The following is a 72,089-nucleotide window of genomic DNA, read 5'->3' on the forward strand; positions in this document are numbered from 1 at the left end:
ACCTGTTTAAGCCTCATTTTGAACTCAAGAATGGCATGATTAGGATGTAAACCAGGATTAAAATATCACGGAATAAATTATGAGAATTCAATCTATTTTACTCATCTAAATAAATCAAAACAAATTTAAAGCAAAATAGAAAACAACTATCAGAATACAATATGTCTAACATATTGGTATTTCATTAGTAGGTTCAAATTTATTTGCTTCTATAATTTTATGTTGCATCTTAGGATCTATGTTATTATCCAACTTATATATTATTTTCCAAAATATCCTTAATGGACAGGTGATCTCACGCATATTGATTCCTACAGTTTTTATTTTTAATGTTAAGAATCTATTTATGAATCCATCTCTTAAGCTAATATAATATCCTGATCTACAATTAAAACCTAACGATCCCCCACATAGATTACATTTTATTCCACTAATTATGGACCTTTCAAAATTTCGTTGTATAATATCACACAAAAATGTATACATATATATATATATATATATATATATATATATATATATATTGTCTTTTATCAAATAACGGTGTAATTTGTATTTGTACACTAATTATATGCATATATTTGTACTTATTATCTTTATTATTTTTTAATATATTTTCATAATTTATTAAATTTATTTCTCCTAGATCATATTCACAATTTTTAATTTCAATATCTCCTTTCATTGTTTCACATGTATATTTATTTTTAATTTGAATTTGATTTTTGATATATCTCGTCTTTTCGTAATATTGATAATTTCCAGTCTTTTTCTATTTCTTTTTCTTTAGAATTTTCTATGACAAATTGTTCTCCTCTTAAATTTTTTATACTTATTTCTTTGTCGTAATAAAATTTAGCTCTTCATCTGTATTGCTATAATCTTCGTCTTCTATTTCTATTTCTTCTTCAATTAATTATATTATTCCTTTATTATTTTTTAGAGTCAATTTTAGTGCTTCTTCTTCTTCTAACTCTACATAATCTAAGCTTCCTAAGGCTTCTATTATTTTTCTTATTTCTACATTGATTAGCAAAATGACTTATTTCTCCACATGCCCAACATTTACAAGTCCTTTTTCCCTTCTGGACAATAATTATTTTTTCTAAAAAAATTTCTTGCTTTATTGGAATTATAGAATTTTTTATAATATTTTCTTCTATATTTTGCTCCTTTTGGTTTATTAGAACTTTTTCTTCAATAAAATGTTTTCTTTTTCTTATTCTATGTTTTTCTTCTTGAAGGCTGACATCCCCATGAATTAAATGTTTGCCAGTAATGTAAATATTGGTTTTTTTTTTCTTTATTTTATTTTCATGCATTCTTGCTCTACCCATTCTCTTAAATATCTAATTCTATGACCCAAGGTATCACTTGTGACATTTCCTAATTCTTTTAACAATTTTTTGTATTTTTCTTCTATATTAACATTTATAGGATATGGTAATTCATGAAAAAAATAGTTAAATGAATTTTATTTCTCCCTATTTTATAGTAGTAATAGAACTATTTGCATATATAATTTTTCATATATTCCATATTACATATTTTTGTATTACTTAATTTTCTGGCCCATTCTCTTTTTCTTTTATCTTCATCCTACTCTTTTTCTACGAATTCATCTTCAATATATTTTGCAAATAGGTTAAATATACAACTAGGGTAGTTTCTATTGTTATTTTTTTTTTTTTTTTTTTTTGTCACTTTCTCTAAGATTGTCATACCAGATTGCTACTATACTCGTAAAGTTATTATCAATATAATTTAGAAAATTTTGCATGCTTTAGCTGCTGCTATGAAAATTTAAGACATGGTACATGCCTCTCTTCTATTGTTTTATTACCTCACTTATATTTGCAACACAATCAATGTCTAACAAATATCTTGTATTACTTATTAATTTTAGTGCTACCTTCCTTAAAAATACTTTATTTCTAAGGGTATAGTTTGTGTAGCGCCTCCAAATAACAACAAATGATAATCCCATAAAGTGTGCTAATTATGCGAAAACTAATAAGATTTCATTCTTTCATTAATTCATTTGATAATCATTACAAAAGGTACCACATGCATCATACATTCATAAACCCTAAATTCTGAATCTATAGCATGTAACACAAGGCAATGTACAGGAAATGAAAGAAAATTCAGAAAAGTTCATTTAACACCCCAAAATAATTCAACATGAACTACTCGCATTAAGTAACATTCCCCAAACAATAGCAATGATCCTTCCATTTCCACATAATTAATAAATAAGTTTAATTACAAAGTTCCATATGCAATATACATTCAACGAAATAAAAAAACATATGAATCTATACCGTGTGAAGCCTCAAGTCTCAAAACAATAAAATGCCCTTAAGGGCTTACATTTTCCAAGGCAATAGCCCGGTTACACAAAATGGTCTCTCGGACCCAAACATATTAGCCCTTGGCTTTACAAAAATTTACACAAAAGCAGAGCTATTTACTCTTCACAGAATATTCACGCCCTCAGTTCGGCGGGATCACCACATCTTTACCTGCACCAAATCCCATAGGGGTGAACATAAAGCCCAGTAGAGAATTCTAACAAAGTATATACTGTTATGCAATTCTCAAAAAAAAATGCAGATGTTCATGCCATGCCTTGCTTTCTTAAAGAAAAATTTTTATTTCAATAACAGTTAGTAATCTTATCTCATTTCAACCAAAGAACTTCCAATTTTAATCAATAGGGGCGGTAAATACAACACTGGTAGTCCCTAGGATGGTGTCTACAAGTAGACTCCACGAGTACAACCAAACTGTCATTTTTACCGGTATTAACCAGAAGGCTCGACACCTATCCGCGCGATTTTCTGGTCATTCACCATGGACACTCAGGCCAACTTAACATAACTCATCTACACCCCCTAACTGGACCTACCACTGTATTTACCCCTTACACACTTCCATTGTTCTTATTACAATACCAATTTCTCTCATGAATGTAAATCTCTTCAATTTAGAACCACAATGCACAATAATGAAAGAAATAATATACAATGCAATAATTCCCATAATTCATAACATTTCTTCATGTTCAAGGCCTTTACAATAATGCCAAATTCACAATTTTCCCATTTCTTTCTTCATTGTTTCCTTCACAAGTCAACCACATATCATCCATTCATACCACAATTTCCTCATTTCACAAGTTATAGCAACATAGTCTCACCAAGAGCTACACGTAAAGCTTTTAAAACAATTTTCTACTTCTCAATACATTAAAAGTTTACCATTTTGCAAACACATTATGAAATTTATACCCATTCATCTTCAATTCAAAGATAGAAAAGAATTTCAAGAACCTTTCCATGTTCCTTCCAAAAATCCCCAATTTTTCCTAGGGTTTTCATCAAAAACCAAACATTTCCCACCCTCTTAAAGAAACCCCATCAAACCATCCCTTTTGAGTTTCAAAATAACTAAACAAACCCACCAGGAATTAACAAAAATGATTTGAGATTAAACCCCCTTCGAAAACTCTACATTTTTAATCACAAAAATCAAAATCAACACTAATCCTTCAAGGAAACTTTTAAATCAACAACAACAATACATAACTAGTATATATAACTCAAGAAATCCCTACCTCAAAGTAGAAGCTCAAAAAGGAAAGATGAGAGAAACCCCAAGATGCTCCAAACTCATATTTTCTTGGATCAAAAGAAAGCCCACACAAAGCTCTAGCTTTTTAAAAAAGAGAAATGGATAGAAAAGCCCTAGAAATGGAGTATTTGTAGAGAGAAGGAGTGATAGAGAGAGAGAGAGAGAGTAGGATCTAGGGTGTTGGGGAAAGAAGGAAATGAAAAAGTGATAAACTTCTCGCTGCTGAGATCTGATGTACGCAAGGCTCGCTCGAGCGAAGGAGTTGTCGCTCAAGCGACCAGACACAACGAAAGAACCTCGCTCGAGCGCAAGAAGTTTCCCTCGAGCGGACAAAGTGAGACTTCAGGTCTACAACCCACCAATGCAGACGCACGCTCGAGGGCAAGAATGCTCGCTCGAGCGAAGGAACACAGAGCTCACTCGAGCGAAGAATGCCACTCTTCAGGTCTAAAAAAGACGCAGACGCATGCTCGAGCGCAAGGTTTCTCGCTCGAGCGAAGAGACACACCAGTCGAGCACAAGAAAGCTTGACCTAAGGCTCGCTCAAGCACAAAAAAGCCTCGCTCGAGCGAAGAGACAAAAACCCGGGCAGCAACCACTTACACCAACTCACAACCAACCTGTTCCAAACTCACTCAACACAACCCAAACTCAAATATAAGGAAAAAAAATGGTGGAAACACAAGGCATAAACCACAGCACACAAACCACGGATCGCTATAACCCTCCCTCCTTAAATAATTCCATCCCCGAAATTCAGAAAAACGAACAAACAAATGTGCTTTTACAACTGTAATCATTTTAACAATACCTAAGGCTCGCTCAAGCGAAGAGATAAATACCTAAGGCTCGCTCGAGCGCAAAAAGTCTCGCTTGAGCGAAGAGACAAAAACCTGGGCAGCAACCACTTGCACCAACTCACAACCAACCTGTTCCAAACTCACTCAACACAACCCAAACTCAAATATAAGGAAACAAAGGGTAGAAACACAAGGCATAAACCACAGTACACAAATCACGGATTGCTATAGTTCATGCCTTAGTCGCTACATATTTTCAAGACAATACTTTGTTACAACAAAAGTGGGTCAAGCTCAAAACAAGTAAAAAACCCGAGACTTGCATCAAAAAAAAATTACAATAAAAGAAAAGAAAAACAAAATGAACCTTCAGCTCCACGATCCTCCCAAGCTAAGTCTTTGGCAGAGGCATACCATTAGCACCTGAAAGTTGATTTCTGCCCAGTAGAGAATACTTGAACACACTATATGATGCTTAACAAAGTCATGTAGTGAATGCATATGCATTCCATTTACCAAAACATTATACTTTCTCTTTCACAACAATGTAATGTCATGATTATAAATTAATTCACAAAACAATACTTTTAAAATCAAAAAATAGGGCAGTGAATACACAACGTTGGAAATCTCTAGATACATGTCTGTCAATAGGTTACAGAAGCACTACCAAAGCCATTTTAGCTAACTAACCAAAAGGATCGGCACCTAACTGCGCGAGTTTTTGGACTTTCACCAAAGACACACAGACTAATATAAATAATACCATAACTACACCCCCTAACTAGATTCACTAAGGTATTCACCCTTTTTTTTTTCTCAAAATAATACATTTTCAACGTATAAATATGAAACATTGTTCAATAGAAGATGTATGAGCAATTGGTTCCAATTACCTAATCCTCATGCAATTTTTATAGCAATCAAAACTATCATCCATCGATAACCCAAAATAGATATCTCTATACAAAAGATAAATTTTCAACAATAATTATAATTTCATAATCTGAATTTCATAATCTCAACATAGGAGTGATAATGCATATCCAACTTCACTCTCATCATCTACAGATACATTCATTTTATCTTTTCAAAAACTCAATATCTTTCTCTTTATTCTTATTTCAAAACTAATGATTTCCAACAAAACATCTATTCCTTTCAAAAACACATTTAAATGAGAAATTTCCAATGTTTCAACACAACTTAACAATATACTCATTTCCACAACATTTCTATGAACCCATTTGAAAACCCTTCTTTCATACCCCCAAAACCAAACCCAAATTAAACCCACAACTCCCAAAGCACTATAATTTTCAAGGAACACATAACGAGAATAAGAATCATACAAGGAGGTCAAAGAGATCCCTACCACAAGAGTAGAAGGTGAAAAGAAAAAGACCCAGCACCGAAAATGAAAACTTTTCTGATTAGAATGTTCACCTCTACGAGCTCTACACTTTTTTCCAAAGCATTAAAGCGACGAGACTAGCGGATTTGAGTGTATAGGGGTGTTTAGGCAAGAGAGAGAGAGAGAGAGAGAGAGAGAGAGAAATTTGGTAAAGTTACATTTTTAGAGAGAGAGATCAAAAAGTAAAAGAAAAGATCTATTTCCTATACTGATATACGCACAAACCGCTCGAGCGACCAAAATACTGCTCGAGCTTCAGACACAAGGAATCGCTTGAGCGACTAACTCAAGGCTCAAGCGCATAATGAACCCCTCCCACTAGTTCTGGACCTGCAAAGAGACCACTCAAAAGAAAAAAGGACCACTCAAGAATCAGACATAGAATACCGGGTGAGCAACTAACCCATGGCTCGAGCAAAGAACACATCACTCCCAGAAGTTCATACTGCAAACACAGATATTGGAAGGAACCAAAGACCAGTTGAGTGAAAGAAAGACCACTCCAGCAAACTTGAAGAGAAATAGGTAGAAACTCTTTTGAAAAACTAGCTCCTAATCTATTCAAAACACAACCAACAACCAATCCCACATTACAACAAGACAACATGGAGTATAAATAACAACCATGAGTACCGGATCCCAGACCAAAGAATACAAAAGGGTTGGGTTTTAACCTAAGCCACTATAACCTGTATAATTGGATATTCCCCTAGCAAAGATCCTCTATTTAGACAACTGTAGTGTGCCGTTCTTCTTCTATAATCATAATCTCTAGTATTATTCTCCAGTTGTTGTCTGCTAAAATTTCTAAAATCTGAGTGATTTGGTTTCAGTGGGTTGGATAAACTACTCCTTTCTTGTTTACCATTATCATTTCAGTATCATTAACGGTATTTATTTCTTCAAAATCTTCTAAGATACTATTTTTCCTTTCTTTTTTGGCGTCGCTATTTCCCATTATTTGTTCTAAATCTTCTAAGGGAATGTGTTTCACTTCTCCCAAACTATTTATCCTAATTGTTTATATCTATCTTCTTCTAATTCTATTCCATCATTATTTATTTCTTTTATTATTTCTTCATTTACCATATCTAATTATTCAGTTATTTCTAATATTATTATTATTTTCTTTTTTAGTCATTTCTTCTAACTGTTTTAGGTTATAGTTACTTAACTTCATTATCTTTTTGGTTTTCAGGTGAAACTAATTCAAATGGTTCTTCTGGATTATTTCTTTTATATGGGTATGGATATAGATCTAATTCATTTTGTTTATTTTCAAAAATAGCTACTTGTTTTTTTTCTGGATCTGGTATAAAATGTCTAATTTCGTTTATTATTTCTAACTGATTAGTTCTAAGTTTTTCATTCATTTCCTTTAATAGCCTAATTAAGGTATTATTTTATTCTATATTATTTATAAAGAAGTATTATTATTTAAGTTATCATATTCTACTTCTTCACTATATTTAATACTCATGCAAATGTTATTGGCAAGGCCAAAAAAATCGAGCTCTGATACCATTTCCAATTACAGTTTTGCAGATCTAATTTAATATTAACTCTTGTAAAAGCTTTCGTTAGTATTCTACACTTGTCTTTTCTAAGGATATTTTATTTTTAACAATAACAATTCTATAGTTATAATTTATTATAGATTGCTCGGAGAAATAGTCAATAAAGAATTTAATCTACTTAACTCACTTTCTAATTCAAAAATATAGTTTAAACTATTTTTTTATTTCAACTCTTAGTACTATAATTAAACGCATATAATTATTACTTGTTGGATTATAATTTTTCCTAATATTTATATGTTTTTTAAAAAATTTCAAACTTTTGGGGTCAACTTATAATATATATGATTTGAAGATGATTGGGCTTGATGAGGTAGAATGAGGCGTGTGATGTGTACGTTTCAATTAGGATTCGGGGAATTCGATCCTTGCCAAATTCAAGCTACCAAGAATTATTAATAATTAAATAAGTTTGGACTATAAAACGTGCTAGTCGTTATCACTTAGACTTTTATTTCTCATTCACTTACTATAACAGCCCATGCGTGGGGCCATCTGTTTTGAAAATTGTTTTATTAATCCTGTATTTTATCAGTATTTTAATTTTGGGCTAATTACATTTATACTTTACCCCCTAATGTTTTAAGCCCAACAATTATCTCCCTCAAACTATTTGAATTTGAACATTAAGTCTTTCTGCTAGTCATCTGTTACATATTTGAATGGAAAATTGTCAAGTGTTGTGCACATAATGATTATATTAAATTTTATGACCAAATTACCCTATTTTATCTTTTGTAAAAATTTAATATAATTATCATGTGCACAACACTTGATAATTTTTCATCCAAATATCTAATAGATGACTAACAGAAAGACTTAATCTTTAAATTCAAATAATTTGAGGAGAGTAATTGTTGGGTTTAAAATATTAAGTAGGTAAAGTGTAAATGATCAATAGTTTGAGGAGGTTTAATATAATTTGCCCTTTAATTTTTAACGATGTACATTTTCCTTTAAAAAAAATAATAAAAAACGAAAAAAAATGTACATGGAATAACCCTAGTAAGTTTTTGACCCTATATTTCATGAATATTCCTACAACATATATAAGATAAGATGCTCCTCAATTATTTTACATTCGGTATTAGTTTTAGGGAAAATTAGTCTAAGGTCCCTCTCCCATATTTAGTAATGGAAGAGATCCACAATTTTATTTTATAATGTCTAAGGTCCCTCAACTCCCACACCCATATATCACAGAGAAATTTCCACCGCTCCTTCTCTCCCCTCGATCTCATCACTTCACCTCCACCGCAGTTGCCGCCTCCTCCACTATTACACGAACTGTACCTTTTAGCCAGCTCGGAGACCGATCCGAATGCGATTGAAGCCGGTTTCTCATCCCTGATAGCAGTATCAACAACATCGAGACAGGTCAAAAAGGAACTCGTCCTGTTCGGAATCGTAACAACTGTAGGGAGAATTTCACTCTCCACAACACCACTCCCTTCGGACTCACCGTCTCCCGCCTCTCCTCCGGCGACATCCTCTTCGACACCTCGCCGGATGCCTCCGATTCTGGCACATTTCTCATTTCTAAGGATCAGTACCTGCAACTCTCATCTTGTCTCCCTTCCCACCGCTCCTCCCTCTATGGCCTCGGAAAGCACACCAAGAAGTCCTTCAAGCTCCTTCGCAACCATACTCTGACCCTGTAGAATGCCGACATATCCAGTGCCAATCTCGACCTCAATCTGTATGGTCCAGAGAAATTTGATTCCCCACCCAAAAAGTCTTCCAGCTTCGGAACCGTGTTTTGTTGGATTTGTGAATCCACGAAGCTCCTGAATATGGACGAATCTACAATGCTTTGTCCTTGTTTTACTTGATTCTTCCCATCATCATACAAGCATTCAACCTTTGTATTTTCCCACCCTACCATAAAACATCAATATCAGTTCCAGAGAAATTTGAATTTCTCTGGAGATAAATTCAGAATTTCTCTGGAGATAAGTTTACTTATGATTGTTTATTTTCCTTTCCTTTCTCAAATCAGAGAAATTTAAAAGTAGCTGTGAGAATTTCCCAAGCTACAAGTTTCTCAGTGAAATTTCACACAATTGTAAGAGATGCTCTCAAAACTTCTTTCACAAAACCAGAACCAACAAAAATGCTACATATATAAATTAGAGAATTAATTACAAATTTCTCTTGAGATGTAATTTTGTGAAAAGGCAGAGAAATTTCTCTGGGAGAGTGGGAAGTATATGGAAGGCAAAGAAATTTGGAGACGGAGAGGGTAGAGAAATTTGCAGTGGGAAGTTTAGGGAAGGTTGGAGAAATTTGGACCAATTTTCCCTGTGACGTGAATTTTCTCTGGACCAATTTTCTCTGGACTAATTTTCTCTGGATCAACTTGAGGGACCTTAGACATTATGAAAATATTAGATGTCCTTTATGTTATAAAATCTTAATACGAGGGACCTTTAAAAAAAAAAAAAAAAAAAAAAAAAAAAAAAAAAAAAAAAAAAAAACCCTTAGTTTTATTGATTTGATTATAGGCAAATGTCGTTTATTGTCCTCTTCTATTATAAAATTTGTAAAGGTGGAATTTTTTTATGACATTTACCTGGGGCCTCTAATCTACCAAATTTAGAAATTTTACATTGTTTTTAATTTTGTGGATTTAAATAAAAATTTAGAAATAAAAATAAAGAATATAGATGAAATGTGAATGAAATATAACTATATTTTTATTTCTTTTTATATACGATTTTCTTTTTCTTTTCCAAATCTCTATCCAAATTCATTTACTAAATAGAACCTCATGCCTCGAACCCGCAATCACATTCTCAATTTCAGGTAATGAATCTAAACAATCAATATAGTTTTAGAGTTGTGAGAGTTTATTTTAGTGTTGGCCTTTGAATGCCTTGTTTCGATGACTTACTGGATCATATCTTTTCTTTTATCCTCTATAGGGGTATATCGAGTCTCATTATAATATCTATTTTTTTTGGTATATCTAACTTGATTATCTACTAAAAAAAAAATCAAGACCCCATTCTTGGAACATATTTTTATGGGAAAAAAAATTTAAAAAAATAAAATAAAATAAAACCCCTACTTTCATTACATACAAAATGAGTCAGAGCTATTTCTATTTGAACTCTACCTTTTGTGTGATTCTTGAAATATGGCACAACAGCGTCGAAAACAGGGGCCGAGAGGGCTTACTTCCCTAAAGTTTGATTTATCCTCATCATTTTGAAAGTATGGCACAACACTGTAAAAAAACATGAGCTGAGAGTGCATCGAAGCATAAATTGACCTGGCGACATGAACTTTGGGCGAGATGCACTGGAGAATGAAATTATTTCCCCCTATAATGCACAAGGAACCTAGGGTGATAAAATTCTCATGAAAAACTAATGTCAACAAACAAATTTGTAGATCCAATAGAAGTTTTTTCTTTTACTACTATTTTGGTAAAATGGGAAAGTCAAACTCGTGATTTCTTAATGAGGTATATGAGTTCAGGCACTGAGCTAACCCAATGGCAATGGGAAGATAATGAGAAATATGAAGGCAACGAGAGTGTTGGCAAAAGAGAAAGGGTAGAGTTTATAATTTCTTTTCATAGTTTCTTCGCTTCTTCTTTTTCCCTTTCTTTTTTAAGTGGATGAATATGTATTGTTTCATAGCATCCGTAAACTAAGATTGGAACATCTAAACAAACATCAAGGACAAACAATGACTATCAATGGAGATCAGGTTTTACTGTAGCACTTGTGTCCTTTAAACTATTGGAGAGTGTATTTAATTCTTTTACTTTAATTTTGCGAGTCTTTGGAGTTGTTGTATCTTGGTTTTGGAGGAATACAATTCGATTTTGATGTGTTGGGATTGTTCGTTTGCACTTGTTTTCGTTAAAAAGTTCTCTGGGAACTTGGAAAATTTGTTTTGGTGTCGATACTAGTTTTCCTGGATGTCGACACCACCTTGTTGCCTTACTCTTAGTGTCTTTACTGGTTGTTGGGGTCGACACCCTGAGTTTCTATGGTCGACTCTTATCTGCTGCACACTTCAATGTCTCAACATTTTCTTCCAAACAGTTGACACCACTATCTTGAGGATCGACCTCTGTGAGTTATTTTCAAAAATTGTGATTTTGTTTTGGGCCCAATTTTTGGGAGTTTTGACTTATACTTTACTTTGACTTTAGGGCTATTATTCTACCACTATAAATAGATCCCAAACATACTTTTCTCATCCACTTTTTCTTTTTCTCTATCTATATTCCTTCTTTAAACCGTGAATCTCTCTTTCTCTCTTAGAAACTCAACTTTTCTTACATAGATCTCTAGATCTACTTGGTTAGAGACATCTTTTCACCTTGGTCCTTTGAGAAAAGTTGTAGATCTCATCAAGGGCTTTCTTTTGATCCAAAAGTTCCGTGGTTTCATCGTCTTTGAGTTTTTCAGAATTCTCCTCTTCGCTTCAAGAGGTAGGGTCTATTTCCTAAACTTAATATGACTTTGGTAATATATTTGTGTCGTATTTTGTTATTTATATTTGGTAGTCATTTGGTATGATTTTTACTCTAGTTATTTGTTATTACAAAAGATCTATGGATTTGGGTGTTTCAAATTAAACTTAGGGTTTTGGTTTGAAATGTAAAAGAGATTTTTTTATTAAATGAGTTCTTGAACAAGGTTGTGATTTTGTATTGATGGTTGAGATATGTTGACATGGCGGCTTTCCTTCACTCAAAAGTGATTTTGGAAGAAAACAAGATTTTGTTCTAAAAACATGGGTTTTGGCTTGTGTTGGAAAACAATGGAAAAATAATATTGGTTTTGTAAGAGATGGGAAGAAAATGGTTGTAGGATTTTGAAAATGGTTGTTGTTACTCTTTTGAAAAATATATCTATATTGATATCTTTTGACTATTACATTAGAGATAATTGTTTTGGCTATCGGTGGAGGATAGCATTGCCGTGTATTAAAAATTGCATATGGATTAGGCAATTTGAAATCATTTATATCATGGAGCATGAAAGGCTTTTTTTTTTTTTTTAAATTTAAAACCGTATGTTTGGAAAAAAGTTTTGGAAATTCTCGTATTTTGTTTTGGAACATTTGCATTGTTTTGGAAAACAACATTTTGAATCACACATGTTATGCTATTGGAAAAAGGTAAATAAAGTGGTAAAGCTTCGAGGGGGTATTAAAGCACAATTAAGTTGGCATATGTGTCCATGTTGAAAGACCTAAACCCGCATAGTAGGTGTCAAGCCTTCCGGATAGCACCGGTAAAAATGACCTTGTGACTTGTATAGTTACTCGTATGAGCACTAACCCTGAGATTTGCCCATTTTATTTACTATCATGTTGGTTTTGAACAAGATGTTTGGAAAATGGTTTTAACAATATATTTACTATTGTCTAACGATGTATTCACATTTGATTTAGCAATGTATTTGCTGGTTGGTATTAAGATACCAAGATCAGTTTTTAGAAAGGGATTTTATATCAAACAGATGATTTGAATTTGGGAAAAATGTTTTGATTAAATGTAAGGTTTTGGTAATTGAAAAGAAAAGATTTTGTTGAGAAATCAAATGGATTTGAAAATAAATTTAGGCATATTGTATATATGTATTACATCATGATCATTTATGCTAGTGAAGCTTGTTTAGTTTTTGAAATATTCTCTACTGAGCTTTATGCTCACCTTACGTGGATAAAAATATTTTTCAGGTGTACATGTGTGGATGTGAACTGAGACGTGAAGTTGTGTTCGAAACCGTGTAGGATGGTTCTGTTATTTGTAGGCCAAGGGTCATTTATGTTATTTATTGGTCGTGTGCCATTTTTGTAAAGGTTACACCCTTGTGTATAATGTAAGTCTCAGAGCGTTTAATTTGATTTATAACATCTGTGCATATTTTAGTTATAGAACATCCATTCGACTAAGATGTTGTATCTAGTAATGTATAAAATTGGATAAATACATGGATTGTGTGACTATATTATATTCATTTGCATGAGAGTTGTTATATATTGTTCATCGTTGGGTGGTTTATTCACGTGAACCAGACTGTGTAAACCCAGGGCGTGACAACTTGATATCAGAGCTAACCGGGTTTGAAAACCTTAGGCTCGTGGGAAATGGTTAGTCATAATGGGTTTATCATGCTCGGTGAGGACAATTGTATGTTGTGTGCTAAGTGATTACATGCTTTTGTGTTGCATTTTATGTGGGTATGGTATTGAGACTCATAGATATTATTCGGTGTCTAGTCGACTAAGTTAGAGGTCTTGTTGGAAACGTACTTGATCAACGTTGTTTCTAATGGGAAATCTAAACGAGCGCTGGAACGGATAACTATTTTTGTAGACTTAGCACAATTATGTGTTACGTGTTATGGGGTAGGCGATTTGTGATTTGAGTGGAGTCTCAATATGGTTGTTTGAATAATTGTTATGTGATTGTGTTAGTATTTTGGAAAAGGGTACCAGTGTTATGTATCCTAGGTTGCGGGTATTTTCTCTTTTATAGAGATGTCTGGAAAGAAGTAGTGAACTTGGAGTGGGTACTTCGGTGTGTGCTATACCGGTTATGTATTAGCGTTGGTTGTGAGTTAACGTTGGTTGCCTTGGTGGCGGTTGGTATGTCTTTGAAAGACGATAGTGTTTTCGAGTCTTTTGTGACGACGTGTGAGGGTTGAGTTCTAATGCTCACTTGGGTGGTATCATGTATGTTTGGTGTTGGTTGTTAGTCTGTGGACTAGTATGTGTTAGAGTTAGTTATGACCTTGAGTGGTCAAAGGTGTGAGGTGTAGCATGGGGTGTGTCCCCCAATTGAGTGTGTTGTTCTAAGTTTTTTTAACACGTGGAAGGGATGTTGGTGGTGTGAGTTTCTAAAACATGAAGAGTTAGGTTTGAACTTGTATGTGTTGGTAGTGGTGGTATATGGTTCCAACTTTAGTGTTGGTAACCTAGAAATCCGTGTTGTGGGGTGTGGTTTGTTAGGATGTAGTGCTGTGGTTTGACTTCCCTCGGGGTTGGTGAAGTTAGTTGGGCCATTTAAGCCAGGAGTTGCTTATTGTAGATGATATATGATTGGATTGTTTCTTGTAACTGGGTGAGGCAATTGGTTAAATACCAGGTAGAGTTATCGTTGTTGTGAGCAATTCGGTAAGGCACGAAGTGTGTTAGGAGATTGTGGATGGTGTAATTGGTTTTGAGTTAGTGTTTGGGCAACGGGTTGTCGCAGTGGGCTGGTGTAGGATTGACCTAGTAAACTGGCACGATGTAAGGTAGGGATGTATGTAAAGTTGGAGTATTCCTTTATTCTGAATATAGAGAGACTTAGAGTTACTACCATTTTAAGAATAGCATATGGTTTCGTTGGGTATGGACTTGTACCTTAATGGTAGGTAATGTTAGCGGATCTTGGTGTTGTCTAGTTGGTTGTTTCTTGTGAAGGGATGTTAATCCCTTATTGTAGTATTGGTTGTTAGTATTTAGTGGGTGGTGTGTTCTGAACACATTGTGTTTTATTTCGGGCAGTGATACTGAGGACGTTCCCTAAGGTCTAGAATTTATTTATTGTAATTGGGTGCAAGAAATGTGTACCTCAATTTTGGTTTAGTTAAGAGATGTTTTTAGAAGGGTTGGTTGGGTATGTAACCCATGGTTGGTGCGTGACCAATGTGTAGGGTCACAGTGGTTTAGTGTTTATTGGTTGAGGTTTGGAATGACGGTGAGGAGATGATTGTCTTTGGAGATAGGCCATGTTGTAGCTCACATAGGGTTCCAGGTTAGTTGAGAGAGTAGTTAGGAATGTATTGTTCTATGACTCAGGTGGAGGAGGTTGAGAACTTCTTTTGTTCTTCTGTGGAGTTAGGATAGTACGACTTTGAAAGCCTTGTAAGTGTTGTGTGTATGTGTCGGGGTTTAGCTCAAGGTAATTGTTCGGTAAGTATTAGTAACTGGTAGATTGACCAAGGAACTTAGTAATGTGGTTGTACTCGTGTAATGGGTGATGGGATGGAATGTGTATTAAAGAGTTGACTCTATTGATCACTGATGGATGGAAGTGTTGTGTTTACTTGTTGTTTAGTTTGGGTTGTTATGTGGGGTTGGTGGCGTTACACCGTGGTAGGCTTTTGCAGGTTAGCTTGGTACGAGAGAATAAATAGGTGAATTTCATTGTTGTGAACTCGGTCAAGGTTGTGGTTACACTAGCAGAATGAGGGATTTGGTACTGAAATAACTCATTTGGGGTTAATGGTGAGATGTTGTGTAGTAAGTAATGGGATTTTACCTTGTGTGGCGTGTAACGGTACATGGTTTGTGTAATTGTTGTTAGATAATATGTAGGAGGGGATTGGTCATGAGATAATCTCAGGAGGGTGCCTCGGTGGGGCAATAATTTGGTTAATCTATGAATTGAGTAGTTGGAGTTCGATAGTTCTGGGTCACATGGGTGTGAGTTTTGTTGTTTGGTTTGGGAAGTGGAGCTCTGGAAGAGGTGGTAAGATTGTGTGGAGTGATTGGTGCGCTATGTCAGAATTATTTTGACCTTATTGATCCTTATATGCGTGGTGTGAAGTATTGAAGTGTGCGTTGACTTGAGGAGGTGTGTTGTGTTTTAACTTGAGAAGTCCATTTCAGACTCAAATGTGAAGCGAGGTTGTGCTTACCACTTAGGCATATGTGTGATGGGTGAATTGAGAACCAAAGTACTGTAGGTTAACTTTAAGGAATCTAGAATGGTTCAACGAACATGTGAGGCCGAGTATGGAACTCCATTTCAGAGTTAGTGAGGTTGGGCATGGTGTTGGTGTTTATGTTGATGTTGATGTTGGGTTATATGAAGTTAAGTGGTATGTCGGTGTTTGGAGGCTGGAGTGGGATAAAGGTGTAGTATTTGGGCTGGTTAACATATAGTCACCTCGGAAATAGATTGGAATTCAGAATTGCGTAATTGAACGGTGTCATTGTGTGGCATGTAAGCCCTGTATGGACAGTTAGCATGTTGTTTTGAGTTTGTGGTAACTTGTTTGGGGTTACAGTTGTAAACTTTGGTCATGTGAGCATTTTTGCGCCATTGTGTGATTGGTGGGTGTGAAATTTCTTTACTTGTGTTACAATGTTGTTGGCACTTTGGAAATTTTCCAAAGATTTTTATTGTGGAAATTAGTGTTGATTTTATGTCGTCGCCACGAGTGTAATGGATTTTATTGGGTGACTATGTTGTGAGTCACCGAACGAACGAAAAGAAATGATTTTGAGGAAAACAAAAATCTTCTTTTGAAATTGTGGCCTTAAGTAGTTTTCTTAAACTAAAACGATTTTGGTTTGAAATGTGAGTTTTTTGTTTAATAAAAAGCTGAATCCAATAATAATAATAATAATAATAATAATAATAATAATTTGAAAATGAAATTGATTTTGGTGTTATGAGTAATACCTGTGGTTTCGGAAAAACAGTTTGGAAATTCCTGAGTTTTGTTATGGATGATTGAAAATGTATTTAGGTTGTGACGGTGTGAGTTTGATCACCTTTTGGGAAAGCAAAGTGTTTGAAACAAATTGGGAAAATAAGGAATTTTCTTTACCCTGAATGGGGTATCTTATATCTTGTATTGGGGAGTTGTGTTTTGACCTAGCCTGAGTTGCTAGTTACATGTTGTATGTTTATTTTGTAAGAACTTAGAATTGTCGGGCATTGATGTGCCATAACATTGTTAGGATTAATCGTGTTTTGTTTTATGCTCTTGTGCTACGAGAGAGTTGATTGGGAGCTTTGTGTGTGAGTAGCTTTCTTATTCTCCGTGTCCGAGCGTTGAGCACTCGATAGCGATTTGGGTATTGTCGGTGGTTGAGGCGTAGATCACGTCTTTGAGTTCGAGGAGTTCTTGTGGTAGTTGTTGTTTATTGTAACGTCCTCAAAAAAAATAACATTTAAATCAACATTTTAGACATGCATTGATACAAAAGAATTCAACCATTTCTATTCCTCAGAGTAATTCTTACAACTATATTACATGTTAACAACAAAAGCAAATGCCCTATGGGCTTACAGCTTTCCAAGTTAAGAAGAGTACTAACTCAATACATATTAAGCCCTTGGCTTGAATTTACATGTAATACGTCAAAATAAACAAAAGAAAGAGTCTTCAACTCTCATCATCATCCAAGCTATGTCCTTGGGGGTGGCATACTACCTGTACCTGAAAATAATATCCCATAAAGGGTGAGCCAACGCCCAGTAGAGATATGCTAAACACAGTATGAGCAATGACTAAGACATTAGCAATTGATAAATGTTCAACTTTCATAAACCAATTCATAATCCATTTCCATTTCATGACCACTATGTTCATGTTTCATTTCAGTCTCCATTTCTTATCAATTTCACAATTTACATCAATGGCTCAGAACCTGGCCAACCACTTATATGAGACGATGACTCATATTGAACACTTTCCATTTTTCAATAGATAAACATATTAGTTGTATCAACATCTCAACAGATAAGCATACAAGCTATATCCACATTTCAACAGATAAGCATATGAGTTGTATCAATACTTCCAAAGATAAGCATATGAGCTATATCCACACATTATCTGACAAGCATATGAGCTGTATCAGTGGAGTTCATCCCCTATCTTCTCCCAAACAACATCCAGTTTAGAGGTCCATCCCCCATCTTCCCCTAAACCGTGGAGTACATCCCCTATCTCCTCCCACACACACAACATATATACACAAAGGTCATATACGCAATCAATCAATACATAACGTTAATGTATTCTATCAACCGTCATACTCTATGACATATCCAATTGATTAGTTTTAGTTTGCCTAATCATCATGCATTGTCTACAACAATCAAAACTACCCTCCACCGGTAACCCAAGCAATTATTTCTAAACAGATAATAAAAGCTCCAACAGATAAAATATCGATGTTTTCAAAAGTGAGCGATTAATAAATCTAACTCCACTATTCAACCACATAATGAACCGATTTCATTATTTCCAACTCAATTCCATAAGTTTACAATTTTCCCAAATTAATTATGCCAATTAATTTATACAACAAATTAGGGTTTTCTGCCCCATTTCCCAATATTGACCCAATGGCCTATATATCCATAACCAACAACAATATCATTATTTTGAAACCCAAAATACATATTATGAGCCCAAAATCACAAAACCCTTTTACACATTTTGAAACCCTAAGTCCCAAAATTTCCCAAGTTCAACACTCTATCAAAACAACTAAAAATCTAGGTCAAAGACCATAAGAGTGAGTAGGAACCCCTACCTCAAAAGATAACACCCAACGAAGAAGATGGTGAAAACGAACTTGCTCCAAACCACGAGTTTCTCGAATCAAAAGATAGCCCTCGACGATCAATAACTCTTTTGTAAAGGCCAAAGGTGAGGAAAACACCCTAGCTAGATCAATACTTAGAGAGAAGTTAAGGTTTTAGAGAGAGGAGCTCTCAAATGGCTTTTTCAGAAAAGTAAGAGAGAGAAAGAATGAGAAAAAGTGATTTAAAACTGCCCCACAGCCAACTGATATACGACATTCCCGCTCGAGTGGAAAACACAACGCTCGAGCGTCAAGAACAAAAACTAGGTACGCTCGAGCGCAAAATGGCCCGCTCGAGCGCCAAGACACAAGAATAAAGTAAATCCGCTCGAGCGCCAAAGTACCCGCTCGAGCGCCACCGCTCAAGCGTAAAGAAACCCGCTCGAGCGTAAAAATCACACCTGCAGAAGTTTTGCAGGGACACGAAAAATTGGGAGTGTGCAATATCCGCTCGAGCGCAACAAGACCCGCTCGAGCGGAACGACCAAAAACCTGGCAACAAGATTTCAGACCAAGGTTCAACCCACCTGTTCGAAACAAGCCCAACACATCCTATAACTCACACAAACGGAATTTAAGGATGACAATAAGATAGATACAACTACCAACTTCACGGAACCGAGTCCGGAATACAACAGAACAGTAAAGGGACAACCGGGATCGCTAAGTTATGTGGATCGAAGAGTCATCAGTGAGGTTTTCATACCATTCTTGGTGTTCGGGTTTCTTCGGGACCCCGAGGTGTTGGACCGAGATGTATCCCCAGATAAATCTAAGCTTGGGTTAGCATTGTGTTTCTTTTATAGATTAGGTGGCCTTTTTAGTTTTGGCTTTTTTCAAATTTCAGGGACGAAATTTCCTAAGGTGGGGAGGTTGTAGCACTTGTGTCCTTTAAACTATTGGAGAGTGTATTTAATTCTTTTACTTTCATTTTGGGAGTCTTTGGAGTTGTTGTATTTTGGTTTTGGAGGAGTATAATTCAATTTAGACTTGTTGGAATTATTCTTTCGCACTTGTTTTCGTTGAAAAGTTCTTTGGGAACATGAAAAATTTGTTCTGGTGTCGACACTAGTCTTCTTGGCGGTCGACACCACCTTGTTGCTTTACTCTTAGAGCCTCTACTGGTTTTTGGGATCGACACCCTAAGTTCCTAGGGTCGACCCTTGTCTGCTGCACACTTTAGTGTCTTGATGGTCAACCCCTACAAGTTATTTTCAAAAATTGTGGTTCTGTTTGGGCACAATTTTGGGGGGTTTTAACTTATTCTTTTCTTTGATTTTACGACTATTATTCTACCACTACAGACCCCAAACACACTTTCCTCATTCACTTTTTCTTTTTCTCTCTCTCTTTCTTCCCTCTTTAAACCGTGAATCTCTCTCTCTCTCTCTCTCTCTCTCTCTCTCTCTTAGAAACTCAACTTTTCTTACATAGATCTCTAGATCTACTTGGTTAGAGACATCTTTTCACCTTGGTCCTTTGAGAAAAGTTGTAGATCTCATCAATGGCTTTCTTTTGATCCAAGAGTTTTGTGGTTTCATTGACTTTGAGTTTTTCAGAGTTCTCGTATTCGCTTCAAGAGGTAAGATCTATTTTCTAAACTCAATATGATTTTGGTAGCATATTTGTGGCGTATTTTGTTATTTATATTTGGTAGTCATTTGGTATGATTTTTACTCTAGTTATTTGTTATTACAAAAGATCTATGGATTTGGGTGTTTTAGATTAAACTTAGGGTTTGGGTTTGAAATGTAAAAGAGAGTTTTTTATTAAATGAGTTCTTGAACAAGGTTATGATTTTGTATTGATGGTTGAGATATGTTGACATCGTGGCTTTCCTTCACTCAAAAGTGATTTTGGAAGAAAACGAGGTTTTGTTCTAAAAACATGGGTTTTGGTTTGTGTTGGAAAAAAATGGAAAAATGATGTTGTAGGATTTTGAAAATGGTTGTTGTTACTCTTTTGGAAAATATATCTATATTGATATCTTTTTATTATTACATTAGAGACAACTATTTTGGCTATCGGTGGAGGATAGCATTGCCGTGTATTAGAAATTGCATATGGATTAGGCAATTTGAAATTATTTATATCATGGAGCATGTAAAGGTTTTTTTTTTTTCTTTTTTTTTTTAAATTTAAAACCATATGTTTGGAAACAAATTTTGGAAATTCTCGTATTTTGTTTTGGAACATTTGCATTGTTTTGGAAAACAACATTTTGGATCACACGTGTTGTGCTATTGGAAAAAGGTAAATAAAGTGGTAAAGCTTCGAGAGGATGTTAAAGCATAATTAAGTCGGCATGTGTGTCCATGGTGAAAGACCTAAACCCGCGTAGTAGGTGTCAAGCCTTCCGGTTAGCACCGGTAAAAATGACCTTGTGACTTGTATAGTTACTCATATGAGCACTAACCCTGATTTGCTCATTTTATTTACTATCATGTTGGTTTGGAACAGGATGTTTGGAAAATGGTTTTAACAACATATTTATTATTGTCTAGCGATGTATTCATTTGATTTAGCAATGTATTTGCTGGTTGGTATTAAGATACCTGAATCGGTTTTTATAAAGGGATTTTATATCAAACAGATGATTTGAACTTGGAAAAAATGTTTTGATTAAACGTAAGGTTTTGGTAATTGAAAAGAAAGGATTTTGTTGAGAAATCAAATAGATTTGAAAATACATTTGAGCATATTGTATATATGTATTGCATCATAATCATTTATGTTGGTGAAGCATGTTTAGTTTTTGAAATATTCTCTACTGGGCTTTATGCTCACCCTACGTGGCTAAAAATATTTTTCAGGTGTACATGTGTGGATATGGACTGAAACGTGAAGCTGTGTTCGGAACCGTGTAGGATGGTTCTGTTGTTTGTAGGCTAAGGGCCATTTATGTTATTTATTGGTCATGTGACATTCTTGTAAAGGTTACACCCTTGCGTATAATGTAAGTCTCAGAGCGTTTAATTTGATTTATAACATCTGTGCATATTTTAGTTATAGAACATCCATTCGGCTTAGATGTTGTATCTAGTAATATATAAAAAATCAGATAAACACATGTATTGTGTGACTAAATTATATTCATTTGCATAAGAGTTGTTATCTACTGTTCATCGTTGGGTGATTTATTCACGTGAGGCGGACCATGTAAATACGAGGTGTGACATTTACAATTACAGAAGAGTGGTGAGAACTCTGGTGATTTGATTTAGCTTTAATTAATCAGTCTCAGAATAATCTTCCGATAACATATATTATGATTTAACTTAATTAATCAATCTTGGAATCGTAGTATGAACGCATATACTGTCATTTGAAGGATTGTCAATGTTGTGTTCTTTACATTTTAATCTATGACATTCAGGGTATTAAAACAGTATGTAGATGTTCTTTGAATAAAGTTGGAATAGCTTTCTAATTATTCTCTCATCCTGTGCTTTCATTTCATGGTTATTTTGGAGCCCTTTATTCTCTCCTCTGCCACCACTGCCACCAGAAAAGAATCCAGTTCCAAAGCAATGTGGAAAAATAGAAAATTGACACCCCTCTTTTATGATCATTTTTGTAACTTTTGGTAATCTTTTGAGGTGGCAAAATGCTCTTTGCATTCACACTAATATGCTTCTTCATCTTTTGCATATAGCTTCCTGTCCTAGAGTGATCCAGGGGCTGCACACTTGCATATTTTAGTTATAGAACATCCAGAAACAGCAGATACATACAATCATAGTTGGTGCTGTTTCTGCTACAAAATGTCCAAGCCAAAGGAACAAGAGAACCAACCCCCTCAAGGTCCCTCTCTCTCTCTCTCTCTCTCTCTCTCTCTCTCTCTCTCTCTCTCTCTCACACACACACACACATAATGCATAGACACACAAGCACATGGTTATATTCTTTACATCAAAGAGATGAACTGACCTTAAAAAAATTTTATTCAAGGATACCCAACTGAAAATCCTCCAACGGAGAAGAAGAAGTGCCGTCCGTATAGGAAGAAGAAAGGAGACAGGAGCTTCATCGAGGGTTGGTAAGCCTTCTTGTATCAATCTTCACAATCAAAAGTTTTGCATAGAATCTAAAAATCAATACAAAAACAGTTCAACTAGACTAGTAAACTTGGATGGAACTTTACTTTCGAGAACTCTTAAATTTAGCAACTTAAAAGTGATATACTTATCCTGTGTTTGGTTGAGGGATTTGGGAAGGGATTTGGAAAGGGAAAGAGAAAATGTGTGTGAAACTATGTGAAATATAAGCATGATTTATTCACATTTCACCTACTTTTTCCATTTCCCTTTCCAAATCCCTTCCCAAATCTCCCAACCAAACACAGCATTAAAGTGCTCAAATAGCATGTCTTCACCCCTCAATTTTACCTGAAGTATATATACTACCAGAAAGCTATTGGAGACTAGTCTGCCCAAAACCATTTACACAAGAACAGCAGACTTATCCATCACCTTCATCAAAACCGCTAATCGGGTTTTTTTTTTTTTTTTTTTTCTCTTCTCTCCTTGTTTTTCATACTTCCAAGTTTTCATTTAATATCATTTATTGTGCAGCCTCTTTGCTCTATGTTGCTGTTGGCTCTGTGAGACTTGCTTCTGAAAGATGACTATGAATGCGCCACTTCTGCATAAGATCAGATCACTATGCTATCATTGTTATGGGTATTGATCTTTTATTCTGGAATTGTGTAACTCGGTTGTGAAGTGGATCTTATGTGTGAACCACTAGAGAGCTAATAAAAACGTTATTTTCGATCTCTTTAATCGATCCTTTTTTATTGTGATTCACCAAACTAAACTGTTTGAAGTATATGCAGAAATAAGAAGAATTTAGGACAATCCTGAAGAAGATAGCATTTACAGCTTAAAACTAAATCGTGGTTAGCCTAATAAATAGCATTTAAGATAACATCCAATTGAAGAATGGGTTTTAATCATATATAGGCTTTATTCCACATATATTAATAGTTCATCTTGTTTTTAAATCCAACTAGTCCAATTAGCCGTGGTGCACACGCAATGTGTATATAACTCAAAAAAAAATTATAATATAAGAATAATGGTTTCTCTTTAATTATTCAATTCAAATAATATTGTGATAAAGATCATAAAAAAATTAAATAATTATTTTTAATTTTAATATCTTTTGGTATTCTCTTTATTATCTATAAATTTTTTTATTTGTTTAACCAAATTTAAAATTATATTCGTTCATAATTTTTTTGGTATCCTATCTATTTTTTTTTTAATTTAATATTTTTTAAAATCTTAATAATCTACAAATAATAAAATACTAATCAATAAATATAAAAAATAAACAAATAAATTAAACCTTATCAGCTATAACAAATAAATTTAAAATTTTGATTTATCTTCAATTATATTTTTAAGTTTCATTTTTTTAATTTATTTTCTTTTTTAGGAACAATCCAAATAATTTTGTTATAATGATAATGAAAAAAATTAAATATTTATTTTTAATTTTAAAATATTTTGGTGCCCTTATTATCTATAATTTTATTTGCTTAACCAAATTTAAAATTATATTCGTACATAATTTCTCAAGATATCCTATATCTTTCTTTCTTTTTTTTAATTTAAATATTTTTTGAAATCTTTTTATTATCTACACATAAACTGCTAATCAATAAATATAAACAAATAAATTGAGCCTTATCAACTATAACAAACAGATTTAAATTTTTCTATTACTCATAAATAATCTTATAGATATCCTATCTTTTCTGTTATTAATTTTAAAATGGGTGAAAAGAAAAAGTAATTAACCCTAGGTTAGAAAAAATTTTAAAAATACAAATAAAATAGCTTAAATCAAATTACATTAATCCACCAGCTGAAAACAAATAAATAAATAATTTAGAAAAGGAGAATTGATTCATCACAATTGATATATCATAATAAATAAATAAAATTAAAACAAATTAAACTAAAAATAATAAAATATATATATATATATATATAACAAATTGCAATTCAAATACTTGGAAATCCAGCATTAGAATATCTATTAATATGAAAAGATCAAAGATAGAATAGGAAGAAGAAGCAATAACCTTTGCCACCTGAAGCTCCAATAGCAATGCATTCACCATGTTTGAAAAGCTTATTGTCTACAATTACACTATAAATCTCATCCTCAAACACGGCGTAAAAACATTTCTAGCAAATCTTTACAAACAGAAATTTCACTCACACATAACAGATTCCACCAATACACAAAATAAGAAGTTTGTGAAACAGTAAAAGGAAAATGAACCTGTAAGTTTGAGTTTCAAAATTCGAAACTGGGCGTTTAATTTGCTTCCTCAAAAAAATCAATGCTTGAATTTATTTATTTTTTAGATGCTCTAACAACCAAGAATGTCAAGACCCATTTGTTTCCTGAACAATCACCACAGACTAAAATCAGGAAAAATAAAAAATAAAAATCCATACCAAGATGAGAAAATCAACACAAAATTGATTCTAAATAAACAAAAGCCATAGAAAAGAGTTTACAACTCGTTTTCAGGATTTCTTCTCATCTAAACCCACATATACTCAAGTAACCAACTTAAACAATGAAATCAGAAATAGATTTTCCTATCAATATAACGTACAGTCAAAAGACAAAACCCTTATATGGCCAAAGATACACTCCTTGAAGCAAATTTAATAGAAGGGCAAGATCATTACAAGTTTAAATTAGATAAAGAAGAAATATTACATTTATAAATACTAATAAAAAGAACTAACCAAACAGCAATGATTTTCAAATTATATCCGACTGTGGGAACAGCTTCTCCAGCATGTTATTGGAAAGGATATGATTAGGGTCCAATTCCCTTCGTGCTTTATTATATGCATCCACTGGAAAACGCTTCCTCAACCTTGCTTGCAGAGTTGCAAGCTCATCCTTGTCCTTTGGAACCTGCACAAAATATACGCACTAGTAAATGATATGCAGAAAAATTCTATTTTATAGCTAGATCTATACAGAGACCAATTCTACGTATCATCCCCAATACATCTTGCATGCATATAGTATCATCTTTAGCTCAAACGTCCAGATACAGATCCTTAACCGACAAAAAATCAGCTTCATTATTTTTTGATCCTTGCAGCTAGATATAATTCAGGATGCATGTTTATAGAGTTTGTTTACTTTTGAATTAATTTCAACCACTTTAAAATGAAAATGTCCACAAATATACTGGAATTTTAGCATTGAGTTTGGTCAGAATGTAGAAACTCTGCATAATCAAAATGAATTCAACCCAGAATGTAAACCTTAGGACCTCTTTAATTTTCAAAAATTGAAGGAAATGACAGGTAGTGGACATGTTTGGTTGTCTTCTGTTTTCTGTTTTCGTTTTGTGGAAAACATAGAAAACTTGTTTGGTGAACTGTTTCCAAAAATTTGTTTCTGGAAATTATCTGAAAATAAATCACTTTTGAGGAAACAATATGAAAACAATTGACCAAATAGGTAAAGTTCTTACTTTCTTAAAGCTGAGGCCGTCAAGCAGAAGGTCGGAAAATTGAAGGAAATAACAATTACAAAGTTTTGATTTCCTTAAAGCTCAGGCTGTAAAGCAATATTAAGAACACAGTCCAAGCCCAGCAGCAGCCACTTTGTGCAAATAATGTAAAAATTTCGGTCTATATCCAGTTTTAGCAAGACGGTCATTATGCAATAGCAAAGTTTTTATGCAAATACATGGGATGATTTTGATAAATGGATGTTACCGGAGTACTTCGTGAGAAACATCTTCAGAAATTTTCTATCATTTGACCACATCCTTTTCTTCTCATCAATTTCTTCTGGTTGTGTTTGGATCTTGCATTAGTGGGAGGGAAAGGAGACAGAAAAGAGAAAAATCAAGCTTCTATTTCATTTTTCTTTTCCCTTCTCTATTCTTGTCCCTCCACAAATCCAAGATCCAATCTCAGCCTTAAAAATTTTCTATTTTTCTTATTTTTTGGAAAGTAAATAAAGACTCTTAATTTCTAAGTCAGGAAAAGTGGATTCCAAGGAACAGAATATCCGGGATTCAATTAGTACCTCAATCTTAGCCCAATGTTCATAAGCAGAATAACGATCCCATAACTGTGATTGGCTCAAATGCCTGTAGTGGAAGAACTCATCTGTTATTTCTTTCCTCTGACGAGCATCCATTGTGGGAAGATACATAATTATACCAACCTGTAACACGGAATTGACAGTAGATGAGAATACGAAGTGCCAAATCAAACAATCACATACTTGATGAAAGCTCCTCTTAAATTCTGCAACGCAACCAAAATGCGCAAATTGCAATAATCTTATATTTCCATGAACTGATAGAATCAGGATCATTACTCTGATGAAAAGAGCAAACCAACAAGTCACAGACTTGATGAAAGTTTGATCATAGTTTTGGGTTCTGATGGCTTCCATAGTTGGCATGGCTCCAAGTTAAGACTCGAATATTTTATTTATTTATTTATTTATTGGGCAGTTTAATCACCTGTTGCCAACCAGTGAGACGGAAACAAAGCAGGAAATCAATTTCCACTAAACACAACTAACAAAGCCCTTTTATGCATCTATCTGTTCAAAAGATCAGTTGGCACGGATACACCTACTAGGGACACATCCACCTGACTCAATACTCCTCGGACACATGTTCAATTGTGTTCTATTATTCTTTTTAATTTATTTTATTCTGAACAAGTTTCAGAAGTGGGAAATATTCATTTTGAAAAAACAAGTGAGAGGCCAAGATTAAAAATTAAAAATAAAAAAAATGAACCATACATAAGGAAGGCATGGAAACCAAATGCATACATAAACATGGCCAAGTGACTTAATTTTTTAATCATTTTTATATTTAAAACCCTAAATGTTTTACTACTTTTAATTTGTCCACAAATAAATTGTAAAAGTATGACACTAGGGTTTATGATTCCCACTTATTTTCTAACATACAGTATAAACATAAAAAAATGAATCATTTGTTATTATTTTCATATGTTAAAAATGAATAATTTCTTTGTATCTTTGGCCCCGTTTGATAGAGCTGTGGGAAAATGATTATAGCTTATAAACTGTGAACATAAGCTGATTTTTGACTTATAAATTAAGTTTCTCCTCCCCCACTCAAAGAATAAGTTGATTTTTGACTTACAAAAAGCTATAAGCTGTATTGTTAAGCTGAACCAAACACATCAAAATAGTTTAAATTAAGTTAAAAGCTGAAATAAGCTGGAAATAAACCCTACCAAACAAGGCCTTTGTGCGTGTGTGTGTGTGTGTGTTTATCCATCATCGTATCCCCACCGAAAGACATCTTAATTTTTTAGAAATTACCATATAAGCATAACCATATTGTGTCATAAGTGTGTCTATCGCCCATATCATGCCTGTTACTAACTCAAGTATCAGCGATGATGCTTTCTTTGCATGCTTATACGCAGAAATGACCAAGTGTACACCAATTCAATTTAAAAATGCAAAGCCTTAAAAAAATTGAAAAGCTATAGATGAATAGCTTGAGACAACCTCAAAAATGAGCTAGAAGAAAAAAGTAAAATTTGATTAAAATAAATAATCCGTAACTCACTATTGAAAATATTTGGAAACATAACAGCTAAACTATCCTCTACCGTTTACAAATGACAAATTACCATTTGTGACAGATTCAAATCAGCTTTGTAAAAAGCCTCTAAAGTCCTACCAAGATTTATTTTCAGGCAGTACAAATTTTATAATGGTGGTACTTAAAATGTCTCAAGATAAAAACTGAAATCAAAATTTAAAAAAATACATCCAGAAGATTTAAAAGTTTGCATGCTAGCATAGCACAAGAAAAATTGATGCTTCAAATTAAAATGGCCCACTGACAATAAATCAAAGCAAAGAAACAGTTGTGATGGAATTACCCATGAGAAAATATCATCATCTGCTGTACTTGAAGCCGGGCTCATGAGGCTCTTGCTGCGTGCCGTCCATCGCTGTTCTATAGGAGCCGGTGCGGGTATCGCTTCCTTGTCTATAAGTTGCATCAGCTCTTCTATATATTCAAGATCTTTCATGCTGGGCTTTGATAAGGTTCCAGCAGGAAAACAGGTCTCTGATACCCACTGTTGGCCGCCACAATCAAAGCCCAGAATTTCATCACTCCAGCCTACTCTGTATCCCTCTGACTTCCTCCAGAACTCTGCCTCAGCTTGATTGACCTTTATGATATGGTTTTTGTTGAGAGGATCAAGGGCAAGTAGTTTATCTCTTAGCTCTGTAAATGAAAGCTCATTTATGTCTTGCTCATTGTTGTCCACAGATTCGGTTGTTGTCACTGCACGTCTGCAAATAGCTATTAAAGCAGGTCATTAACCCAAATAAACAGCAATTTAGAATTACATGGAACACTGATAAGAAATGAAAACAATAAATAAATGTGAGATGAAACAGAAAAAGAAAATTTCCACAAACATTGAGGTCATTGCTCTTAACTAGGGAATAAATGATCAATAGCCATTAAAAGAAGCTTTAAAAAAAATTAAAAAAAAAAAAAAAAGCAAAGTGAAAGTAGAAAAACAATGTGGGGAAATTCAGAAGGCAAGTAAATTAAAATTCATGCGAACGACATAAACAATTTTTTTATTCGTGAGATAAAGGCAAAAGCAAATGGAAAACAGACGAAGCATGGCATTGAACTGTGCAGCCTTCAGTATAACCAGAAGAATTACCATAATCAGTTTTCTCACATTTTGTCTCAATTCTGACAAGGAAATACTAACTGCTAGCAATATAAAGTCGCAGCAAAATTAGACAAGTGCTTTACCTGTACTTCTTAAGAGACTCTTGGTAGAGGTCACGAACATTCTGCATAGCTTCATCATGACTATATTTTGGTTTAAACTTGGGCGGACCTTTCCATTTGGAAACAGGGTTGCATCTCACAACCACAACAGTGTCAGTATATGGTATATAAAGATACTTGACATGCTTGTTCTCAGATAGAAACTTCCTGCAAAAAGAAAGAGAGAGGACTTGTGATAGTCTGAGAAAATGAATTATCCCATGAGGCTGCATAATAAAATTAAAAAATTGTGATATTACACATGCATCCATGCAACACACCCATCCAAGGACACGGTGTTGTTCATCATAGGAAAATACTTAATCAATAACAAAGGAATTTCGTCGTACAGCTACTTAATCTTAATAGTACAACCACTGTTGTAATACTAAACTACCAAGGAAACCTTGAATTACCTTCGTTTGAATAAATGCTGCCTTTTTTAGTTTACATCCTTAACAAAGTAAACCAAGCTTAACAAGACATGACATGTTCTTCGTTGATATTTATTGAGGAGTTTGACAGAGTTTAGCTGACCCGAGAAATTTTGTAAGCCTTCATAAAACAAAAGATCCTCAAACAGAAAATAAGAAACTGAGGTCAGTATTGCATCAGTTGGAACATTCCCCAGCCAGGCAAGGACAGTCCTCTGCTGCCAAGCCCTTTTCTTATATTTTAATGACAAAGGGAGGCCCCAAATGCTTTCAACAAAGAATCATTTAAAGAAATGAATGCATCTTGCATTTATGCCTAACCCAAGATGGGTTTTAAACAACAAACTACAAATATAATACATACATGAAGACCCATAAGATACAGCACATCTAGGATATTGTAAGGAAAATCAAAAATTAAGATAGAAGAAGTTAATAATGACTGAGCACATGATTCGTTATCTATCTCCAGCATTTAATCCAAATGCCCTAGTATCCAGTGAAGCATGATGATCAAATCATCCTAATTTCCCATTAGCTAGATCCCTAAGGAGGAAGTCATTCACTGCAAAATCATCATTATATACTTGCAAACTTTGGTTGGGCAGAAAAAAGAAAATAATTACTTGTGATTTTTCTTTATCTCTTCCGTATTTGAGACAAATGTATGCTCCACGAGCTCTTGTCTCTCAACACATTGAAGAGTTACTTCTGCAACTACGCCAAGGGCCCCAAGTCCACAGCGAGCAAGATAGAATAGTTCTGGATCTTTCTCTTTTGAAACCTCAATTGTCCCCTTGGCAGGAGTAACCAGTTTCATGCTGACAACCTGCTCATCAATAGGAGGCAATCTAGCACCAGTGCCATGTGCACCAACCTGAAGATGGATAGTGCAAAAAGAAACTAAGTTGTTGACGCTGCAACAAATAAGCATATGGAATAAATCACAACATATGGCCTAAAGGTGTTATGCGCATGTAATATACTTCCTTTCTTCAAACACCCAACCACGCCCAAGGAGGCACAACCCACGCATATATAGTGCATTCCAAAAAACTCCACAACTAAGTGAGAACTCTTACAAAAACATCCAGACTTGTCAATTTCAAAAATCTGATATCCCATAGTATAGGTGATTCTAGTTATATGATGAGCTGCACTCACTAGTTCCATAAGAATCGTAAGGTGTCAAATTTTTGGCTTACCAAACAATTCAAATCATTATTATTTTATTAAAGATCCATGGACTTGAGGAGACTAAAAAAGCCACTCTCATTAAGTATTCAGATAGGCTCACATATCTCTTTCACCACTTTGCTCTATATTAGAGCCATTATTTATGCAAAATCATACCACCATATTTATTCTCACTACCCAATGCATATGTTAGCTTGTTCACTTCGTAATCGATTTATTGTGATCGTGATCATCAACCTGGACATACTGATTATTTCTACAAAGAAAGGCACAATTTAAGTATCATGTTCTCCATATTCAACTCCAGACATCTAATATTACAAGATGTCTCATGTAAACCTGCAAAAAATTAACAATACAACAATGGAAAATAAGCACTTGTTAATTATGTCAAAGCGAACGCCTAACTCCATTAAAGCAATCATATGTATATATTTATATATGGACCAGGTGAGCATATTGTGTCCAGGCCTAGAAACAAACACCAATATACACACAATCAAAGACAACGAGATTTGCGTGGTTCGGCAATGCGCCTACTTCCACAGGCAGTAGATTTCTCTATAATTAGAGGGAAATTACAATGCTCTCAAAGTTTTTCACTCAACTCACCTCACTCTCTTACTTACAAACACACTCTGATTCGTCCACACTTTTGCACACTAAACCAACCCATGCACTCCCTATTTATACACGAGATGGGAGAGCCAAAGTCAGCTCATCCACCGACGAGAAACAAGAACATTACCTACAGCCACTCTACAACAATCTAGCTTGGCTGAAAATCGCACTGCAAAATCAATAGCTCACTTTCGTATCCTTTCTTTTTCTTCATGTGCCGCTACATTTCACTTTCATGGCTTTCATGAATCAGAGCCAACAAACAACATAGCATCATTGAAGACTATAGAACTGAAATATGACTGATTGAGTGTACTCTCTTCAATTGGATTAGTCCAAAAAAATACCCACCAATCTGAACGATACAAAATCATTACATGTACTTATACATAGATTAAAATTAACACCTATCAAGCAACAAAATTTACAATGAATCAGATAAATACACATATAACCCAATTATTTAATTTAATTGTCAAAAAAAAAAAAACCTGAACAATGCCGCCAATCTGCTGTTCCCTAATGGAAGCGAAATTCTGCAAAGTGAGTCCATAATCTTTGATCCCATCAACAAGCTGCTGAACACGAATCCCCGCCTCAACCCTAACCGTCTTCTTGTCCTTATCCACCTCCAAAACCCTATCCAACAGAGCCAAATTGACCATCCCAAGCCTCGTCAACCCAATTCCATTGGGCGAAAGACCCGACCCGACGGGCCTGATCTTCTGCTTCTGGACATTGGCATCTCTTACAATGGTTTCCAATTCCTGAATGGACTCGGGTTGAAGGAAGACCCGAGTTTGGACCTCGTGAGTACCGCTCCAGTTGGATACGGTGTGGAGATCATCTGGAAGAGGGGCGTAGCGGAAGAGCTGGGCCTTCTTGTGCTTGGCATTTTCAGGGAAAGGGAAGGAGTAGTAGGTGGCGATTCCGCAGCCGACGAGGAGGGCGAAGTAGCCTACGTACTTGCGGAACTCGGCTTCGGAGGATGATGAAGAAGTTGAGGAGCAAAATGGGCGAGTGAGGTTTGGGTTTTGGGTGGAGGATAGGGTTTTGAGGGGCTGAGAAAGTGGGTGGTGATGGTGATGGTGATGGTGATGGCGATGGTGGTGGTGGAGGGCTTGGTAGAGGGATCGCCTGATATTGAGAGCTCGGAACATTTGGCTTCACTCTGTGCGTAACTGAGAGACAGTAGTGTTGCTATATATGTATAGAGAGAGAGAGAGAGAGAGAGAGACTGCTACGGTGTATGCCTGGGCTCGGGCTCGTCTGCGGAGGGCCTTGCTTGCTCTCCCGTTTTTTGTCTGGCGGGGCCGAGTCAACTACCAGACTGATAAGCAGGGCCTTATTATTATTTTTTTTTTTTTTTTTTTTTTTAATAAATTATAAACACATTATAAATTATTTTTTGTGATTTTAAAAATTATATTATACCTTTAAAGTTTCTAATTTCATAATAAATAGGTCATTTTATTAACAAATCATCAAGTTAATTAACAATTTTTTATAATGTTAAAATTTTATTTCAATTAATAATTTAGATAATTGTATTATTGTATAGGTGAACAGATAGAAATTTCACTTTTTTAATTAATTCTATTAAATAAAAAATTCTGACAGGGGAGTATTTTTAATTTTTCAAATCATAGGGAGCAATTCGTATTTTAAGCAAATCTTATAGGGTGTGTTTGTAATTTATTCATTTTTTTTAAGAATTAATGATAAATATATTATGTATTGAATGAATAATTTTTATTTCAAAATGATATAAAATATTACAAAAATTTATATCATTAAATAAAATAGATGTAAATTATTAATAATGGTAGAGTAATTAAATCACTATAGGTCAAGTAAATTCCAATTGGCAACTATTAACCTACCAATTATTTGCATTATACTCCACCTCAATAATCTAATACAAAAAAATAAAAATAAAAATAAGAGTAAATTAAAAATACACCTCATAAGGTTTAATTAAAATACGAATCACCCCTTATGGCTTTAGAAATTACATTCTATGCCTTGAGATTTCTAATTTCGTAACAAATTACCCCTTTTATTAATAAATCATGAAGTCAATTAACAGTTTTTAATAATATTAGAAATATGTTTCGATTAATAATTTAGGCCATTTTATTATTGTATTAGAGAGCAATTATGAATTTCATTTTTTTAGTTAATTCTGTTGAATAAAAAATTTCTAATAATGGGATATTTGTAATTTTTGAAACCTGGGGGGCAATCTATAATTTAAACAAACCTCAGGAGATGTATTTGTAATTTACCCAAAAAATAATAATATTAACGAAATGAAATAGTGAAAAACAAATTATTGATCAATCATCGGAGGAGACAGACAATTCACTCGCGTTGCCCAAGGATATGTCATCCAAATTGTTTTGAATTTTTTCTTTTTCACTAGAATTTTGTCATAATGTTAACGCATATATATGATCTCTAGATATCATCAGTGTTTCAACTATTTTGAGCGAAAACATATTGCGGTAATCATTTAGCACCCATTTGCTTGCACCAAAAACTGTTTCCGAAGCAACTATAGAAATAGAAACAGTTAGTATATTACAGGCTATTAGTGAAATCACAGGCCACATAGTTTCATTTTGTTTTCCATCAATCCAAAATGTGAAAATCATCGAAATCATCCACTAATGGACTTTCCAAATAATGTTGTAGTTCAAAACTACTTACGCTTGTATGTTGAAATATTATTCTACTTTTTATTGCTGAAAAAATACTTAATCTCCCGCCTCGAGATGAGGCTACTGGTGTAATGTGTGTATGTATATTTGTAGATGCAGCTGTAGCTGCAGCTGCCTTTATTCTTTAAATAATGTCTTGCATGTTTGCAAAATATGGGTAAATTATTTTTGATCAACGAAAATACGTTTTAAAAATTCTTATAAACCAATTTATTTACACTTAGGATCAATTATTATGGCTAAACTTAAAAGAAGAGGCAATGGATCAAAATATTATCAAAATTTTCTTTCATTGAAGTAATAATGGTTATATAATATTCATGACCCATATATTTTACGAAAACTTTAATTATATCTGTTAACATATGTAAAATAAATGGTGAAGTAGGAATATATATATATATATATATATATATATAAATAATTTTGTTACAACAACAAAAAAAAATTAAAAAAAAAAATCTTTATACAAGTTAGAGCATCTCCAATGGTTTGCCATTGGAGCTGCCATTGCTATATATAGGAGCTGCCATTGCTATATATAGCAGCTGCCATTGCTATATATAGCAGCTGCCATTGAATTTTGATGCTCCAATGGCAAAGCATAGCAGCTGCCAAATTTGAGAAATGCCAAAGCTTGTGTCAAATTTGACACAAGCTTTGGCAGCTGCCATTCATGCCAACTCAGCCAAAACCAATGGTTTTCCTCCCTCCCTCCTTCCTTCCCTCCCGCCCTCCCTCCCTTCATGCCATCTCAGCCAATTCATCAAACAGATTCACAGAAAAAAATTATTATCTGTTTGTCAATTTGATTCATCAAACAGATTCACAGAAAAAAAACAAATCCAAAAAAATTACAGATTCACAGATTCATCAAACAGATTCAAACAAATCCAAATCCAAAAAAATTACAGATTCATCAAACAGATTCACAGAAAAAAAAACTGATTAATTCACAAAAAATTGAATTGATGAATTAAAAAACCAATCAATCTGTTTGAGAAGATCGGGGTAGAGATAAATGAAATGAAAACAAAAATTAAAAAATAATCAACCAGGGCGTAAACTGATTAATTCACAAAAATTAAAAAACCAGTCAAAAATTAAAAAAAAAAAAACTGATTAATTCACAAAAATTAAAAAACTGATGGAATGAAATGAAGACCTTTGAGAAGATCAGGGTAGAGATAAGGGGCGTAATGGATCAACCAGGGCTTGAGATCAGTGGAGAGAGATTAGTGGAGAATCTGTTTCACTACTCTACTAGAAAGATCATCAGTGGAGAATCTGTTTCACTACTCTGCTGGAAAGATCGGGCTTGAGAATTAGTGGAGAGATCAATGGCGTAATGGATTAACCAGGGCTTGAGATCAGGGCTTGAGATCAGTGAAGACCTCTGTTGGAACTCGCACTACTCTGCTAGAAATCAGGACTGAACTTGAAATCGGGACCGAGATCAATGGAGAAAGATCGGCTTGGTTTGGGTTTGATTTGGAAGATTTGAGGAAAGGAGATGAGAAAAGATGAGAGAAAGAAGAAGATCGGTGAGGGCAATGAAGGAAGGGAGAGAGAGAGAGAGAGAGAGAGAGAGAGAGAGAGAGAGAGAGAGCTTGGTGTATAGATAGATAGATCCGACTCAAACAGGAGGGTATATACATAGATAGATAATGCACGGATTGTTCTAGATAGATGGATGGATGAGCCGTTGGATCATATAATCCAACGGTGCTATTTTGTGAAAGGAATGCACATGGGTTTGAGCAACGGCTCTTTTTCATCCTTTTTCAAACAACAGATATAAATTAACAGGCATTTTTTTCCAAACGGTCATATTCTGTATTTCTATAAATAAAAACTCTTCATTTCAATTTCATTTCACACCAAACATTTTAAATTTCATTTTTCTTTTCTCTTCTCTTTATCTGAATTTTATTTCACACCAAACTTCACAAATTATTTTGCTCTTTGTTTTTTCACACAATCACTATGTAAGGTTCATCAAAAATGAAGAGAGGAAAATCATTTACCACTCAAGAAAATGTGGCATTTTGTAGAGCTTGGTGTCGCATTACTAAAGACCCAATTATTGGGAATTCACAATCTCATTCTCATTTTTGGGGAAGAATTTTTGAAAATTATTGTTCATTGCAGAATGATCGCTCAAGAACACAAGTGTCTATCTCATCTCGACGGGGTGTAATCATGAAATGTTGTTACAAATTTCGTGGGTGTCTAGCGCAAGTCGAAAATCTATATCCAAGTGGGGCGTCACAAGTTGATATAGTAAGATTTCATTTCCATTTATTATGTTAGTTTTTTTATTTGTCTTACATAAAAATTAGCTGATTAATTAATTTAATATTTTATTGATATAGATGCTTCAAGCAAAACTGTTGTACCATCAAGATGAAAACAAACATTTTCTTTTTGAACATTGTTGGCCAATCTTGCAAAACAATATCAGGTGGCAAGATGTAACTCCTACGAACACGGTGAAGTCAAGAATGCATTCACCGTTTTTCCCTAATTCAACCCCTGATTCCCCTATGGATAACTGCATTTCTCTTGAAGATGACACCAGTCCAAGTGTTGGTAGCAATCCAACTGTCGGTGAGGGCAGTGTCTCTGCAAGGGGTAAAAGGCCGATGGGTAGGAAATCTGCAAAAGAATTATTTTGGAAAAATCAAGTCGCTCAAGCTGAAGTTCAAAAAATGGGCACACAATTGGACACATTTAACCAATACCTTGCTGAGAAGGAAAAGAAAAAAGAAGAAAGAGAAGAAAAAAGGATTCAAGAACTGCAGGAGATGAAAGAACTTGAGATGAAAAAACATGAGTTTGAGATCAGAAAACAAGAACATGAGATGAAAAATGAAGAACATATGATAATGACTACGGATATTTCTCATTTGGACCCTCAGATGAAAGTGTATTACACAATGCGAAAAAATGAGATTTTCGCCAAGTGGTCCTCAAATGTGAGCAGCCCAAATTTTTATTTCCCCTACCTCCTGATGAATAATTATAAGATAAATGCTAAGTCTTTATTTTTTGTAATATAATTTATTTTTTGATGTAATTTTTAATCTTTATTTGCAATGTAATTTTTATTTTGTAATGAAATTTCATGTTTTTTTTTTTGAGTATTTTATACTTCACAATGTAATATTATTTTTTCAATGTATAATGTCCACTAATTTGTATTATAATTTAATATTTTCAATAAAGTATAATGCAAAAAAATAAATATATTTTTTCAAATGAAGGCAATAAAAAGAGAAAATATTTTAGCTGATATTAAATGAAGATAATTTTATTATAATATAAATATATAAATTTTTTCAATTTTTCCAATTTTTCATTTTTTTATATTTTTTTATATTTGTCTAGTTGAGAAAAATATAAATATATAATTTTTTTAACAAACAGGTAAAAAAATGTCACAAAAGACAAAAAATAAACAAAAATAAAATCACAAAAAACCTATATCCAAACAACACCTACAACCTTGGAGGGAAAGTTGGTTGAAATTTACCAAAGATAGCAAATGACCATTGGAGCACCATTGCTATAATTTGGCAAAATAACACTATTCATTGCCAAATTATAGCAATAGCAACCATTGGAGATGCTCTTACTTAGCGTCAATTAAGTTATGTGGGAGTCAGTACTCCTCTTATTGATGTTATTGAAAAAATAAATCTATTATTTTTCTTTGTTTACAAATTCTTTTTACATATTACACGTTGAATTTCACCTGCTATCTATATCTAAAATTATTTTTTAAAATTGCATATCTTCTTGTTGACAAATTTTTCTGTATTCCGAAATTCAATTAGTATAAGACATTTTAGTAATAACATCTTTTATTACCAGTATAGAAGTCTCGTATACATGCATAATTTCTTTAACAATTAAGTTTAAAATATGAGCACAACAACGAACATAAAAAAAAAAAAAAAATCACCACTAACAACTAATTATAAAGTTGATTTCAAATGAGTTACAATCTGATTGTAATTTGTTACATTATCTAAACGAATAATAAATATTTTATTTGGCAAAACTTACTCATATAAAATATTTTTTTTTATTTCTACACCAAGCGAATGATCAATGTATAGAAATTCAACTAATATAACTGAAATAATTCTTTTATTTAATTTTCAATTATTATTTATAAAATTTGCAGTGATACACTGATATTGTAAACCATTATTTAACCATAGATTAGATGCTTAAAAAACTCTTCCATTCAATTTTTTGAAGATGTCAAATAATTCATTTTTAATACTCTCAAATTTCTTTAAAATCCTATTTCTAATATTATTTCTTAAAAAACTTTGATATTGCGATGCAAAACGTTCATAAATCATTTGGGCAAAATCGGGACATTCATTAGTAGTAAAAAGTTATTTTTTTTAATGATATAATCAATTACAGAATTTTGTGCACATATAGGATCACATAAAAATGTTTGCAAATGACCAATTGATGAAACTCCTAATTGCATTTTGCTTCTAATATTAAGCTATTGACTTTGTAAATGTCTGTTAGTATGCATTTCTAGATGACTAGTATCCCCTGTAGATGCAACACTAATACTGTGTTTGATTGGAGGATTTGAGAAGGCATTTTGAAAAGGGAAATGAAAAAGGTAAGTGAAATGTAGATAAAATATACTACATTTCACATAGTTTCACACATATTTTCCCTTTCTATTTCCAAATCCCTTCCTAAATCCTTCAACCAAACATAGCGTAAGTAAATTTGTACAATATTTATATTTTGTTTTAAATGTAATTATACTATCAAGATTATTTATAGATATTTTTTTCGAAATATTTCCAAACACTACTAATTGTACCCCTAGATGATGATCTAACTATTGGAAGAGAGATATTAAGTGCATTAGAAGGAGAATCAATATATTCATCTTGTGTAGCATATGCATTAATATCGACATAAATATTAAGAATATTATGATTCATAGTAATGTAAGTAAAATAATATATAAGAACTAACAATTAATTTAAATAATAAGCAAACAATAACAATTAATATATGTTAAGAAATAATTAATGTAAAAAATTAGTAACTAATAAATTTAATTAAACTAATTAATGTTTTTCAATTGACGAATGCAATACAATAATTAGTTTCTTTTAATAAAAGTTTATTCTTCCACAATTATAATTATCAATTAGGGATGAGATTTCAAAAAAAAGTTGAAAGAGATTAGAGTTTGAGATAGAGAATCGTTTGTGAAAAATGAAATACAAGAAATGTGATATTTATAGGAGTTTGTGAGGATAGGGCGAATTTATAAATATTTTTTTTTGGGGCCATTGTGTTAAACGGTCATCTGACCATTTGAATTATTTTTTTATTTTGTTATTATTTTTTTTTAGTCTCCAGCAACAAACACTTAAATTATTAAAAAAAAATTTCCCGTTTGCAGTGGCAGCGCATCAGTCTACGCATGAGGAGACAATGAATATTAAAATTTACTTGTTTTTACCATTGCAACATGCAGCAAATTGATTTTTTTTTTTTAATTTTGACTGTTGCTCAGTCAGAGAGGGCGGGTGGACTGTTGTGCCAGGCCAGGCCGCTCGCAATGTGGAAAGTTTTTTGGGCTAGGTTGGGCCAGGTTTCAAAATAACGACCCAAGGGCCTAACTTAGTGAGGGGCATTTACTAGAAATATGAAAATATGAAAATTAATGGTGTATATAGAGAAAAAAATAAATAAAATAATAATAATAATAATAATAATAATAAATTCATAGTATGCACGGAATGAATGGTTTGTAAATAAGATATGGTGTTCCAATAGAATTTTTCTAAATCAAGCCGTGTGTCTGGCGAGCATTCCATACAAAATTGGACCTACAAGCCAGTTAGGTGTCAATGTTGGCATTTACATTGGAGCCAGCTTTGTCCAATAAGGAAAGGTTATCTGGGCCGCACGTTAATTTGTAACGACAATGATATACTTTGGGAGCTAACAAAAATGATGTAATTGATTTTTTTTCAAGGAAAATGTTGAAATCTTAAAAAAATATATATTCAAAATTTATTTATAATGATTTGATAGGATATATATTAATTTTTGATTTGTTATACACTTAATGATAATAGACCTACCTCTCATACTATATCATTATGAGTGAATTTGTTAATATAAATATATAAGTTTCTAACATTACTCTTTTCAAAAAGGGAAAGGCTTCTTTGTAGTTGATTTTTCAAATTAGAAGGTCTTGTTGAGCCCTTGTGAGCCTATGAAACTCAAATTAATAATTCGAATCGTTCAACGTGCAATGTTTGAGAATTTCATTCTTGTAAAAAATTACGTTAATTAGATATCAATAGTTACTTAATTAGATGATGTTTATGTTAATAATTTATTTTTAAAATCATATTTATTGTTGACACAAATGTGATCTGATCAAAGAATTATCAATATTTGATTAATGTAATTTTTTACGAGTATGAAATATTCGACGAGTCCTACACATTAAACGGTTCAAACTATTGATGTGGGCTCGGTAGTGGATTCACGAAGGTCCAACAACACCTTCCAGTTTAATTTGGATCGGAGAGAAGCTCTCCCTTCTTAAAATATGTTATTTTGAAAGATAATTTTTTTAAAAATAATAAAATCAAAATTCATCACATTATTTTATATTAATTTTCTGCATTTTTCTATTTTAATAGTATTATTCATATCAGAAAATGTAAATCACCGTTCAATATTACGCAGAAGGGTCACTTGGAACCAAATGATGCATAAATATATTTTTGTTTCAAGTATAAAAGTTAATAAAAAAAAAACACTTAATAAACTCATAAAAATGCTCAATTGATAGGGTGTTGCTTCTATTTTGATATTATAAAAGTAAATTGATGATTAATTTTATCAATTTAATATTTAATTATGTCTTATATAATGTATTTAGTGGTCAGAGAGAATGAAATAGAATGATCACTTTGAACTAATTTGAAAAATTAAAGGGCTTTAATTAAATGAAAAATGTAGTTTAAATTTCAATCAAAAAAATTAAGGAAAATTACAAAAAATAATCCCAAGGTTTGAGTGATTTATTAAAATAAACCCTAACTTTTCAATTTTGTCAATTAAAATCTTAATCTTTTGATCTGTTTTTATCTAAATCTTTCACCTTTTTTTTTTTTTTTGTTAAGTAAAACTAATGAAAAAAAAATTATAATTATTAAACTCAATGTACGTATATATAAAATGTCTAAAACATATTTTTTTCATTCAGTTAATGATTAAAATATCATTTTTCAGTCGATTTTACTTAACAAAAATAAAAAAATAGTTTAGATTGAAAACAAATCAAAAGTTTAGGGTTTAAATTGATAAAATAAAAAAATCAAGATTTATTTTCTCATAAGGATCAAACTTTTGGATTTTTTTTTTTTTTTTTTTGTAATTTTTCCAATAAAAAAATGAAGCTTTTCCCAAAAAAATAAAACTTTATTTCTGATTATCAACTTTTAACTTAGGAAAAGCTACATCAAAGAAATGAAGAAAAAGTGAAAAGAGTTGAAAAGAAAAGAAGAACAAAACTCGCAAGGTTGAAAATCCAGAAAGGGCGGCCTTGGCAAAAGTTAGAGCGCAAAAGGAGAGGTTAATACCCGAGTATACCTTAACCGGAACTACGTAAGGCTTGATTCTCATGTTTGGGATACGTAGGCAACTTCATTTTGAAGTCTAGCCATAAACACTTCAAATTCGACTGTGTCCATGTGATGGTTCTGGTCATCTTTGTCTTCTCTGTATCCAAGAATTTGGTCGTAATTGTCACTGTGAGGACTGGTTGCCATGTGCTGCGGTGCTATTCAGACTAGGGGTAACTTTCCATTGCCGTGCAGTGCTGCGGTACTATTCAGATTAGGGGCAACTTTCAGTTGCCATGTAATGCCGTTCAGACAAGGGACAATTTTCCATTTGTTTTGGATCTGAGGTTGTGCATCTCAAGAGTAAATTCTGCGTTGGTCGAGCAGTGGCCATTTGCAAAAATAGTTTTTGAAAATTTTTAATGAGGTTGACTAATTCTCTAGAAAATTATTCAATTTTTTTAAAACTGGACCATTTCTTGGACCCAAAAAGAAAAATTTTCAGTGCTTATAACCTAACTTGCATGATTTTAAATCAGAAAATCAAACAAGCATGTTAATCTAACTCTTATGTTGGTCAAAATTGTTTTAGCAGAACGTCAAAAACAAAAAAAAATGGTCAAAATAATGAACTAGGGGCACAGTTGAGTCAGGTTTTCTGTCTTTTCCCCTTTATCAGTGCATTTGCCAAAAAGGGCACTCTACCTGCCAGAAAGGGCACAGCTGAAGCTGTCAACGAAGGGTTGAAACCTCTCTCATATCCTCCGAGCAGCGAGGTATCAAGCCAAGTGCGAAGTATGAACTGGAATGGATCAAGATGTTCCACTTCCTCATCTGGACACATTTGATCATATCCAAACTCCCCAGTAAAGCATCGTCAACCGATGTCAGCTGCAGATTTGCTACACTCCCAGTTGTAGCATAGCCCCTCTATGGGAGAAGTTCACTGTTGTGAGCAGAAGAATAAGAAGAAGAATCTAGCGGAATGCTAGGGAGCATGGACCCACAACTTCCCGTTTATCCATCAACCACCCAGGGGAGGGACAAAAAAGAAGAGAGATTGAAGAATAGAGAGATATGCGTGGAGAGAAAAAGTGAGAAAATGGCTTTTTTAGAAAAACAGAGCCTGAGGGCCGAGTGATGTGAGAATTACAAATAAGAAAGGGTGGGAAACAATACCCGGAGAAACTGGCTCCTTGTGAACTAAGAAGTCTCTTGTCTTTGCAACACGTCTGTGTGTCGTGTCTGTCGTCTTGATCGTCTCGATTCTTGTCTTGAGTTGTTTTGAGTGTCAATAGATGTGTTTAAGTTATTTACCTTTTCGTTTTTCTTTGTTGAGTCGTTTTGACTGTGGTCAGTTGTGGGCTCAATACCTGGTCAAGAATTCACTCTCAATTTCAAAAAAATCGTTTTGTGCTCAGAGTGCCATGCCGTTCTCCACATTTGTGCAAAACAAGATTTTGTTCTTTCAAAAACCGCAGGGTTCAACTCGGGTCATGTGGGAACAGTAAAATCAGGACCTATCTGAAGCTATATGGGTTCCAAACTGCAAAGCAAAAGAAAATGAGGAAAATCAGAGCATCTTAGTGTGTTCCGACTTCGGCACATGCCGTGATTGTACTCCGGATGTATCTCTTCAGGCCTTGTCAGTGCTCCGAAGAATGAGTGTGCCTCTACTCCAAGCTTAAGCCTGCTTCAAGTCAGAATGGCAATTAAAGCAGCAGCAGATGTTATCTCGCGCCAATATAAACAGGGTGTCCCCTTTTCGAGCGGAGTGTGTTGCAAAACCCTCCGAGAGGTAAATCGGAGGCACCAGAGTACATGTCTGATGCCACTCTATTGCATAGAATATGCCTGTCTCATGCATAGAATATGCTTTCAATATTACATAGAATATGCTTTCCATGTTGTATAGAAAATGCCCCCTTACTTGCACCGAAGATGCATTTTATCGCACTTCTTTTGTGCAACTTTGTCGCACTGTCTTGTACATTTTCACATTTCATATCATTCGCACTGTCTTGTGCACTCGCGTTGTCTAGCGTATCGCACTGTCTTGTGCACTCGCGTTGTCTAACGCATCGCGCTGTCTAGCGTATCACACTATCTTGTGCATTCGCACTGTCTTGTGCACTCGCGTTGTCTAACGCATCGCGCTGTCTAGCGTATCGCACTATCTTGTGTATTCGCACTGTCTTGTGCACTCGCGTTGTCTAACGCATCGTACTGTTTTGTGCAATTTATCACTCGCGCTCTTTTGCGCACCTCCATCGCACTGTTTTGTGCATCTCATTGCATTTTGCATGCATTTCATTTCGCGCTATTTTGCGCATCGCGCTATCTGGCGCACCTTAATCGCACTGTTTTGTGCATTGAATTTCAATCGTGCTCTTTTGCGCATCGCACTGTTTTGTGCATTGCATTTTATCGGGCTATCTTGCGCACCTTACCTGCACTTGTTAGCGCATTGCATTATTTGCACTGTCTTATGCACCCTCTGGTCTAGGAGACCTTAAATCATGCATCTTCATTCACTCTGTCTTGTGCATTCTCCGGTTTAGGAGACCTTAAATCCTCTAAAGATGCAATCCTTTGGTGTTTGTCGTGCCCGAACGACTCCTAGTGGTCTGGTATAGCCACCTGCCTGTGTTTGCGGTGAGTTCCTAGGGGACTAACTGAGACGGTGGAAACTAGAGTTCGAATGGCTTACACCTAGAACGCAAAAGTTCAGGATTTTCGAGACTAAAGTCTGGTTTAAATACCCAGGGGTATATCCTCGGCTTGAAATCTGTATGGCAGCCCTATAGATTAAGATAACATGTATATGCGCCTCAATTCTGGATACCGAATCAACCTAATCTATCACCCTGTTGGAGAATAGGGAAAGCTGTGACCATAGCCAGGGAGAAAAGTAGTACCAGTGGTTCAGCCAAGAAGAAGCAAAAGATCCCCAACAGCATGAGGTAGGTCATTGCTAATTGCCCCTGTAAGGTATCTTCGCTTCCTAACTACTACATCATCTAGTTTGTATATTACATTGTACATAGCATACATTACATGCATTCATTACATATAGAATATATATTGCATTGTAGTGCACTTCCACCTACATTGTCATACACTCTTTACTTGCGTCGACACACATGTTTTGCTTCCACCTTCATTGTCATGCATTCTTCACTTGCGTCGACACGCATGTTTTACCTCCACTTGCATTGTACATTGCATTGTAGTTTGCATGCATTTACCGCATTATCCATCTATCACTTGCACCTTTCCATGTTGAGCTTAGTCTGGTATGTGCCCATACTTTTCGCCTTAAAACATGGTTATGATATTATGTGTACGCACCTAGTGTTGAGGGTGACGGCACCGTTTCCATGTTAAATGTGGTTTGTGTGTGTCCATACCTTTCCTAGGCAAGATTTGGTTTGGTCGCGCGCCTTATCCACTGCATCCATTGCATTTTTGGCTAGCATATATATTGCATTGTACATAGCACATATTGCATGCACTTACTGCATCACCTCCATCTACCACTTGCGCCTTTCCATGTTGAGCTTGGTCTGGTATGTGCCCATACTTTTCACGTTGAAGCATGGTTATGATATTATGTGTACGCACCTAGTGTTGAGGGTGACGACACCATTTCCGTGTTAAACGTGGTTTATTTGTGTCCATGTCTTTCCTAGGCAAGATACGGTTTGGCTGCGCGCTTTATCAATTCCATTCATCGCATTTAGCTATTACATTGCATTGTATATAGAATATATATTGCATTGTAGTTTGTATGCATTTACTACATTATTCATCTATGGCTTGCGCCTTTCCATGTTGAGCTTGGTCTGGTATGTGCCCATACTTTTCACGTTGAAGCATGGTTATGATATTATGTATACGCACCTAGTGTTGAGGGTGATGGCACCATTTCCGTATTAAACGTGGTTTGTTTGTGTCCATGCATTTCCTAGGCAAGATACGGTTTGGCCACGCGCCTTATCCATTGCATTCATTGCATTATAGTGCAGTGTGTTGCATCCAGCATTTAGGATCACGATCTTTCCTCAGCAGGTCATTCCTCACTTATATCATGCCACCCAATTACTTGTATTTTGTGTTCCGTCTACACACACATAGTTCTGCATGTGTACGCGCCTATTCTACTGATGGGATTGTGGTTTGAGGGTGTCGACACCTTTTCTATGGTAGATGGAGTTTTATGTTGTATCTCCATCCTCTTCATGATATTTGTGTGGCTTTGTACTGTTTGTGGTTTGATCATCTCAAATGCATTGCATATCATTTGCATTGTTTCAATACATTATATATTATTACATTGTTTTGTAATATCGCATATCATTTTGCATCTTATACCCGCATTGTTATGCGTCACACCTAGGTTGCATTGTCTTGTATCCATACCGCATTGTTATGCGTCGCCTTTAGGTTGCATTGTCATGGACACTTCACTTGCGTTGTCACGTAGTTTTAGATTACATTGTTATGCATATTGCTAACGATATTGTACCTGTTAAGTTTCTTTCTTTTACAGGCACGATATTGTATGTATGGTTCATTTGAGGCTGGCGTGACCAGACGAGCCGGATAGGTATTGTATTCTCCGTGTGAGACGTAGCGAGAATTGCATAATTCTCTTACATCCTTTTTGCATTGTAATGTAGTTTGGTTTCTGCTAGCTTAAAATTGTCGCATGTTATGCTTCATTACAGCTTTCTTTGCATGATCATGAGTTATGCTCGGCTTTGTGCATTGTCTTGCATTTTGCCCCTGCCCTCTGGTGCATATCTTTGTCTGTAGCTTGTATGCTTTGTCTAAGTCTTCGACCTTGTCAAAAATGGGTCGTCTGTGGGCTTTGACATTCACTCTCGTCATTGTTATGACTTTCGAGTTCTGTCAAAGAGAGGCAACTGTAGACACCCCATTTTGACCGTCCTCAAGACTTGGACGTCATCGTTTGAACACTCAATGATTATCCATGTTCGTGTTCGTCTTGAGTTCTCGGAGGTTTCGGCCGCGGGCCTTGCCTCGAGACCTCTCGACTTGTTTGTTTTGTGCTTGGTTGTAGACCAAACACTTGTGTGATTGCTTTTAAGGGCAGGGAATGGCTTGTTGGCCATCCCCACACCTCACCGGCCATGTCCTGAGGCCACCGGCCCTATTTTCTTGTTACCGGCCAAAGGTGTTGGCCGGCCGGCATTGTTTTTGGTCGGCCGGCCATTGTTTTGATCAATCGGCCACTTTTTCTGGCCGAGACTTTTTCTTGGGGAGGCTTGACCCTTCTGAACCTTTGGTTTAGCTTCTTGTAGGAGGCTTGACCCTTTTGAACCTTGGGTTTAGCTTCTTGGGAGAGGCTTGACCCTTTTGAACCTTTGCCTAGCTTTTCCAAGAAGCTTGAACCTTTTGCTCCAAGCTTCTAAGAGAAGCTTGAACCTTTCTTAGCTTCTTGAGGAAGCTTGACCCCTTTACTCTAGCTTTCTCAAGAAGCTTGACCCTTTTTGCTTTAGCTTCCTTAAGAAGCTTGGCCCTTTGTTCCAAGCTTCTAAGAGAAGCTTGGACCTTTTTTCTTCTATAAGAGAGAGCCTCTCCCTCATTAGCAAAGGTTCAGATTTTTGGCTAAGGCTCCATACACATATATCTCTCTCTATATCTCCTCCATTTTAGCTTAAAAGTGTAAGGTTCTTGGCCCCATTGCACTACAACTCTTAGCCTAACCCTTCCACCTTCGGTCTAAGCATCTTGGAGGCCATTTTTAGAGGCTAAGGGACTAGTTTTTGGGTCCAGAGCTGCTGGAGTTCTTGGCTACAAGGGTAACACTCATTTTTCCTCTTTTATTTCCCATTTTTGCACAAGCTTTTAGCCTATCTTGCATGCTATTTTGAGCTTAGAATATAATTGATAAAAGTTTTGATTTTGCATGCTTTTGATCTTTGTTTAAGGTCACTTTTGTGTTTGTGGTTGTTTACCCCCTCTTAGGCCTTGTTTGGCCTCTTTTTTGTGCCTTTCTTTGTGAGCTTCGGGACCACTTTGTATTGGCCTTCTCACCACTGAAATCCAGAGGGATTTTAGTGGTGGGGATGGTGTTTTGAGGTCCTAAGAAGGAGAGGGCCATCCCCTCTCCTTATTGTCTTGTTTACTTGCATTTTTGGCCTTACAAAGAAGCCCATATTTGCATGCTTCCAAGCCTTGTTTCAGGCCATTTTTGGTGACTTTTAGGACCTGCCTAGACTCTATCTAGGGTTGGTTTAGTCACCTTGGACTTTCCTCTTGCATGTGTAGAGTAATCTCATTCATAGCTTATCAAAGTAGCACCTCATTCTTGCATGTATGGGTCATGTTTCAGTGGGTTTTTGGCCATCATTTGGATGCCATGCTTCTATTTTTAGCTGGTTTGATAGTCCCTCACATGCTTCATATGCTTGTAGTGTAACTCATGCTTACTAGCTTAGAATGCATGTTGTTTTGGCCCTCCATTCTAGCACATTTTGGCCATGCTTCAAACATATTTTGTTCATATTTTGGGCTGCCTTAGTTCTATTTTTAGGCCTCTTGGTCGATTGGTGCTTGCCATGCATGGTTGTAGTGTAATAGCCTTGCTTACCTTTGAGTTTTGGGGTCCCTTGCATGCATTGCTTGAGGCATTTTAGTGTTTTGGCATCATTGAATATGATATTTCAGAGCTTATATGTGTGCCATATTCTCATGTTTATCATGCCTTCAATGTGTTTGAGAGTTGTGCTTTTATATCTCATTTATGAGCCATTACATAAGCTTCATTTTGGTGCATTTTGAGCCATCATTTTAGGCCATTTTGTTACTATCTTGGACCTGCCTAGGATCTGTTTGGGTCTAGTTTTTCCATTTGAGCATTGCTTTGTATACCTATAGTGAAGTGTGCTTCACTAGTTTCGGTATTTGAGCCTTTTAGCATGCATAGCATGAGTGTTTGCATGCTTCGGAGTCATTTTGGAATCATTTAGTATGCCATTTTAGAGCTGGAATGTATGCCATTGTATGCCATGTTTCATCCTTGCATTGCTCTTGGAGAGTTGCATTTTGTGCCTTAGGCTTGGACCCATTGCATTGTGCATGTTTGCATGAATCTTGGGCCTTGTTCTCATCTCATTTGGCCACTGATTTTGGCGTGCTTGAGAGCTACCCATGTTAGTGTAAGTCCATCTTACCATGTTGTTGCATGCTTGTTTCATTTCGCATGTTGTTGCATGCTATACATGCCCACATGTTTAGGTTGTATGCCTATTGCATATTGCATGTTAACATGCTCATGTTGCATTAGATTTGTTGCACACTTGAGTTATTTGCATGCTTGCTTGCTTGCCTAGGTTGCATTGCATTGCGTGTGCATCTCTTGCCTCTTGATCAATGATGATAGAGGTTGGGGCCCTTTATGTGTTTTGTGCATTTCATTCCATATTGAGTTGCACACTTGACTCTTTGGCCATCATGCATGGAAATGCGTGATTGGTGGCCTGAGGGTCGAGGACCATCCTCCCTTGAGTTCATAACATGATAAGGAGGGTGGTCGTGCACACATTGCCTTGAAAATGCATTACCATGCTCTGTTTGCCCTCTGTTGCTACAAAACAGGATTCTACAGGAAGAGTTGGCCGACCGACCACATTCAGTGCCGGCCGGCTATTCATTTCTAGCCGAGAGCTATACAACTGGTCGATGACCACTTTTCCATGGCCGGTGACTATTCCTCTTGGCCGGTGACCTTCTACAGTGCTCAAAAGGTGGTCCAGAAGTAGCCTTAGGACTTGTGCAGTCTTCAGAGATGCAGAGCAGTGTAAACAGAGGCAACATGTGGCATGACGACGGATTTCCGAGCGAGGCGAATCAAGCATGCAAGAATTTGACCCTCTTCCCGAGGCAACTTTACTGCTTTAGTAGTTTAATTAATTTGTTAATTAATTACGGTTTTGTAATATTTAATTAGCTTGTTAGTTAGTTAATTTGTATTATTCTTTCGGACCCTCCGAGAGAGGGCAATGTTGTAATAAGTGTGCGTGTGTGTGATGCATGTCTTCCAACCCCCATTTCTTTCTCCCTTTTATTTAACCGCTTACGATGGTTAGATTTAGGGCATATTTCAATTAGCATCCTTATGCTATGCATGTTTGCATCATTCATATGTCTTGCATGCACCGGACTCGGCACATCATACTAACTGCATTGTATTTCAATTCCAAGTTGAATACGTGTTAGTTGTAGCATCTCACATGCCATCTTAGAATAGCCGAGCCTATCTTAGTTGCATTTTGCATGTGTTGCATTAGCCATCTTAACATGAACTAGGATCATGCATTGATTACTAACTAGCTTTTGTTTTGGCTCGGAGTACTCGGTAAGTATTTATGCTTTAGCATCCTTGCATGCGTGTGAGTGATTGCCATGATAGCATGCTTATCGTGAGGCTATATGCTTATGTGATATAGCTGCCTGAATGCCTGTGGGCGAAGGTTGGGTTGCTTGAGTTTGAATAATTCGTCGAAACCCGTGTTTTAGCCTACTTGCGAGTAGCAAACTTCAATCCATTTTTCGAAACAAACGGATATACGATGCTTTGTTCCAACTTAGACAATCCAGTCTATACTTATTTTGCTGTGCGCATCACGTAGTAATTCTAGGCTAATAAATCGGAATAAGAGCACATAATGTTTTTAAAAATCGATATCATGGTTAGTAGAGGCCGATCTTTGATCGGGCGAGCGGGGGTGCTCATAGCTGACCTTCCTTAATCGTACCCAAGTTCCCGAGCCGAGGCAACTTTGGTGATGACGGACACGTGGCCTTAGGCAACGAGTCAGGGTTTCCTAAATTTCCCCAAAATAAATATTTAGGTGGCGACTCTGTATTTGGCAAAGCAGTCCATGTTTGGCACTTCTTCCTAAAAATCTATTTTCAAAACGATTTGCTGGATTTGGACTCTTTGGTGATTTATCAGTCTTGTATTGCACTTTGCGAGACTAGATTCAGAACCGTGACAATTTGAGTCCGAACTGTAAGTGACCCCAATTGAATAAAACGGAATTCCCTCCCGGGATGTTCGGGGACGTCTACAAGGCCATTCTGCATGTCGAAGACGAAACTTGGACAATGTACTTTGACGGAGCGTCAAACCAATATGGGCATGGGATAGGGGTGTTACTTATAACACCCGACAATTTCCGTATCTCTCTAGCATTCAAACTCCAGTTCAAAGTATCGAACAACGAAGCAGAGGATGAGGCATGTATTGCCGGTTTAGAAGGCGCCTTAGAACTAGGGGCAAAACGGTTGGCCGTCATCGGGGACTCGAACCTTGTTGTATTTCAAGCTAAAGGAGATTGGAAAGTCAAAGAAAAAATGAGAATTTACCACCAGACCTTGGACATGCTGATTCCTCGGTTTGAGAAGCTGAACTTTGCTCATCTATTAAGAGAGAATAACAGGTTCGCATATTCACTAGCAACTCTATCTTCTAGGATATATATCCCTTTTGGAGTCCGGATGCGTCCGATCATCATTGACCAGAAGTTTATGCCGGCCTATGAGCTGTTTGCTGCTATAGATGAGGTACAAGATGAGAACCCCTGGTATTACGATATTTGGAACTTCTTGGAAAAAGAGGCGTATCCACTATGGGCAAATGCCAAAGATAAGAGGGCAATTCGAAGAATGGCCGCTCAATTCATCATCTGTGAGGGTAAACTGTACAAGAGAGGTCATCTCGGGATGCATAAGCTGTGTGTTGATGCTGAAGAGTCCAAGCGCCTGATGGAGGCCATCCATAGAGGAGAGTGCGGAGCGCACATGAACGGGGTGATGCTGGCTCGGAAAATCCTTAGACAGGGTTACTACTGGTCCACCATGGAGGAGGATTGTATTGGCTTTGTCCGGCGATGCCACAAATGTCAGATCCATGTGAACCGCATGAACATTCTGCCGTTGAAGCTGTACAGCATGACTTCGCCATGGCTGTTTTCAGTCTGGAGGATTCATGTGATTGGAGCTGTCACTCCGAAGGGGTCCAATGGGCATGAGTTCATTCTGGTAGCGATAGACTACTTCACAAAGTGGGTTGAGGCTCAGTCTTATGCGGTGTTGAAAGCTTCGTATGTCGCCAAGTTCATCAGGAACAACATCATCTGTCGCTACGGGGTCCCGAACGAGATCATTTTAGATAATGGTTTCCACTTCAAGAAAGAAGTGATCGACTTGTTGGTCAAATATAATGTGGCTTTTCATAAGTCATCCACATATCGGCCGTAGACCAACGGAGCAGTTGAGGCCTCCAACAAGAACATCAAACACATTTTGCAGAAAATTGTGGAAATCTACCGGGACTGGCCAAATAAGTTGCCATTTGCTCTTTCGGGTTACCAGACTTCAATTCGAACTTCTAGTAGGGCGACTCCGTATTCCTTGGTTTATGGGATGGAGGCCGTTCTACCCATCAAAATTGAGGTTTCGTCATTGTGAGTATTGGCTGAATGTCAGATAGCTGAGGTAGATTGGTAGCAGAGCAGGTTCGAAGAACTCATGCTGTTTGATGAACAAAGGCTGAAAGCACCATACCATGTTCAGGGTTATCAACGACGAATTGCCAGGGCTTTCAACAAGAAAGTTAAGTCCAGGAATTTGAAAGAAGGAGATTTGGTGCTCAAAGACAACCGAGCTCCCATCCACGACCCTAGGGGTAAGTTCAGACCCAATTGGACTGGTCCTTACATCATTAAGTCTATTTGGTCGGGCGGAGCTGTCGTTCTGATGGACCTAGATGGTCTAGAGTTCTCCCAACTGATCAACATGGACAAGTTGAAGAAATATTTTCATTGAGTGGCTCGCTAGGCCGAAAACCCGAAAGGGCGACCTAGGCAAAAGTTAGAGCACAGAAAATTTGAAATTATAAAAACTGAGCTCACAAGGTTGAAAACCCGCAAAGGGCAGCCTTGGCAAAAGTTAAAGCGTAAAAGGTGAGGGTTAATACACGAGTGAACCTGAGCCGAACTACGTAAGGCTTGATTCCCATGTTTGAGATACGTAGGCAACTTCATCTTGAAGTCTAGCCATAAACGCTTCCCCGATCAACTTTGTCCATTTGATCACCTCGGTCATCTTTGTCTATTCAGCATTCAAGAGCTCGGTTGTCATCACCGGTACAGTGCTACTCAGACTAGGGGCAACTTTCCAGTTGCTGGAATCTGGGGTTGTGCATCTCAGTGACAGATCTCAGGCGTGTCCAGTTCTGATCCATATCGAAAATGGTTTTGAAAAGTTTAATAAAAGTTGATTTTGCTCAAATTAATCTTTTTACAATTTAGACCATTTTTGGACCAAACGAAAAATTTTCAGTACCCACAACCTTCAATTTCATTGATTTCAATACAAAGTTCTCCTACTCTTGAATACAAAATTAAAGTTTCTTTTCATTACATTCATAAAGAAAACTTGAAAGTTCTGATTAAAGCAAATAAATCTGGGGCATAGTCAGGTGTCCCTGCGTCCTCTCTCAGAGCTGGTCAAAGCCTCTGATGCCAAGCTGGGCCCAATCTGTGCCTCTTCATTGAGCCAATCTATGCACTCATCAGAGAGGGTGCAGTTGAAAGTGGAAGCGGGGGCCAGAAGCTCTCTCGTCCTCCAGGCTGTGGCATACCGAGCTAGCTGCGCGCCTCGGATCGTAAATGTAGCAAGGTACTCAATCCCGTCTTCTGGGCAAGTCTGATCATGTCCGAACTGGCACCGGAACCAGAACGAAAAGTAAAACACGCAATGTGTCAAGCCAATCAACTGGATCTCGGGCTGACGGGTCATGCTGTAACTCATCGCCGGTAGATTGAGCCAAGGGCAACGCTAAGCAATGTGGTCTGCGGACAAACTGCACATCCAGTTGTACCACCAGCCCTCATCCGGAGCATTCACTAGACGTCGCTAGAAGGAATAGCTGCAAGCTGAATATACCGGACATGAGTCCACCACTCTCAATTTGTCCATCAACCATACCTAGGGAGGGTTGAAAAATGAGAGATTAAAGAATAGAGAGGTGTATGTGGAGAGAAAAAGTGAGCAAAGGGTTTTAAGAGAAAAAAAACAAGCCTAAGGGCCGAGTGATGTGAGCAGTATATGTGAGATGGGATGGGAAATATTACCTGCAATAGTAGTGGACTCCCCGCAAATTTAGCCGTCTCTCAGCGATGAAAAGCGTCCAAGCCCATCAATGTTTCGGCTAGCGTCATGGCGATGCAACTCTTACCCTCTCTTAAGCCCTCGACAACCTCGATCAAGCGAGTGCTAAACCCTCCCGAGCTCGGGGCAAGCAAGAAGTGAGATAGCATGCATAAGCAAAGCACGTGTCACCGATAACCCTACCAATGATGGTTGCCGCGGTCACCGACATCAGAAAACTGACAAGCCAAGCTCGGAATGTCCAACTCTCCATCGTGAATCAATGACCGAGCGTCGTGCAAAGTAAGGCCGCACATCCGTCCTAAGGCTTGGACATGGCCGAACCAGAGTTGAGGCAAGATTTCTTCATCGCGCTCGGATTCCATTAAAGCTTGGAAATCCTCGAAAGTAGGACACATTTTTTGTCCGCTAAAGCTAAAGACGTGTGTCACCGGATTCCAAAACCTTGCCGCGGCACAGAGGAATGAAAAACGCAGTGGGGTGCCACCCAAAGTGAATAGTGCATTTATGCCGAAGCCTCGAAAATTCAGCTTTTCCGAGCCATCCAAGTTGGCAATCCAATTTGTGGGATTTTGGACAAGAAACTCTTCCATTTGGTGCAAATCAGTGTTGAACTGAGGAAAACTATGAAGCTGAAGCTTTTGTAGAAGATAAGGTGTTGAGTGGAAGACAGGTGTCAACATTCTGGAGGTTCTTGCCATTTTTGACCGATCGGCGAAAAATAGTGCCGACCGACCATATTTTTTTGGCCGATCGGCTAGAAATTCTGGCCATTGGCCATTTTATGTGGCCGATGGCCTTTTCCCTTCTTCTATGAGCAGTCTATGTGTTGAACATGCTGAGAACTTGTGATTGGTTCCACTTCTAATGCCTTCCGGTGTTGATTTTGCGAAGTCACGTCTATTTGCTTATCGAGTTGTTGTATATTTGTTTATCGAGCTGTATTTCGTATTCTTTAAGTTTTTGTTTTGCTTATCGAGTTGTATTTACACTTGGTTAGCTTGTTGAGGTCTTTGTTTTGTTTATCAAGTTGTTTTGTCGTTAGTTGGTTCACTACTTGATTAATTGCAATTCGAGTGTTTGGTTTTCAAAACAAAGTTCAATCTCATTTACATTGTTATGTAATGCGATGCGATGCGTAGAATGTACAAATGTAACACTTTTTTTAACAAAATAGTTGTTTCATTTCATCATATGTCTTTTGCAAAAAGTACATAGTTTTGAGAAAATAAAACCTGCCTGAGGCAGTACAATGTGCTCAAACTACTAGCAAAAAAGGAAAATAAAGCAAAAAAGAAAAGAAAAGCAACAAAATGTTTGAACAAAGCAAAAAGAAGAAAAACAGCAAGTGTCTGGATCAGTATCAGTTATCTCGAGCACGAGAATCCGCCCTGGTCCTCTTCCTGGACGAGGGTCCAGGATCACCACCGTCAGCTCCGTAGTCAGAGTTTGAGCTGTCCCCGGCCTCACCCTGGGACGCCGCCGCCTCCTCATTAGAATCATCGGGGGAGGGCTCTCGTGAACTACTCTCAGCACGGGTGCGCCTGTGTCTGCCTCGGCTGTGGATAGTCATCCTCCGCCTGACTCCCCCTCCTCCTCGGGTAGGTACGGATAGTCCAGCTGGAGCACCTCCTACGGCCAGAATTTGGAATGGGGCCTGAAAGGAACAAATGGCAAATGCATCAGTTATGCTACGCAAAGTAGTGTATGAATACCGAATACAGTGTGTGAGTACAGTGTATGAATGCTATGGGCAATGTGTGAGTACAGTGTATGAATGCTGTGTGCAATGTGTGAGTACAGTGTATGAATGTTATGGGCAATGTGTGAGTACAGTGTATGAATGCCGTAAGCAATGCTGTGAGCAGTATACGAGTTCAAGTGTATCAGTGCCGTGAGTGCTGTGTATTAAGTGCCGTATCGACAATGTGGTATATCAAATCAGTTGAAACAGATTATGCAAAGTTTGAGACTGCGGTTGAAGGAACTTACCGGGATACTGTAGATGGTCAACAGGTTGATGCTCTGCTGCAGCATCCCCATCACGGAGGCAGTCAGCTCCAGAGACTGGCGAGTGTACTCGACGGAAGCCTGCAAAAGTGTTGAAGTCATTAGTATTCTGCGGAATATCAAATGAAATGAAGTAACTGTACAGAATGCAAAGTATAGTAGTACATACCGGGGTCGAGCCGTAGACTTCGATAAGCTCATGATCAGCCGGAGGAGGAGCGATGGGTATTTGGTACATCTCCTCACCCTGTCCTCGGCATGTCATCGTCGTTGGTAGCTCTAGCCATCCAGCTCCTTGTCCTCTCCGGGACCCACTCCTCCCACGGGCCTGAGTCACCCTTGATGCTCCTACTTTTACCATTGGTACCGCGGGCCTCTCTCTCTCGGCTCGGCGAGCATCGGTCAAAGGTCGCATGAGATAAGCCTGGATGAACTCGGTGTAGTCACCCTTGTCTCTAAAGGGCTCAGAGTCCCAACCAAGTGTGTAGTCTATCATCTCCTCTAAGGTGTACCTCTCGATGTGCCTCGTGTGGGTAGGAGGAGGTGCTGGAACTGTCTACTCTGGCAAGCCCAAGGTCTGCCGCAAGAAGCGCTCCCTGAAATACCATACCCGACAGACCGGTCCCTCCAGCAGAATCCTGAACCGGGCAGTCTCCCGGGCACCCATGTATCCATCTCTCACTATATCAGGCAACACCGCCTAGGGCTGCCAGGTGATCTGCAAATGATATACAGTTTGTTATCTACTATTGAAAGTATAATGTAAAGCGAAGCTTAAATGAACTGTAAAGTTTGAAATACCTCTGCGGTGGTGATGGTGTCAAAGTATAGGCGGAAGAACAGGAAGGACTCCCGTGGCCTCCGCTCACACCTCACATCGAAGCGGTGGGAAAATGGAACCATGGGGGGCGTCTCCACGTCTGGCACTGGGGCATGCCTCGGAAAGTAGGCATACACCCACAACTGTATAGTGTAACAAGGCAGATATGAGTATGCTTATCAGATAAAGCAGAATTCAGATAAAACAGAAATTAGAGAATGTGTTTAGTGTGTTGTGCAGCGTGTGCAGTGTACAGCCAGTGTAAAGCAGATTGCGTGTGTGCAGTATGTGCGGTGTACAGATAATGTAAAGCAAAATTGAAAAGACAGAAAGGAAAGGTGTACCTCCCAGGCTCGCCAGTAGCCTCCAAGCAACTGTCTGCTGCGGCAAGAAGATGAGCTCATATATCCGTAGAGAGTGGCCAAGCCTGAGCCACTTCAATCATAGCGCTGGATCTGCGTCACATCCACAAGTGCGCTCAGCAAGTAAAGGGCGACGGTGTTCGCCCGGTCGGCGAAGAGTGTGGTCCCCAATAGGAACATGATGAAGCCGCGAGCATACTGCTCAATCTCCTCCCGAGTCGTGGGCTCCTGAATCCTGAAATGGTCCTCAAACTAAGAGTACCTCACGAACCCTGGACGGGAGAGAGGAGGCTGAACGCCAAGCAAGTAAATCTGTGCGGCATCCCACTCGTCCATATCTGTATCAAAGGGGATCGGATCATCCCCTACCCCGATACCGGTGAGCATCGAGAAGTCGAAGGGAGTCATCGTCATCTCCCCGGCAGCAGAAAGGTGGAAGGAGTCGGTGGTGTCCCACTACCTCTCCACTAGTGCGCCCAGAAGAGGCCTACTCATAGTGAGGCTCGAGAGTCCCTTGTAGAAAACGCCGAAGCTGGCTCGATCAACAATATGACGAACTGCGTCCGGCAATTCCATGTACCAATCTCGGGCGATGGTGTTCCCATACCCCTGGAAGGCATGGGAATCTCCCTGTGTTCAAAGACAAACATTTGTGAAGCAATGTTAGAAATACAGCGTTTGGGTGCGTTCAGAATTGATAAAATGCAATGTGTGTGCATGTGTTCAAGTTTACACAGATATCGGGTGTGGGTGTGCTCACGGTGAACTAAGCATATGATGTATCAGTGTGTTTGGATTATCCAGTTGAGAATGCAGTGTGTGTGCATGTGTTCAAGTTTACACATATATCGAGTATGGGCGTGCTCACGGTGAACTACACATATGATATATCAGTGTATCTGGGTTAAGCAGTTAAAGAACAGTATCGACTATCACAGTTATATGTTCTACGTTGCAGAAAATGAGACAGAGGGGAAGAGTGTACCTCGGAAGCGCCATAGGACAGATGTGACTCTGGCTCGCGCAACAAAAGCTTCAGTGGCGCGCCTCGTGCATAGCTCCTAAAGTGGCGGATGCCGTCAAGAGGCAATACGTGTATCGCCGGCCTGTAGGTCGCCGGATCGAATGGTCGAATGCGAAGAGGTAGGAGCTCGACCTCATGGTCCACGTCCATCTTTGGGGAAGCCCCACCCCGTGGAATGTTGTCTGCCATCTCAAGAAGAGTGCAAAAATGGCCGAAAGTGTGAAAAATGGGTGAGAATGCGAAAAGTCAACCTAAAAGTCAACCCAAGGGGTGAAAAATAGAAGACAAGGTCGAAGTGTGGAAAAGACACGAAGATCGAGGTATAACTCGGGAGAAACAAATCGCAAGTGGTGGAAACCGAGCAAAGGACACCGAAATCGAGTTTTGTTCGGTTCAAAGTGTGCGAAACGGGAAGGGTTTCGCAAATCGAACGATGGAAAAGGCTCGAAAATAAGAGAAAAACACGGATCAAAGCGAAGAAAATCACCTAGAGAGAAAGATGGAGGATTTTCGAGCTTGGAGAAGTGAGGATATAAGGTTTGGAACCTTATATTTAAAGACCCGTGGCTAAAAGACAAAACTGTCCCAAAACTGTCATTTTTGGCCGATCGGCCAAATTGTTAGCCGATCGGCTAAATGTTTAGCCGATGAGCTCATTTTGTGGCCGATGGGTGGCCGATGGACTCCCCTTGTGGTTGATGCACCTCCCACACCTTTGGTTGGGTCAGTTATGTGGTTTGGGACCTTCATCTCTCAAGACAGTGCAAGAAAGTACATTTTCGAAGCTTAACCGGCCTTCGTGCTGACCTCGAACCGTGTCTTCCATGTGCGATGCTTGGTACGCGCAAGGAGTATCCTTTTTTGTATCCTTTTATATCTTGCGAGTTTCGCAAATCACTTTAAATACATTGCATTACAACGTTTTGTCGTGTTTATAATGAGCGCGCATTGGTTATACGTCATTTCGCTCTTGCATTGTTATGCACGTACTATACACGTTGTAGCGCATACCATCCTTAGGAATGGCAACGGGGCGGGGCGGAGCGGGGCGGGGTCGGGGATCACCCTCCCTGTCCCCGATCCCTGATGGTGAAAATTTTCCCATCTCCCGCCCCGATCCCCGATGGGAAACCTGTTGCTGCCCCCGCCCCCGTCCCCTAACGGGGATCAGGTTTCCACGACCCCGAAAATTCCCCGGTGGAAAAAAAAATTCAGCAACAGATCTGCTGTTTAACAACACCACCAACAGATTCAATAACAAAAAAAAAAAAATAGAACAACAGATCTAACAGATTCAATAACAACCACACCAACAGATTCAATAACAACAACAACCCAACAAATTAAAAAAATAAAGAGAGAGTAGAATAGAAATGGCGACAAACAGGAGGGAATAGGAGCTTCGATGGTGGAATAGCTAGGGGTGCAACTCGGGCGGGTTCGGTCGGGTTGGGGGTCTGCTCAAGCCTGACCCGAATTGTATTTGGCAGTGCCCAAGCCCGCCCAAGCCCGACCACGAACCCGAGCATTGCTGCCTAAGCCCGGCCCAAGCTTTGTATTTTGAACTCAGGTTAGCCCGAATTGCCCAAGTCCAGAAACCTGTAGGTAGATTTGTTTTGAAACCTATAGGTAGAATTGAGAATTAACAAAGAATTGAGAATTATTCAAAGTTATTTTCTGGTCACCAAATGAGAAACCTGTAGGTAGAAACCTGTAGGTAGATAGATAGGGTTTCTTTAGATTTAATCTAAGGGTAGACATAAAAGATGCTAATCTAATGGTGGAAGACTAACCAAAAAAAAATTAAAAATTAAAAATTAAGACTAACTCTTTTACTTAATTTATATATATTATATAATTTATTAAATTATATATATATATATTATATTATATATTATATAATTTATATAATATATTAAATTCAATTCGGGTTCGGGTTGCTCGGGTTGGCAATTGGTTCTGCCCAAGCCCGGCCCGAATTACAATTCGGGCATCAAAAATCTGCCCAGGCCCGTCCAGATTACAAGATATAGTTGCCCAAGCCCTAAAAAAACTCAGGCTGAGCTCGGGTTGCTCGGGTTGAGCCCGCCTAAGTTGCACCCCTAGGAATAGTAGAGGCGGTGTCGTCTCTGCGATCGTCTTTGCGTCGATGATCGGGATGATCCCCTTCTCACCGACTCTCTGCGTCGATGATCGCAATGATCGGGATGATCGACTCTCTGGCAGATCGTCTCTGCGATCGTCTCTCGTCTGCGTTCGACTCTCGTCGACGATTGGGTTTGAGAGGTTAGGGTTTCGAATGTGAGAGAGGGGGAGAGAGTAACATAGGTCAGAGACTCAGAGAGAAAGAAGATAAGAGAGAGAGAGAGTGCAGTCTACACTCTACACTGTGACCATCTTAAACATATATATATATATATATATAATATAATATTTAAAGAGAGACAAAACCAAACTAAACATATATATATATATAATATAAGTCGGGGCTAACCGGGGCGGGGGGTGGGGCTGGGGCTTGGCCGGGGCCGGGATGAAATATGTATCACCGTCCCCGGCCCGAATGTCACCGGGGATTTAATTTTGAATACCATCCCCGTCCCCACGGGGGTATTTTTCAGGAAAAAACCATTCTTATCGGGGACGGGGGGTCGGGTCCCAGTCAGGCCGGGTTCAAATTGCCATCCCTAACCATCCTTGCATTATTATGCACGCACTATATGCGTTGTAGCGCACACCATGCTTGCATTGTCATGCACATCTCTTATGCGTTGTCGCGCACGCCATGCTTGCATTGTCATGCACATCCCTTAGGTCGCATTGTCTTGCGCCCCTCCATCCGCGTTGTTTCGCATATCTCATTTGCATCATCATACATCTTATTATGTTACATGAATTATCATGCATTTCAGTACATGCATTGTCATGCACGCTTCATTTGCATTGTCATGCATTTTCCTTACCTCGCATTGTCATGCACGCTTCATTTGCATTGTCATGCATTTTCCTTACCTCTCATTGTCATGCATGCTTCATTTGCATTGTCATGCATTTTCTCATCATTCGCATTGTCATGCACGCTTCATTTGCATTGTCATGCATTTTCCTTACCTCGCATTGTCATTCATTTCCTCATCTGCATTGTCATGCACGCCTCTTTCGTATTGTTTTGCATACCCTTATAACTTGCATTGTCTTGCTTGTTATGTGCATTGTTTTGCACCCCCTATAACTTGCATTGTCTTGCTCGTTATGTGCATTGTCTTGCACCCTACTAACTTGTGCATTGTCTTGCACCCCCACTAACTTGTTCATTGTCTTGCACCCCGCTAACGTGTGCATTGTTTTGCACTCCCCCCACTAACTTGTGCATTGTCTTGCGCCCCCACTAACTTGTGCATTGTCTTGCACCCTCACTAACTTGTGCATTGTTTTGCACCCCTACTAACTTGTGCATTGTCTTGCACCCCCTACTAACTTGTGCATTGTTTTAAACTCACTAACTTGCGCATTGTTTTGCACTCACTAACTTGCATTGTTTCGCAAACTCACTAAGTTGCATTGTTTTGCAAACTTATCTAACTTGCATTGTTTACTTATCTAACTTGCATTGTTTTGCAAACCTCACTAACTTGCATTGTTTTGCAAACCCATCTAACTTGTATTGTCTTGCAACTTCACTAACTTACGTTTTTTCGCACTTTCTTTAACTTGCGTTGTTTCGCACGTTCTACTTGTGTTGTTTCGCATCCTCTCTAACTTGCGTTGTTTTGCACGTTCTACCTGCATTGTCATGCACTTCACACTTCACTTGCATTGTCATGCACTTTTCACTTGCATTGTTATGCATGTTTCTAACGATATTGTACCTGTTAAGTTTCTTTCTTTTGCAGGCACGATATTGTATGTACGGTTCATTTAAAGTTGGCGAGACCAGACGAACCGGAAAGTATTGTATTCTCCGCGTGAGACGTAGCGAGAATTGTATAATTCTCTTACATCCTTTCTACATGTAATGTAGTTAGATTTGTGTTCGCCTGCTTAAAACTGTTGCATGTTTTGCTTCGTTACAGCTTTCTTTGCATGATCATAAGTTATGTTCGGCATTATGCATGTTCCTTGCATCTTGCCCCTGCCTTCGGGCACATATCTTTGCTTCTTGTATGCTTGTCTAAGTCTTCGGCCTTGTCGAAAATGGGTCGTCTCTGGGCTTTGATATTCACTCCCGTCATTGTTATGACTTTCGAGTTCTGTCAAAGAGGGGCAACTGTAGACACCCCATTTTTGACCATCCTCAAGACTTGGACGTCATTGTTTGAACACTCGATGATCATCCATGCTCGTGTTCATTTTGAGTTCTCGGAGGTCTCGGCTACGCGCCTTGCCGTAGGATCTCTCAACTTGTCTATTTTGTGCTTGGTTGTGGACCAAGCACTTGTGTTTTTGCTTTTGAGGGAAGAGGGTGGCTTGTTTGCCATCCCCTGAACCCATGGGCCAAGGCTTGAAGCCGTCGGCCTTGTTTTCTTGCCATCGGCCAAAAGTTTTGGCCGATCGGCACTCCTTTTGGTCGATCGACACTTATGTTGGTCGATCGGCCTTGTTTTCTGGCCGAACCTTGTTCATCTGCTTTTTGCAGATATTTTATGCTAGCTGTCACAGCTGGCATGCACAATTCACCCCTCCATACACGTGTATGAAGGGATTTGCCCCTTTGCTTAGCTTCCTCAAGAAGCTTTGCTTTTGGTTCTCTATAAGAGAGAACCATCTCCTCCCTCCTCAAGGGTTCAAAAAATTGAGGCTTGAGGGATAGATATACTTTTGTATCTATTCTTCTTTATTTAGCATTGTTTTGTACTCAAAAATGTAGTATTGTCTTTCTATTATAAACAAACACACACTAGAACACCATCCTCTTGGAGCTGAGGTCCCTTGAGGTTGATTTCAGAGTTCTTGGGTTGGTTTGAGCTTGGAAAACCTGCTGGAGCTTTGTTCTTGAAAGTGTTCTTCAAGGGTGAGCATTCTTACTTTTAATACCTCTTTCTTGCTTAAGCTTTTAGACCTTCTTGCTTATTGTTTTAAGCTTAACTCTAAACTACAATAAGTTCTGATTTTTGATGCTTTAGATCTTTGTTTAAGTTCACTTTTTGGTTTGGGGTTGTTTCCCCCCTCTTAGGCCGTGTTAGGCCTTGTTTTAGGCCATCTCTTTTGGCCCTTGTTCTTGGCTTTTCATGACCTTCCTACCACTGAAATCCAGAGGATTTTCAGTGGTAGGAAGGTGGTTTTGGAGTCCTAAATAGGAGAGGGTATCCCCTCTCCTTATTGTCTTGAATGCTAGTATAAATGGCTTATATTGGTAGTATATTTGCTTGGCTTGTTTTAGCTTCATTTCAGTATGTATTAGGCTTTGTTTTGCCATGGTATAACACTTTTTTGACTTGGTTTGAACATACCATGTATGCTTCATGTACTTGCTTTGCAATCCTTTCATTTGCCTTAACATGCATCATGCTTTAAGCTATGTTTCTAGCATGATTTTGGCTCGACTCCATGAAGCTTTTAGCCTTGTTGTACCATGCTTAGGCTCTGATTTGAGTTGTTTTGACCATATATGCCATGCTTTGTATAGCCATAAGGCATTCTAGCTTGTTAGCCTTAAGTGTCCAAGTCACTAGCATGCTTTACTTGGACCATTTCAATGATTTGGTATCATTTGTTATACTATTTCAGTCTATGTTTCATGGTCAAACACTTGCACTTGTCACTCCTTTAATGCTTTAAAGAGTTGATGTTTTATGCCTCATGAATGGGTCATTGTGTGTGCCATCATGTTTAGGTCTTTGGGATGCCATTTAAGTGGGTTTTTGGTCTTATTTTACTATGCCATAACTCTGTTTTTCATTGCTTAAGCCATGCCATGTTTGGTTTTGATAGGTTTAGTGTAACACCTCTTTTGTAGCCTTGCACGCCTCATGCTTTTGGCCCTTTGTTCTAGCTTATTTTGGCTTTGGTCCTTGCGTGTTTTAGGCTCATTTTGGCATGATCTAGGACTGTTTTGGATTATACTTGTCATTTGCTTCAGATTTTGCATAGCCTTGGTTTAAGTCCCTTGGCTAGTTTCAAGCTTTAAGCCTTTTTGCATGACTTGCTTGCTTTGTTTGGTTGGTTTGGCACCTTTCCTAACATGATTTCAGAGCTTACAATGTATGTCACATGTCCATATTTGTCCCCTTTTATGTGTTCTTGAAAGTTGCTCTCCTATGCTTAGGAGATAGGCCAATCGGCATGCATGTTTGTATATACCTTTGTCTTCATTTCCATAGCATTTCGGCCACTGATTTGGGCATGTTTAAGAGCTGTCCACTTTAGTTTAAGTCCATCCTTTCGCATGTTGTTGCATGTTTACCTCGAATGTTGTCACATGCTTGTTGCATACTTGGTACATTATATATTGTTGCATATTAGTTCCCTTGCATGTTGTGGCATGCTAGTCTTATTACATTATGCTTACATGCTTGTTGCATGCTTGCTAATTGACATGTTGTTGCATACTCATCCATCTTGCATACTTGTTAGATTGCATGTTATTGCATGCTTGCTTCATTTTGCATGTTATTGCATGCCATGCATGTTTACATGCTTAGGTTGTATGCCTATTGCATATTAGATGCATTGCATGATCTTGTTGCATGCTTGAGTTGTTCGCATCATGCTTGCATGTTTGCATTGCATTATGTGTGCATCCCTTGCCTCTTGATCAAGTATGATAGAGGTTGGGTCCCCTTTATCTGTTTTTTTGTGCATTTCATTTGATATTGAATTGCACACTTGGCTCCTTTGGCCATCATGCATTGAAATGCGTGATTGGTGGTCCGAGGGTCGAGAACTACACTCCTTTGAGGCTCAAACATGATAAGGGGTGTAGTTGTGCAGACATTGTCTTGTAAATGTATTACCATGCTCTGTTTGTCCTCTGCTGTAGCAACAAGAGCTTTTCACAGGAAGAGATAGTCGATCGACCATATTCAGTGCCGATCGGCAACAAACATTTGGCCGTGAGCCTTATATTTGGTCGATGACCAATTTCCCATGGCCGATGGTCCTATCTTTTAGCCGATGGCCTCTCAGCATGCCCACAAGGTGGTTCAGAAGTGTCACAGAAGTTGGCACAGTTTTCAAAGGTACAGAGCAGTGCAAACAGAGGCAACATAAAGCATGGCGATGGATTTCCGAGCGAAGCCGTCTGAGCACGCATTCATCCCTCGCTTTGAGGCCATTTCAGTGTTTTAATAATTAAAATAGTTATTTATTTCGATTTAGTTGTGTAATTAATTAATTAGCTTGTTAGTTAGTTAATTAGATGATTTGTATTATTCTTTTGGTCTCTCCGTCGAGAGAGCGCAATTATGTAATAAGCGTGCGTATGTGTGATGCATGTCTTCTAACCCCCACTTCTTTCTCCCTTTTACTTACCCGCTTTCAGTGGTTAGTTCTAGGGCATATTTCAATTAGCATCCTTATGCTATGTATGTTTGCACCATTCATCTGTATTGCATGCACCGGGCTCGGCGCATCATACTAATTGCATTGTATTTCAATTCCAAGTTGAATACATGTATTGAATTGTCGCATCTCATATGCCATTTTAGATTAGCCGAGCCTATGCTAGTTGCACTTTGCATGCGATGCATTAGCCATTTTAACATGAGCTAGGATTATGCATGATTTCTAACTAGTTTCTTGTTTTGGCTCGGAGTACACTGTGAGTGTTTATGCTTTAGTATCTTGCATGAGTGTGAGTTTTGCCATAACAGCATGCTTGCCATGAGGCTAATCACTTATATGATATAACTGCCTGAATGCCTGTGGGTGAAGGTTGGATTACTTGAATTGGGACAATTCATTGAAATCCGCATTTTAGCTTACTCGCGAGTAGCAAACTTCAAACCATTTTCAAACAAATGAAAATGTAATGCTTTGTTCCAAATTAGGCGATTTAGACTATACTTGTGTGTTGTGCGCATCACATAGTAAATTCTAGCTAATAACCGAAATAAGAATGCATATGTTTTCAAAAACAAGATATCATGCTTAGTACAGGCCGATCTTTGATCGGGCGAGCGGGGGTGCTCATTGCATGACATTCCCCAATCGTACCCAAGTTCCCGAGCCGAGGAAACTTTGGTGATGACCGACACGTGGCCTTAGGCATGAGTTAGGGTTTCCTAAATCCCCCCAAAATAAAATATTTATGTGGTGACTCTGTATCTGGCAAAGCAGTCCATGTTTGGCACTTCTTTCTTAAAAATCAATTTTCCAAAACGATTTGCCGGATTTGGACTCTTTGGTGATTTATCAGTCTTGCATTACACTTTACGAGATCAGATTAAGAATCGTGACATTGAGTCCGAACTGTAGTAGCAAAGCCCAATGACGCGTCTACACTTATGAGACCTTTGTTAATACCTCTTAAGATTTGTCAAAAATGTAGCTTTACTATCTAAGGTGGTTGGATTTTGAAGGAAGGCTATATTGATTCCTCCGACATTCCTGGGATCTTACTTAGTTATTGACCAAAGAATTGTTTAGTGACATTACCTTAACTTCAACCCTTAGAGTAGAATTTGGGGCGTCACAGAAGAAACCAGTCGAGCTTTTGGTGTAATCAAGCAAAAACTAACAACAACACCAGTGTTGGTTATACCAGATTTCACCCAACCTTTGAGTTGCATTGTGATGCATCGAAGGTGGGAATTGAGGCCATTCTTAGCCAGAATTCCAAACCAGTGGCCTATTTTAGTGAGAAACTTAATGGTGCCAAACTAAAATACAACACTTATGATGTGGAATTCTATGCTATTGTGTAGGCTTTGAAGCACTGTAACGCCTTGCCTTTTTATTACTCTGATTCCATTACCAAGCCATTATTATATATTCAATTTCAGAGATAACATACGGAAACTCTTTATATGTATAGGAACACATGAATAAAGATTCTCTCATCCGAATATAATATGAATGCAACAAGAGTTATAATTAAATAAATTGCACGTAGGCTTACATCTTTTAAACTAAGGGAAAGGGTTTAACCCTTTTACATCAATGGCATTCCGCCCACAAATAAAAGGCCCCGTGGCCAACAGGTAAAGAAGATCCATGAGCTTGAAACACTTCTCGAGGTTCATCTCAAAAAGGGTTAGCAACATGGGATGAACATAAAGTCCAATAGGGATCTCAACGTGATCTTAAACAATAACAACTTACAGATAGCTATGATCATGAATGCTTAGTCTTATACTATAATAATAATGTGACGGTTTATACAGAAATATATGTATATAAGAAATTTTCTCAAAATCATTCATTTCATTCAATAACGTAAGCAATTCGCTTTTCTTTCTTCTTGTTACATTTTTCCAAAATTCATATGACAATAACAAATTCCTAAAAATAATTTCACCAAATCTATTACGTTTTCTCTTACTTCCCAGACTTACACCTGATTTGCCTTTTCAAAACATGTTTACAAGCATCCGATGTCCTTCACATTATTCACAATTTCAATACAGTACTTACGTCCGTTTCCAACACATTCATATCTATACATGTATACCTTTAGTACAAAAGGAAGCAATAAGCAACCAACAACTATCTAATAAACAAATGAGGCAACTCGGCCTTCTAGAACCATAACCATCATAACCCATAACATACCTAGATACACTAAGACAATAATGATAAATAAGTTATGCTCTACCTGCCTTAAACACGGTAAGCTAAGGATACACCTTTCCACAATGAAATGCCAATTTACCAGACACTGGCTAGAAGGTAATGGTACCTCTGCCAAGTTCTCCAGTCGCTAGCTGGAAGGTACTGGTACCTCTCATTCTAAGCGTAGCCAATTCTCCAAGCGCTAGCGGGAAGGTAATGGTACCTCTCATTCTCAGTGCAGTATACGTTACCAATCATCACAACATGACAAAGTACAACCAACAAGTGTAATGCACACACATAAACTATTCAACACAACAAAGTCATCCTCCACCGATGACCAAGGACAAAACCTCTAAATGTATGTATTTAACACGGCGTATTATAATAATCTAACTCTTATGAGATTTTAAATCCAACAACAATAATAGTAAAATAAAATATTCATAATCCAACCTCAAGTTAATTTTTGAAATTCACGTAGTGTTATCATTTCATTCTTCCATTTCAAAAATCAATTCTCTTATTTTCCAAGTTAACATACTCCATCCTTTATCCCAATCCATTCTTTTCACTTCACAAAATGAAATCCATGGATATCAAAGCCACAACCCAACTTAACTTAATATAATCAATCCAAAATAATTATAATGCTATAGGTAATTCTCCGTTTTAGCTATTAACACATTTACACAAACCATGATAACAATTTACAAACATTATTCCACTTTACCCTTTTTTTAATTTACCAAGTCAAACATTAAATTAGGGCTTTTTTCTTGTTTTAACATAAACATGCTAGATTACTCCCCAATTAATCCAAATAACAATCAATTTAACAATCTCATTCCCAAATAATAAACCCTAGATCCCCTTTTCATGATTTTCAAAGAAATCCACAATGGATATGATTTTTTTTATGCAATAAAATCTACCACATATCTATTTATAGATGAGGTATTGAAAATGAGCAAAGAAATCCCTACCTCAAGATTCAAAGCTCAAGAGTTGAAGCTAAAGATGAAGATCCAACTTGAAGTTCCAATGAAATTGCAAAACAATCGGTAGAAGTCTTGATTTACGCTTGCTCTTCAACATTCTTAAAAGATTTGGGGTGAATCTTGGGTAAATAGAGGAGTGTGGGGATGTGGTTTGGAAATACTCTTTTGATCCTAGGGGACGCTTGTGATCCTCTGCTAGTCACCTGATAAGGAACAAACACTCTAGTCGGGGGTGCCGGAATTAGCACTCCGACGGGCAAGTTAGTCTCTGCACTCAAGATTACTTGTATTCTAAGTTAAGCTTAATAGTTCTCACATACCTTTCTAGAATTGAAGATCTTGTATTTATAGTATCCTCTTTGGGCCTTAGGGCCTGGCCTAGCCCTAATCCTTTACATGTACTTCTACTCGGCCCTTGTTTCATCGGAAGGAATGCCGGCTACTTTATTCGGCCCTTTAACTGAATAGGGTCAATGCCGAATAGAGGTTATGTTCTGGACCGGATTGGTCCACTCCTGTTGATCCAAGATTATTCAGCTCCCACAATTGCCCCCCAAACACCCCATTGGCATCAGTTAGTCGGCGTGTTTGGCTTCTAGCCTGGAGGTCAAAAATTCGGCGGTTACTCTTCTTCCCGATACGTGTCAGAATGCGTACATGCTTTTTGGTCATTGTAATGCTTTTTCGCCCCTTCGTACATTGCCTCCATTTAATGCGATTTGAATTTGTCTCTTCGAATGTATGTTCTGAATACTCAAAGATATCTGGCTCGCCTTCTAGTGCAACTCCTACATTTCGCGGCTTCTGCAACCCTTTGTTTCTCACTCTTTCCTTCGTCTCCTGTAAGTTTTCTTCTCCTTCATTTTTGATCCCTCTTCTTTATCTGCTTTTAGTTTTCCATAATCCTTGGGTTGGCCAAAATGGCAAAACATCTGATGGAGCTCCTTTCTGCAGATCGAATCTCTGACTTTTGACGCCATTTCTCCATTCCCGACGACGTCCATCTGTCACTTTTGGCAGACAGCACCACTGATATGGTGCGGGAAGATGAGAGCACAATCGTCTTTCCTCTCCTATCAATTGCTGAGGGCGGCGTTCGTTTTCCTCTTCACCCACTTTTGAGGGTCGTTCTTCGGTACTGGGGTCTCATCCCTTCCCAGCCCAATGTGAACTTCTTTCGCATCATAATGGGGATTGTAGAGATAAATTGGCGTCATAGAATTAATTTAGGTATTCCCGCTATTCGGCACTATTATGTCCTAGCAAAATCTACCGGCCGGCTAGGACGCTACTTTCTTAGAGCCAAGGATACTGATCATCACTTAGCGACCATGGCAAGCATGTCGATGACGTGATGGTCGTTGTCCGCGGCAATTGGGAATTCGGCGAAGGTGCAGATCGCCTAGACCCTGTGCCAAGGCGAAAAGGCGAACCAGGTGGCCGATCAGATCACTTTGTTTCTGTTATTTACATATGTATGTATTCGGCACTAAGCTCATCTAATCGTTTTGTTTATATAGGCAGCGACTTGAAGAGAGTGTTGGCTTCAGACGACGACATTGTGCTCGTAGAAATTAAAACCGTGCTTCAGTTCGTCGGTCGTCCAGACCTTCAAAAATAAGGGAGGGCAGCCCACATTCTCCTGCCGTACGAGCCAACTTACACGACGTTCTCGGTGGCAGACAATATTCCGATCGCGCGAGGTGACGACCATCTTACAGCCCTCATCTTTCCCAGCTTCAAAAACTTGAGACCGATCGGCTTAGAATCATCTGATTCTGAACACGTGGAAGAACAAGTGGCCGAACGAATCGCCGAGGACCCGAATCGGTTGACCGCGGAAGTTGACGAAGCTATTAATTTGGCCTTCGTGGAAGCCGGATTGAACTCTTCTGACCCTTTGTCTATATCAGGATGAGGGGAAGCCTTCAAAGATATTTTTTCAAACTTGGGAGACCTTCCCGACAATTTTTCTGAAGATATGGCTGGGGAAAATCTCACGCAGATGGCACGAAAAAGAAACGCCGAACGCATGGTCGCCCAACAAAAGGCCGTAGCCATCCGTTCCGGACTTGTCCCGACTGAATCTGTTGTCCCTACTGTTGTAGAAGAAACGGCTCCCGTTGTCATGGCCGAGACAGAAAAGGAGGTCGAGCACCCGATTACAGAAGGGGGGCCGATTTCGGAGGATCGGGGCAAAAAATGAAGCATTGAGGGCGAGGACGGCTCCGAGGAGGGCCTTATTGAAAAACGACCATGCTTAGAGGAGTCGGCTGTGGTTGCTCTTTTTGTTATTAAGCCAAAGATGAAAAACATCCCGATATCCTCTGAAGCGTCGGCTTTGAAAGACCCAGCTGTGGCATTGAGCTTGGCTGCCTCGGTCTTCCTGCCGGCTGACAAGGCGACCTTTCGTACCGAGCCAGATTTGGTGACTATAGCATTAGCAGCCCAGTCGGCTCTTCTGGTACGTGACTAGCTCTTTGGTTTGGTTTGTATTCGATGTTTCTTGGCATATGACGATGCTTTGTTTTGTAGACAGTTGGAAGGATTGCCGAATTAAGCCGTCGCCAGCATGACGCTGTTGAAAGGATTGCCCGCTTGCAATCTGAAGTCGTGGGTCAAAGGAGCAGGGCGGAGTTTGTGGCAATGAGAGCCGCAATGGAAAGTGCGTGGGCCGAGGCTGAGAAGGAAAG

At 37.5% G+C, this 72,089-nt stretch overlaps 1 protein-coding gene and 1 long non-coding RNA gene across 3 annotated transcripts; one reads left to right on the top strand and one right to left on the bottom strand.

Moving 5' to 3' along the window:
- The first annotated feature begins 20,097 nt into the window (after positions 1–20,097).
- Positions 20,098–23,557, top strand: LOC114256950 (uncharacterized). 2 transcript variants are annotated; one of them, XR_003627379.2, is made up of 5 exons: positions 20,098–20,355; positions 21,587–21,729; positions 22,429–22,577; positions 22,725–22,812; positions 23,348–23,557. It is a non-coding gene; the product is annotated as an uncharacterized LOC114256950 (long non-coding RNA). The 2 variants fall into 2 exon arrangements; XR_014346259.1 differs by lacking the exons at positions 20,098–20,355; positions 21,587–21,729 and having other exon boundaries at positions 22,418–22,577.
- Positions 23,558–24,868: 1,311 nt separating this feature from the next.
- On the bottom strand, positions 24,869–33,217 carry GLDH (L-galactono-1,4-lactone dehydrogenase). Its single transcript, XM_028196642.2, has 7 exons — positions 32,381–33,217; positions 30,698–30,948; positions 29,620–29,805; positions 28,718–29,138; positions 26,859–26,999; positions 25,550–25,724; positions 24,869–25,195 (listed from the first exon to the last, which is right to left on the bottom strand). Exons 1-6 carry the CDS (start codon positions 33,047–33,049, stop codon positions 25,566–25,568), a joined length of 1,827 nt encoding a protein of 608 aa, XP_028052443.2. The 5' UTR covers positions 33,050–33,217; the 3' UTR covers positions 24,869–25,195; positions 25,550–25,565.
- Between the last annotated feature and the right edge of the window lie 38,872 nt (positions 33,218–72,089).

This window comes from Camellia sinensis, chromosome 12 (genome assembly GCF_055761805.1).
Source record: "Camellia sinensis isolate YWXY chromosome 12, ASM5576180v1, whole genome shotgun sequence".
Lineage (NCBI taxonomy): Eukaryota > Viridiplantae > Streptophyta > Magnoliopsida > Ericales > Theaceae > Camellia > Camellia sinensis.

Excerpts from the sequence above, each read along its gene's own strand:
- GLDH (XM_028196642.2), bottom strand. The coding sequence starts at position 33,049 with ATGTTCCGAGCTCTCAATATCAGGCGATCCCTCTACCAAGCCCTCCAC. Across the intron at positions 30,949-32,380 it reads AGATTGGCGGCATTGTTCAG|GTTGGTGCACATGGCACTGG; the intron begins GTTTTTTTTTTT and ends ATCCATCTTCAG. Across the intron at positions 29,806-30,697 it reads GAGATAAAGAAAAATCACAA|GAAGTTTCTATCTGAGAACA; the intron begins GTAATTATTTTC and ends TTCTTTTTGCAG.